The sequence below is a fragment of the Nansenia antarctica genome (assembly GCF_963989245.1).
Source record: "Nansenia antarctica genome assembly, chromosome: 4".
Classification (NCBI taxonomy): Eukaryota; Metazoa; Chordata; class Actinopteri; order Argentiniformes; family Microstomatidae; genus Nansenia; species Nansenia antarctica.
The window spans coordinates 49,103,424-49,175,512 of NC_137689.1; the positions used below are offsets into that span (position 1 = coordinate 49,103,424).

The following is a 72,089-nucleotide window of genomic DNA, read 5'->3' on the forward strand; positions in this document are numbered from 1 at the left end:
GCTCCTCCTGAGACATCTACTACCCCCCAGCACTGTGTCTCCTGAGACACCTGCTTTCCCCAATACTGTGTCTCCTAAGATTTCTACTTCCCCCCTTGTACTGTTTCTCCAGTGTCTATAACATTTTTTTTTTAAAGAATTGATTAATTAAAACAAAATTTAAAAATACATTATTTCTTTCTTCTTCTATCACAATGGCCAGTGGCCTGAGCTAGATTACTCTTCCTGCTACGACTGGTGAATTGATGATTCACTTGATTAGTCAAATGTATCGATTGTAAGTCGCTTTGGAATAAGGCGTCTGCTAAATGCCAAAAAAGTAAATGTGAATGTGAATGTAAACATAAAATTTGACATTTTTCGACAATATTAAAAATACATATTGTGACTTTTTCAAAGAGCCATTTACTTTAGTGAAGTGCACAGCACTCAGATTCTCCTTATGATAATGAAAGGTCTTTCTGAGAGCACCTGCATGTCATAATAAAAAGCTCCACTCTAAGCTAACATTAGACTGAATAGACATACAGGAGTAGGAGTCAGAAACGGTTGTGTTTAGTCTGTGTTTTGAATGCCAATGCCCCCCTCTATTCTGTAAGTGTTTCCTGGGGTTAGTAACCTGCCTGGCACACAGAGGACCTCCTCACAGGGGCAGCGCCGGTAGCACTCTTTCTGAACCTCCCTGATTGAGGACTGCCAGGAGTAGAGAAGTAGAGAACTGTAGCAAACCATTAGAGCCAGGGACCTCTCTTTGTTCTCCCCTCTCTGTGACTCTTCCACCACTCACTGGTTGCCGTTTGTATAATTACTGTGAATGCACGTTCTGTTCACATACTGTTTAGTGAGAAGAAAGAACAGGCCCATGACAAATCACACCCAAGCCTTGATCACATATAAGCCTATTAGAAGAACAAAAAGGCAGCCATTTTGATAGCTCCTCTTGTACTAGGTGACAGGTAGAGTTAAGGGTTGACATAACAAAACAAACACAAAAGCACATTTACATCCCCAGATGGACAGATATTTATTGTGCTCTATGCCATTAAGCATCTGCTACAGTTGAAGTCATAAGAATTTCACTCTCTTGTACGTGTATAATGGGATGTAATAAACTTTTGGCACACATGGCAATAAAAAAATCATGAATCTTGAATTATTATTATGTAGCAATTTAAACATGTTGTGCAGTGTGCACATATCCTTTGTGTGCACCCCTTCATAACACGTGAGGCAATATTTCTTATGTCGGTGGAAATGGTATCCATTTCTGCCAGCGGAGTCGCAGTTGCTCATTTCTCCAGTTTCTATGCGTACGCATGTGTGCCAGTGTGCTTAGAGGTGCGCACAGTTTCACGACAAGTTCCTTTTTTATAAATCCCAAATTTGCGGGAACATTTACGTACGCATGTACGTACGCAAGTCACAATCAGATTCTAACCTTTCCATTATGGGCAAGACCAAAACGTTCTATAAGGAAGTCAGGGACAAGATTGTAGACCTGCACAAGGCTGGAATGGGCTACAAGACCATCAGCAAGCAGCTGTTGAGAAGGAGACAACTGTTGTGCGAATATTTGAAAATGACAAAAAGACAAAATAACCATCAATCGCCCTCGGTCTGGGGCAGGGCTGGACTGGGACAAAAATTAGGCCCTGGCATTTTTGGCCCAGACAGGCCCACCGCAATCGGTCGGACCACACCCACCAGCACAAAAATACTTGCCTTATATACTCGTCTTATATACTGTGCTGTACAGTCATATGACAAACTGTAGTATTCCCCCAAACCACTACAAAGACAACTACATACAGTAAGCAATGGTACCAGTGCAAGTAGACCAGTGTACTCAGTGATCAGATTCCAGAGCGAATTTACGAACGCAGCCTTGTTGTTCTAGATTTTTTTTTCCATTATCAACCTATCATTGCGCTTTAGAGTAAAACAAAGCACGCAACTGTCGCGTCTATCTTTTCATGGCAACTCTACATTGTGATTTAAAAGGGATATTAACTAATATTAAGTAATATTATTACTTGGTTACATTTTGCAATTGATCCGCGGTACACATGCGTGCCGAACCGTGGGGGGCGATCCGTTACACCCCTACACAGCTACCTATATTTTCCTTACCGGGTCAACGGTTACAGGCTGACTTGGCCCCACTTCTTCTGTATCTGTACCCTGCTCCCGCTCCTCCCTGCCAGCCTCCTCTTCAACCTGTTGCTGTTGCTGCTGTGGTAAACTTGAGGGTGCAGCAAACATGTCCCTAATGTTTACACATTTGGCAGCATCTGCCTCGAGTTTCTTTTTGTTTTTCTCCCTAAGTTTTTCCCAGCCTCCCTTCCGTTTTAGTGTGCTTTTGCGCTCCATCTCTCTTAGTATCTATCTAGTAACTATCCAGGCTAACTAAATTTATTTTGCCGGCCGGCTCGGCCCAAAACTACCGCGAAACTGAGACGGAGGTCTGGTGCTGCGTGCGTGCGTGACCCCTGACCCCCTTCTCTCTGTTGATTGGGCCAGCCCAGTGTCTGTATAGAAAATCAACCAATGGGCCGCTGTCCCCGATTTATGGGCCGTTCAATGGTAGCTTTCGATTTATGGGCCGTTCGATGGTAGCTTTCGGCCGGGCCGGCTGGTAAAAAAAAAAAGAAAAAAAAAAAAAAAACGTTTTTTTAAATTTAAATTTAAATTTTATTTTGCCGGTCGGCTCGGCCCAAAGCTACCGCGGCCCACCGGGCAAATGCCCGGTATGCCAGATGGCCAGTCCAGCCCTGGTCTGGGGCGATGATCATGAAATGCATCTGCGTTTCCTTGTCTTAGTACTTCTCAATGACAATAAGGTTGAATCTAATCTAATCTAAAAGAGAAATGATTTAGTATAATACAGTGGCGGGCGGTGCATTTCACACCTAGGCCTTCAGTGATGTCCGACACATTCCTACCTGAATTATTCTACCTCTTAATACCATCGTTATGACGCCATGGCTCTAGAAACTAGACAGAAACACAGTATAACCGGGCGTTACATCACCTTAACATAGTCAGACAAGTACAACAGAGTTATATTAATATTTCCGAAGCATTTTTAATCAATAAATCCGCATTTACAATGAAGAGTGTTAAACTAACATCTTTAAGATCGCTACATTACCCACGTCTGTCGTCTCGTCCACCATAATAGCGACAAAGGGTGCCTTTTTAATCTCCATTTTGATCTCTTCTCCCATCACTTTAGCAATAGCAAAAATCAGGTCGTTTTGTATTTTGCCTGACGTCCCAGTAAACACTTTGTTTGTGGACAGGTGGTAATGTAAATCTGGGTTGTTTTCAGCCAGAAAAGAAAGAAGCTCAACGTAGTTTCCTCTGTTTGTGGACTCGGCGCTTTTATCGTGTCCCCTAAATGAAAGTTATTGTTTACCCAAAAACAGGACACAATCGATCAGTATTATCGATCAGTCAACGAAAGCTTTCGTTGTTGAGCTCCGTTTCCCTGCGCACTTTCAAAAGTTTCACATCTACCGGCATAGTTACGCATCTCAATAGTGAATATCAATAGTGCATATCAATAGTGCGTATCAATAGTGCGTATCCAATCAAAAGACGTGCTGGGTGCTGACATCATTGAGCCTTACAGCAGGCGCCGTTGTTGCTTTTGCTCGCATCTACGTAGGTTTACTAGGTACGCCACAGGTTTTCTCGTTCCAACGTTAAGTTACAGGTCGTATCCTCGGCACCGTTTAGCGTGCAGGCGGGCAGATTTTGGAGCCCCCTAGCAACACATTTTGATTGGATAAAAGCTCTAACATAAAGGCCAGCCCTCCAAATCTCAATCGGAGACTGGAAGCAGCGCAACCAAGAGGAAAGCTATGAAATGAAGAGAATAGACTATGGGGAATCATTAATACATATTTGTGGAAAAAATATATTAAAATAAAATGTATATTCTGATGATGTTTAGGACAGCAGAGAAGGCCTTGCTGGCCCTGACGGCACACCACTGGTATAATAACTACAAAGCAAGGTATCTGTTTTTGCAAAACAACCTCGCAAATGTTGTAGTTTAACCGGGAATCATATTTAATTGGACCTGTTATTATTATACATATTATACCAATACTTGGATGTTATGACATTATCATAAATAATAAGGTAAACAGTAGGACGAATCACGTTTAAACTGATTCCGTTGTCGATGCAGTCTGGAACTTGTTTTCGGCGTTCTGTCGGGCGTTTGACTGACCATTTATATGCAACGTTTGCAGGAAAAGTGCTATACAAATACAAAGTTATTATTATTATTATTATTATTATAGGCAACTATGGGCGTCAAAAAGGGTGGGACAAGACGCTCGTTCACGTGTGCAACATTAGAGTTGATTGTGATTCATAAAGGGAAGCAGGCGTGGAACTTGCAAATTAGATAAAAAAAATTAAAAAAAAGTTTTATAAATCCGAATGTTGGTGACGTAAATGTGCTTGCTTTGCAAAGGTGCGTAGGTACGCAAAGCGTTATAAATGAGGCCCCAGCTGCTGTCATTTCATGTTAACAAACTATAGTTTTGGCATCATTGTTAACATGTTAACAAACTATAGTTTTGGCATCATTGTTAACATGTTAACAAACTGTAGTTTTGGCAAGTCAGTTAGGACATCTACTTTGTGCGTGACTCAAGTAATTTTTCCAACAATTGTTGACAGACAGATTATGTCATTTATAATTCACTATATCACAATTCCAGTGGGTCTGAGGTTTACATACACTGAGTTGAACCTTTAAACAGCTTGGAAAATTCCAGAAAATGATGTCATGGCTTTAGAAGCTTCTAATTGACATCATTTAAGTCAATTGGAGGTGTATCTGTGGATGTATTGTAAGGCCTACCTTCAAACACAGTGCTTCTTTGCTTCACATCATGGGAAAATCAAAAGACATCAGCCAAAACCTCAGAAAAAACATTGTGGACCTCTGTGCAAGTCTGGTTCATCTTGTAACAGGTACCACCTGTACCCAATTAGTTCATTCAAGGCGGGACTTTAGAGGGGAAGTGGGGGCTGATATGGGCCTTTAAGAACCAGGAACACGCACTGTGGGCATATCCGTCTGAGAGTTAACTTGTCACGTCCGGAGCGCTCTCGAAGTCTTGAAGATAAATCTGCTTGTAACACACTAACCAGGTTAGCGCTCATCATATTGTTTGTGCAGGTGGTGTAGATCGGAGTGGTTGCCCAGTGGTGCTAGCATACTAGGAAGGGCGACGTGAGGGTGCGTGTGTTCAGTCTACATATTACCCCTGGTGTATGTTATGAGAAGCGACTCAGGTACAGGGGCTTGTGGCTTACAAAATAGACGCAGCTACAATGTTATGGGTAGATGATTAACCCAACTCTTTTTCCCTTTGCCCATAGGATTGCTAGCTGCTGTTTTGCTCATAGTCAATGTTTAGCGTAATGAAAACAAACCATATTGTAATTGTGTATAGTGCATGAGCTAAACCTGACGTGTTATTTATTCTGGGATGTGAACAACTGGTCGTTTTTATATATTAGTCCCATTATTGTTGTTTTTCTGTTCTTTGGTTTGAGTGGGGGGCGCCGACGTGGAGAGGCTAGTCGGGGTTCCCGGGTTTAGTCTCCTTGCACTGCATGTTGTGTGTGCGTGTCGTGTTTGGTGTGATTAATCACTGGGGAACACCTAGCCCACTGTCTACCGTGTCTTTGTGGTGTGTGTGTGTGTGTGTGTGTGTCCATGTCACAGATTCACTGGTGTGCCTGTCCATCGGGGTAGTAGTATCCCTCTCTACCGCCAGTCATCCTACCCTCGTATTTTTGTCTTACGGCAAGTGTTGTGTTTGTTTTGTATGGTGTTTTTAGATAGAGTAAATCTTTTTAAATATAAATGTTAAAGTATTTTTTCTATTGCACCATAACAAACTTTCTCTGTTTGATAAATTGGTTTCATGTCTGCTCCCTCATACACGAACCTGAGTGCTTTACTTTAGTCCCGAGGACCCCACCTCGTGTAACAAAAAGGTGGCGTTGTCTCGCAGTGAATTCATCTACTGTTTAGCCACAACCATTCGGGACCTTGAGTGCCTTATGTCACATTCTGTACAAACAACAGTATGCTAGTATAAACACCATGGTATCACACAGCCGTTATTCTGCTCAGGAAGGAGACATATTCTGTCTCCTAGAGATAAATGTACTTTGGTGTGAAAAGTGCAAATTATGCCAACAACAGCAAAGGGCCTTGTAAAGTTGCTGGAGGAAACGGGTACAAAAGTATCTTTATCCACAGTAAAATGAGTCCTATATCGACAACCTGAAAGGTCGCTCAGCAAGGAAGAAGCCACTGCTCCAAAACCGCCATAAAAAAGTTTGCAACTGCACAACTGGGGACAAAGATCTTACTTTTTGGAGAAATGTCCTCTGGTCTGATGAAACAAAAATGTAACTGTTTGGCCATAATGACCATCGTTATGTTTGTAGGAAAAAGAGTACGGTTTGCACAGGAGTGGCAGCATCATGGTGTGGGGGTGCTTTGCTGCAGGAGGGACTGGTGCACTTCATAAAATAGATGGCATCATGAGGAAGGAAAATTATGTGGATTGAAGCAACTCAAGACATCAACCAGGAAGTTCAAGCTTGGTCGCAAATGGGTCTTCCAAATGGACAATAACCCCAACCATACATACTCCAAGTTGTAGAAAAATGGACAACAAAGAAGAACAAAGTCAAAGTATTGGTATGGCCATCACAAAGCCCTGACCTCAATCGTAGGTCAATGTGTGGGTACAATTGAAAAAAGCATGTGCAAGCAAGGAGGCCTACAAACATGACTCAGTTACACCAGTTCTGTCAGGAGGAATGGGACAAAATTACACCAACGTATCAGTGGCGGCTGGTGCTAAAAATTTTGGGTGGGGCACAGCAGTGTTTCCTCCAGGATTTTTCACATTAGTGGCGGGGGGGGGTCCTCTTTCGCGCGCGCTTTTTTTTTTTCTTCGCGTGCACGATTTTTTTTCCACGCGCACGTTTACCCGTACCTCCGCCGTTCTGTTCGTGGTGATTTTAGAGGCAATAGATTTTTTTTTTTATATTATTACTAACACCAGAAGACAAGACATACAAACTGTGGTGAGCTACATTGCTTGTGTAACATTAGCTAGTAGCTATCCATTTTTCACACATACACGGCCGGAAAAGTGAACAGAAATACAACGCTGACTTATGGTGGTATCTTGCGGCTGTCTTCACAAAGAGCTCCAGGATGCTTTCGCTTGAGGTGCTCGTTCATTGCAGATGTACTCCTGTGATAGGCCATTTAATTTCTGCACAGTTTACAGACCACCACATTGTTTCCTTTTGTGTAAAAGCCGGAAATTGCAAAACGTCATGTTTGACGTCAGACTTAACAACCGGATATTCAGGACGCACATTTTTGCGCCCCGGCCTAGAAATAGAGACAGCCAATTGGAGCGCTGCTACAGCTCACGTGTAAGCGAAAAGTATTCGGCGCGCCATAGACTTGCATTGACCGGCGCCCCGACGCCTCCCCCTATGTATTTTAACAGTGAATTTTACACACACACAGATAAAATGTTTATTGTATTGGAGTATTTTTAATGAATGCTGATAGGCGCCGACAGAATATCAGCCGCATTTTGTGAATAAACAATGTTTATTTAAAAAAAAAACTTTTACAAATCGCAACTAGGAAGTGAAGGTGGGGAACTAGGAAGTGAAGGTGGGGGCGGCGCCCCAGCGCCCTCTATCGGCCAGCCGCCACTGCAACGTATTGTGGGAAGCTTGTGGAAGGCTACCTGAAACATTTGACCCAAGTCAAATTTAATTTAAAGGCAATGCTACCAATTACTAAGTGTATGTAAACTTCTAATGTGATAAAAGAAATAAAACATTCTCTATACCGGTACTATTATTCTGACATTTCACATTCTTTTTTGTAATCAGTATTTTATTGAATTTTTCAATTAACACATTTCTTGACTTATACAACTTTTGTATAAAATGGTAACAATATCACAGAATAAGTCTTGCTGTCATCAAACAGAAATAATACAGAGAAAAAAACAAAATATTAAATAAAAATAAATAAAAAAGCACCCCTAGATTACATTCATCACTCATCCAATTTGTCAACTTAAGTCTTACAACCGACTAGCAATATATCTCAAGTAGCCTCCCCATTTTGCTGTGTATTGTTCATTTCTGTCCATAGTCCTGAAGGACATTTGTTCGTATGCTGCCACCTTTGCCAACTCCATAAGCCATTCCTGGAAAGACGGCTCCCCTGCGTTCCTCCAGTGTCTCATAATGATTTGTTTTCCAACCATTATACTGGTCTGAATAAATTCTGCAGCTCCACATAGAGACGTCATTTGTGGATCACTGAGAACATACAGTCTCGGACAAAACTCAAAGTTGTCCTGGGTAATGTTTTGCACCCATTCGTGGATCTTTCGCCAGTAATTTTGAATCATAGGACATTCCCAAAGTAAGTGAACCAGGGTCCCTTCCGGCCTGCAACATTTCCAGCAATCAGCATTGTCCTTGAGCTTCAGCCTGAACATCCTGGAGGGGGTCCAGTAGAACCGGTTAAGAACCTTGAACTGGATCAATCTAATTTTAATGTCTCTCGATACTCTCTTAATGTTCTCAAATATTTTGTCCCATTCTTTTTCTGTGAAATCAATTTTCAAATCAACTGACCAAATGACCATCAATGCATAGGATACCTTAACCGTCTGTTGGAAAACCATTTTATAATAGATAGCCGCCTCATGTCCCATACCCATTATCTTTGTAATCTCAGACAGAAGAGTTGACTGTTGAGGTGTGATTCCTTTACCTAGAATACTGTCCATCAAATGGCGGAGTTGCAAGTATTTCCAAAAATCATGTCTAGGCAACCCATATTCATTAACCAACTCCTCAAATGATTGCAGACCATCTCCCCCATATTATGTCTGTTAATGTTACAATTCCTTTTCTTACCCATTCCTTCCATATAAAGGAACACTTATTTATTTGCAATTTGGGGTTATTCCAAATACAAGATTCAGAGTTAAGATAGACATTTACTTTAAAGGATTTAGATATTTTCTTCCATACATTGTAGAGGTTGGCTATTATAGGATGGGATCGTAATTCAAATGATAATTTGCTGGACATAGAATTTATAGGGGCAATAGGGGAAAGCAATTTTTGCTCAATCTCAAACCAAGGAGGGGCCCTTTCAGGTGGCAGTGTCCATTGAGCAATGTGTCTCAGGCAGTAGGCATAGTGAAACAATATTAGTTTAGGTAAACCCATACCATCCTTATTGATCGGGACTTGGAGCTTTTCCAACTTTATCCTAGCACGTTTACCATTCCATAGAAACTTTTTGCAAATTTGGTCAAACCTTTTGAAATACACCTGGGGTATGGCAATAGGAAGGCATTGGAGCAGGTAATTCAATCTCGGGATACAGTTCATCTTCAGGACATTGACTTTCCCCCATAATGATAGAAATAGTGTTGACCACCTTTCTGTATCTAAAGCAATTTTCTTAAAAAGTGGGTCGAAATGTTTTTCTATTATTTTGCTGGTTTGATGAGGAAAAAGGATACCTAGGTATTTTATACCTTCCATAGGCCACTGAAAAGACCCTGCCTGGACTAAAGTCTTAGGGCAATACGAAGTTAGTGGAAGAGCCTCGGACTTAGACCAATTGACCTTGTACCCTGATAGCTTGGAGAAGGACTCGATGTTGTCTAAAAGTGCTGGGACGGATCTACCTGGGTCCGAGGCAAGCCATAATATGTCAGACATTTCACATTCTTAAAATAAAGCAGTGATCCTGACATTAGACAGGGAATGTTTATTAGAATTAAAGGTCAGGAATTGTGAAAACATGTTGGGTGTAAATGTCTTAGTACAGTATGTAAACTTTCGACTTCAACTGTATATCATTTTATTATATAATAATAGGCCTGGGTATCGCCACTGATTTCCCAAAACGATTCGATTCCGATTCACCAGCTCAGTGAGCTCACGATTCGATTCGATTCACGATTCGATTCGATTCGATTCGATTCCGATTCGATCTAGTTAAAATATACATTTTTTGCTTGAATATGAAAGAGATTCTCAGAATTAATGCTATAAATGGTTCAAGGAACCCTATAACATGTAGCATTGTTAAACATATCAATGAATTGACTCCAAAGCAGTTACATGAATGTACTTTTTATTTACATATGACTTTGCTTTTGTCCAGCTCATCTCTATCGTCACATTTTTAAAATCCAAAATGCACCCAGACATCTGACTTTAAGCCTGGTGGTGACTTGAGTGTCCCTGCCATCGCCATGTTTTTAGATTTTAGTGTTGAGACCTCACGTTGCATGAGATATGATCAATTCTTGTAGCACGAGATCTCGTTGCGGGTTGAAGTTGCAAGCAAAAAAAAAAAAAAAAAAAAACGATCTCGGGATTTAGGAATCGATAATCGCTCATTTTAATGAAGATCGATTCTGAATCGGGAAATCGATTTTTTGAACCCAGCCCTATATAATAATATATAAAAGACAGGGATGCATATGAACGATTACCATTTAGATAAAGCATTAGAGGCAGTTGGACACATACTGATGATGTGACCAGCCATAACAAACCTTGAGGAGAGATATTGTAGCCTGGACTGTGAGAAAACAATCAGGCACACAGACTGTCAGGTACACACATGGCCAGAACTAACACATTATGGGTAGGAAAACAGCTAACGAGAGTCAAACCACAGCAATGGACAGACCATAGTACATCATAGTTATCTTCATGTCGCAGACATTTACATCTTAAATACATATTCATGACAATTCATGACCTTCCAATCACCAGTCCAACTCACTATCCCCTAGACCACCTCTACCCACTTTAATGTGTCCCGTATGGACCACCGGTAAGACCTCTGGTCGCCTGCTTCCAACAGCCCTATAAACATAGTGGCTGTCTGATTCTCGGACCATTCTCTTGGAGAATTCAAGCCCCCATAAACCATTATGACTAGTGAGCAGGAAGGATTCCACCATGCTGCTGAGACCCCTGGTAAGACCCGGGCTGGTCCTCGTTGCCTACCATATACAGTAGCCACATCCGAATGCTGAAGACAGAGGCCTTGGTTGGTCATCTCCTCCTCACTCTAATCTGTAATGAATTGCGCTGGTTTTGTGTATCAGGGGCACCCGCCTGTGGACCAGGAATGCAGGAATCCCATTAGGTATGGGCCAACCATGGGAGAGCTGCCATTACCTATGACCCAACCATGGGAGAGCATCCTGGGAGGGAGTGGGCTGGGGTCTGGTGATGATGCCTGCATGGGGGTTAGGGCTGGAAAATCCTCCTAGAATAACCTAGATTTTTCTTTCTATTTCTTTCTGAGAAATAATGGTGAATCCCTTTGTCTCATTGTCTCACTAAAACAAATATTTGAAACAACGTGAAGTGCTGTAGAGAGCTATGGTTGAATGGAAGGTCATATCTCTCAAATCAGTTGGAAAAAAAACAAGTGAGGCAACACATCATACGCATTAGATCTTAGCTGAGTATTTTCATTGTGATTCTACTTCTGTTATTTCTTGTTTTGTGAGTGGATGGTTCTTTTTTGTTATGTGTTTTTGTGATGCTCACTATAAACTAAGGCTGTGAGCATTGTTGACTTTTATTTTTTATTTTATTTTTTCATTTGTTGTTATAGTATGTTGATGTTGTGTGGACCCAAGGAAGAGCAGGGGATCCTATTGGGATCCTAATAAATCTAATCAAATCAAATTGTGGATTGCGGCCATAGAAAAAAAATGCCCACTTTAAAATTTGAGAACTGACTATAGCTAAGATGCATGTAGGTTAACCTCTGTCATGATATCTGAGTGTACAGCAAATATATTAATACAAGATTGTCAGTAACATATCAATAATACAATGGATAACCCAGTCATGATAAATCATACAGTACAAAGTATAGCCCGGTTAAAAGTCTTGTGTCTTTACAATTGATTACTAATAGTATGAGATAAAGTGTGAGCCCACCGACGGTGAGAGATAGCATACCAGCACACTTCAGAGAGCAAAACATTGCTTTCTCAGGCCAATGCATTTTCATGAGCCAATGCAGAAATAAAATAAATCTCAGATGTGTCCAAAGACTGAATGGAAAACAATAATGTTGGTTGTGATTTTAAAGTCAACACTTTGAAAAATAAGGAGATGTTGCTTAACATCAGATATTCCCACAGGGGATGAAAGATGAGCTGCTTTATTTACAGTATTACCATTGTTTGTCACAGGCCCCAGCTGCTACTGTATCTGTGCTCTGATGTGCAAGGCAATCCGGAGGTGACAGGGTGTGTTTTTACATTCAGTGTCTCTGTCCCTGAGGAGAAGGCCTGCGTGTGTGTTATGTGTTCTGTATGTGAACAGCCTTGTCTACTGACACCACAGTGTGCTTGAGCATATGGCTTATCTCCATAATAATCTGCCTTTCTACAGTATACTGTGTATTCGCAGCCATGCTGTTTAACCCTTACACTCAACAGCTACAGTTCAGGGCGACGTGCTGACAAGCTGAACTGAAGTTGTTGGGTGGAGGGGTTATATTGGAGGGGTTATATTGGAGGGATGTGCGGATGCTATAAGACATGTACAGTACTATGAGGCACAGGGACTAGATTTTTCTTAGTCTTTCCCACTGTGCCCAGGGAGTCTACTGTCAGGACAATAAAATTAATTGTTTCCTCCCTCCAGGAGTTTACTTGGCAGTGTAATCTGAGGCTTGCTATGACCACTAAACACATTTTTATTTTATTGATCTTATTACATTTATTGTTTTATTTTTCATCTTTGCTGCTGTATTTATGTGTTCTTGCCACATTTATTTGTTCTTCTAATGTAAAGCATTTTGAGCCGCATTTAATGTATGAAGAAGAAGAAGGTTCAACCTTTGTCATTGCACAGAGTACAATGAAATGTATTTATGCTCTAGGTCAGGGGTCAGATCCATAGAAGCCGACCCTGGAGCCATTAGGGGTTCAGTGCCTCGCTCAAGCACACCTCGACACATGGCCAGCCGGGGTTTGAACCACCGAGCTGCCAACCTTGTGATCATTAGACGCCGGCTCTTTTTTTTAAATTATTTATTATAAATTATCTACCAGCTGAGCCACAGCCGCCCCTATGAAATGTGCTATATACAAATAATGTGTATTATTATTATATAATTAATATTATTATATAAATTAATATTTAACACTTATCTCACTCGATCAAATGCAGATCAATGTATAACTTTTATATAACATGTTTTTCTGGATTTTATTTTATATTCTGTCTCACTGTTAAAATAAACCTACCATTAAAATGATAGACTGTTAATTTCTTTGTCTGTGGGCAAACTTACAAAATCGGCAGGGGATCAAATAATTATTGCCTGCACTGTATAGACATCCCTATCAAATAGTGAGTACGTATTTTCCGGACTATAAGTCGCACCCGAGTATAAGTCGCAGCAGGCCAAAAATGGGTCAGGAAGAGGAAAAAACCACATGTAAGTCGCACTGGACTATAAGTCGCATGGTTCAAGGGAACGGGCTTGGCGGAATCAGCGGGGAAAGAAGACCCTGTTGAGCTTGACTCTAGTCTGGCACTGTGAAGAGACATGAGAGGATTTGTAAGCCCAGGAAGGACATAATTCACGTTAAAACTTCTTCTGAAAGGTTAGAAATACTTAAATTATCGAGTGTAAAGCCAGGGCTAGCTAGCGCGTTGCTAACGAAGGTTAGCAAAATGGCGTCGCGGGAGCAAGCAAACAGGATGGAACAGCCTCTGAAAGGTAATAAATGACTTTAATATCGTGTATAACGTTCATAATAGCGTGTATAACGTTCATAATATAGTGCTTAATGTCCACATTGTCGAGTGTAACGACTATTTATCGTGTATAAGGCCATGACAAAGATAGCTTGGTGAAAAACGGAAGTAGTTAGGATGAAGGGCGGCCTACAAACAATGCAACATTGAACAGCCTCTGAAAGGTAATACATGACTTTAATATTGTGTATAACGTTCATAATATCGTGTATAAGGTCCATAATATCATGTTTAATGTCCACATTGTCGTGTGTAATGTCCACATTGTCGAGTATAATGGCTATTCTATCGCGTATGTGGCGCTAGCGGAAGTAGCAAAATAGCCTCGCGGGGGTAACTTAGCAACATAGAACAGTCTCTGGAAGGAATAAATGACTTTAATATCGTTTATAACGTCCATAACATTGTGTATAAGGTCCATAACATCATGTTTAATGTCCACATTGTCGTGTTTAATGTCCACATTGTCAAGTATAATGGCTATTCTATCGTGTATGAGGCGCTAGCGGAAGTTACTCCTTGGTTCATGTCAGTCAGAGATTACCGTATGTCAGTTCATGTCAGTCAGAGATTATGAATTATTGATATATAAGTCGCACCTGACTATAAGTCGCAGGACCAGCCAAAGTATGAAAAAAACCGCGACTTATAGTCCGGAAAATACGGTAGTAGGGACTAACAGACAATAAGGACTGAAGATTGTTCCAAACAGGTAAAGAGGGGGGGTCCATTTCTCTGACTATCTCAGAGTACAGCAGGAAGCAACCTCTCATGTGATGTGGTGTAAAATGCGGGGAGAAAAATCTAAAAACAACAGCAGTCCAGCTTCTGACTGGCACAGAGAGGAAGTGCACTCCTCCACAAGGATACCAGTGTGTGAGAACCAACAGATTGTCAACATCAGGCTGACCAGCGTTCAATTTCACAATTTAATGGTAGTCGATGGGTGGGTGTCCTTTGTGGCAACTTTTCAAAACTTCATGAAGAATTGATTGAAGTACCTGAATCACAGAGTGTTTGGTAGAATAACAATTATTAGTATTGAAGGCCTGCATTGAAGGGACACGGCAGAGAGAAAAACCTTGAGCAACATTCCTTTTGCCAGAGCTTTTTACTGGAGAACTTGGCAGGGAGGCGATACAATTGTAGACAGATACAATTGTAAACATTGCCTGTAATGACGAATGTTGCAACGCTCAACTCAATTCAACCTTGGCCGTCTTCAAACACAGCCTCCTCTCAGAACGTAATGGTGGTGAGAAAGGAATTCTCTTCCGAGAGATCTGCATAGTGCACCCACTTCCTATATAAGAGTAGCCCATTTAGACTCTCTTAACAAGGCTGAAGCAGCTATGTCCATAATAATGTTATCAAGGCTGAATTCAAGTGCAACATCCAAATGTTTTCAACACTATTATATTCAATGTCACAACACATGGAAAGGGGTAAAAAAAAAAAACATTAACACTTGAATGTCAAATAATCATGGCTTGTTGCCTGAGAAACCATGGTCAAGGTAGAAATGTTTTCCCGAAAGATACCCTTCCCTGAAAGTGCCTCAATCTCCTCTGGGTTCTGAGACATTACCAGGTCCAGTGTCCATCCTCACCATTAAGACACAAGAGAGGAATTGTGCGTAGGCTCCACAAGATGATCAATAACAAGGAGTGATGGGGAGGAACCTGAGAAATCACACAACACTTAATTTAATCAAGATTGATATGGTGTTCAATAATCATACACCTCAATGACTCCCTTTAGTCGATTAGAAAGAAAATAAGACATCATCCGATATCAATTAAGACCGCAACGACGAGACAAATGGACAAATGACAATTGATACTAATTACCTTTTTTTGTGGAGATGCACGGCTTCACTTGGCCGCTGATCGATACCATATAGCCCGTCTAATCTGGAGGTTCTGTCAATCTGTTGTCCTTGTCATCATCTCCACATGCAGGGAAGCTGTTTAGAATATAAACTACGGGCAGACAAATAATAGCCTGCGTAACGTGAGATGAAGACTGGCTGTGTGTGCGTGTGCGTGTGCGTGTGCCTGTGCCTGTGTCTGTGTCTGTGTGTGTCTGTGTCTGTGTCTGTGTCTGTGTCTGTGTCTGTGTCTGTGTCTGTGTCTGTGTCTGCGTCTGCGTCTGCGTCTGCGTCTGCGTCTGCGTCTGCGTCTGCGTCTGCGTCTGCGTCTGCGTCTGCGTCTGCGTCTGCGTCTGCGTCTGCGTCTGCGCCTGCGCCTGCGCCTGCGTCTGAGTCTGCGTGTGTGTGTGTGTTTCAGTCTGTGAGGGTGTACGTAAATTCATACATTTTTTCTCATCCATATGGTCAGCATCTGGCAGATGCAAAGGTGATACTTGTGGGATGCTTCCTATGCTTGAAAAATTGTTTCCATCATGTTTTTGCCAGACTTCACAAACAGACTCACATCTTGGCCAATGGTTTACAGATTACAGCATGTCCTGAAGCAATGACAGCACAAACATTCTATTTAAATTTGCATCTAATCATCTGCAATCACGTCAGTGGGGGGGAGTGGGGGATGGGGCAGCTCCTTATTGGCCAGAAAAGACCACCGACAATATCATGATTGGCCTCCTGATGAGGAAATAATGTTTGATAGCCTGTGGCACCTATTCATTGCTTTCACAATCACCACCAACCTTACTGTTTCATGGCTTGTCATAAAGTGAGGTATCTTGTTGCAAAAAAAATACTGTCAAACAGTGACAGTTTATTGTGTTATTTTCCCTCTCTACCTTGATCTACATATCGATTGATGGCTCGGTGCGCAGGTTAATTAAAAGTGAATGGTAAGCCAGCAGCACAGTATTGAGCAGTGGGGAGGACAGAGAGGGAGAGCCGTGTAGTTGCTTCAGATGTTGGCTCTAGACGATCGATGAAGCGTAACAAGGGAATATCTGTCAACATGCTGCCCGGCGGACGGCCTGTCCCTCTGCGGATTAAAGAGCGGCGCTCCGACACGCAGCAGGTCAATGGCAAACTTTCTGCTGCATCTGTAATGAGACTCAGGTGTCTGGCTACGGGGAGCGCTGCTGAGGAGGAGGGCTACACTACGCTAATTAGCTCCGGCGCACTTGGCCTCAGCGATGGGGTTTAAGAGAGGGACCCAGGACTGCTCCGACGTCTCTAATGATGTGATTAGTTATTTATACCAAGATAGCTTCAATGTATCTGCTATTTCTTCCTGACTAGATTCGATTTTTACATTTGATTTTTTGGGGGGCATTTAGCTGACGCCTTCTATCCAAAGCGACGTGCCGCGAATTTGTCTAAGTAAGTGAATCATCTATCCATCAGTCATCATAACAAAAAGTAATCTATGCTAGGACTCGTGGCGGGTCGTGTATTTCACACCTAGGCCTTCAGTGATATCCTCCCGCTTTGAATAAGCTCATCATGCCACTAGGCTATTGTCACTCAGGAAGGCCTCCAAGATCTCCAGAGACCCATCCCACCCTGGGTACGAACACTTTGCTCGGCTGCCCTCGAACAGGCGGTACAGGACCATGTTCGCAAGGACAAACAGACTGAAGCTCAGCTTCTACCCCAGGGCCATCCAGGCCCTGAACACAGCAAAGACCTAGGTTCTGGGCCCTGGACAGTCTGGACGGATTGATGGCAGCTGCTGGATTGAAAATCAGGTGTAGTGCTGAGGCACAAATGTGTACAGTTCAAGCCTGCAAACTGCGACACTTTAAATGAATGTGCAATAACACTATGTGCAATATGACAACCCTAGGGTACATAAGGTTGCAGAGAATAGGAAATGTTAGAATAGGTATAGCATAGCATAGAGTACAGCACAGTGTTTTATTTGTACAGTATAGTATAGTGGATAGTGTACATAGCCTTTATTTATGTAAACCAGCTCCTTTCCCTTCTTGTTTTTTTTTCTTGTTTTTTTTCTTTCCTAGCACCAGGAGAGCCCCCCCTCCCAAATGTCGTTGTTTGGTACCTGTACTATATCAATGACAAAGACCATTCATTCATTCATTCGATGTAACCCCATATTTACAGTGACAGTATCTAACGCTGGAGTCATCAAGCCGAACAGCAATGTCATCGATGGTTTTGGTACTTCATTCCCCAAAACACTTACAACATAAATAGAAACGATTACTAACAATTTAACAACACTGAACAAACATGCATAACACATGGACATTAATAACGTAGCTTAATAACATAACTCTCAGGGCCGGTTTCAGAGACAAGGCTTAAGCCTAGTCCTGGACTAAATCACACTTTCAATGTAACATCTCCATTGAAGATGTTTTTTAGTCTAGGATTAGGCTTAAGCCTTGTCTGTGAAACCGGCCCTCAAAGTCTGAACACAATGCTTGCAAGTTAACTCTCAAAGTCTGAACCCAATGCATGCTGGGAAACAGGATTTGAATCTCAAAATCTAATTGGTTAAAGAATATGACAATCAACAACATTTTGGGCCATTGGCTAGGACTAAGGGCCATTGGCAGTCACAATGCTAGAAGAAAGAAGGATTATTTTGAATGAATGGTCTTTATTCTCATTGATATAGTACAGGTACCATACAACGAAATTTGGGAGGGGGGCTCCCCTGGTGCTAGGAAAAAAATACTAAAAACAAGAAGGGAAAAGAGCTGGTTTACATAAATAAAGGCTATATACACTATCCACTATACTATACTATACAAATAAAACACTGGGCTGTACTCTATGCTATGCTATAAATATCCTAACATTTCCTATCTCTGAACCTTATGTACCCGAGGGTTGTCATATTGCACATAGTATTATATTATAATAATTGTTTTATAATATTATTTTATTACAGTAGAGAAACTGTCCAGGGGGTACTGGGGATGAAGAGATCTTTAGCAGGGACAGTTAAGATGTAGTCTGAAGAGATGGGTCTTCAATCTATGGCGGAAGATACGTAGTGACTCTGCAGTCCTGACAGCAAAGGATATCAACAGAATATCAAACACTGGACAGGATATGGTTCTCTATCATAGTGTTATCACTAGGATAACATGATGATTATTATAGAGTAATTCTCCTACTTAGTCTCTTTATAACTCTGAGAAGGTGTCTAATGCAGTGGTCACCAAGCCTGATCTTTGAGAGATGCAGGGTAAGGATGTTTGCTAGACCATCAACACTGCACCATTCAACCACTATTGAAGACCATGAGTATCTGAATCAGGTGTTGAAGTGCCAGTCTGGAACAAAAGCCTGTGCACCATCCATTCATCAAAATGGGTTATTCTTATGCAGCAGTAATGCACGTTTGGATCGATCAAATAACAATATAGGTCTCATCTCCGTCACTCCCTCTCAGTGCAGAGTTCTGCTACACAGGACTCTCTACCTCTGTGAGGTGCTTACTGAGCATGCAATTCTCAAGTGAGCTAAATAGTCAGTGCTCTTAATATACAGTGTAAGCCTGATAGTCAGTGCTCTTAATATACAGTGTAAGCCTGATAGTCAGTGCTCTTAATATACAGTGTAAGCTAACTAGTCAGTGTTCTTAATATACAGTGTAAGATTAATAGCCAGTACTCTTAATATACAGTATTGTCTCTTCCACTCATCAAAATCTAATGATTTTGCAGGGGGGGATGACGGGAAATATTCATGTCGCATAGTATGTATTCATTATGCATACTGCATACAGTAGACAGAGTACCACGACACTCATACTGCAGTGACCATCACACAGAAACATGTTGCCTCTTCTTCTGTGAATAGTCAACCAGGACTCTCATTATACATGCACAATGTATAGAGGCTTGCAGTAAAAAATAAAAAAATAAAAAAGGATAATATATAGTAAATAATAGTTGTGTCTGGTTTTTTGTTTTCATAAAGAGGATATCCCCAGTATGGTCCAATCACAAACGATGCTCCATCTTCGTGGATCATGGATGTCTCTTCGTTAGCAACATGCACCTTGAAGGAACATTTTCTTTGTGTGTGTGTGTGTGTGTGTGTGTGTGTGTGTGTGTGTGTGTGTGTGTGTGTGTGTGTGTGTGTGTGTGTGTGTGTGTGTGTGTGCGTGAATGCGTGCGTGAATGCATATATGTGTGTGTGTGTTTCAGCCAGGCTTTGATTGGCCATTCTCTTTCTAGTACACAAAGGAGATATCACAATATCACATGCTTGAAAGAATATCAATACCTCTATCCCTCCATTCAGTCATCTTCCATTGTACTGGAAAATCGACCTGTGAACCGCACCACAATGTAGTGCAACAATGTGCCAATATCTTCTGAGAGAACACACCAAAGCATGAAAGACTGCACAGAGCATGAAGAATGGTCAATAAGTATCAACTCGCCTCCATTGTCAGATGTGCATTAATCATTAACATGAATTGAAGTGCAATGCGATCATTTAACCAAAAGAAGGCTCTTGTAGATATTAATTTCACTGTCACATAATGTTGGAGATATTAATTTACTGGACATTCTATAGCATTCCAGACTTCAGTCTGATAAGTGCAAATAAATACTAATAAGTGTAGGAAAAGCGTATCCAGTGTATTTGGATTGACACAATAAAGTACATCTGGAAATTGTGAGCTATTGAAAAGAGAGACATAGAGAGCATGCCATGAAGCATTCTGCTGCAGCGAGCCTGAATGATTTCCGCCCGTTGCACTCACCCCCATTGTTGAAGCCGATTCTCATTTTCTTGCCAATATGTTTTTGTCACCCTCTACAGGCTTAGAAGAGAGGGAATAAAGGCCTGGCCATGAGAGAGCCAGGTGCTGTAGATTGGAGGCAGAGGAGAAGGGATAAAGGCCTGGCCAAGAGAGAGCCAGGTTGTTGCTGATTGGAGGCTTATATCTTTTAATGCCTGGTCTTTGTTGCCTCTGTTTGGTCTTGTGTATACTTCAAAGTATTAAAGCTACATTTATTTGACTTTTTTTTAGAAACCTGGAATATGGAATAAAGCCATTTTGAGTCCAACTTTAACTCTATCCTCATTTCCCTTTCATTTTATTGTTTGCTGCTCAAAGCCAGTCAGTATTAATCTACAGGAGTACTCTCAATCAGCCACCACAAGACGGGACAAAAGGTCCCCCTCACACGCCACACCCATCATCACAAAGAGCTTCGAGAGGTTGGTCCTGGCTCCCCTTAAAGCCCACCTACCCCCCACACTGGATCCCAACCAGTTTGCCTACCGCCCGAACAGGGCAACGGAGGATGCCACATCTCCACAGCACTAGACTCCGCCCTGACCCACCTGGATAACAACAACACCTACGCAAGGATGCTGTTCGTTGACTTCAGCTCAGCATTCAACACTATCATCCCCTCCAAGCTGGTCACCACGCAACTTTCCTCTGGACTGGACCCTGGACTTCCTGACCAACAGACCCCAGTCCAAAGCATTCTGACAAACTGCATCACACTATGCAGCTGCTCTGTCTCTGACCAGAAGGCCCTGCAACGGGTGGTGAAAACCGCCCAGTACATCACCGGTGCCCAACTCACTGCCATCGAGTTTTCTCCAGCATAGGCGGCGTCTGCGGAGGCATAAGAAAGCACACCTCTCACCCCGGCCACTGACTGTTTGCCCTCCTCCCATCCGGGAGGCGGTACAGGAGTGTCCATTCCCACACCAGCAGGCTCAGGAACAGCTTCTTGCCTGCAGCTGTCACTCTGCTGAACTCAGAATCCCGGTGGTAGCCAGTACACCAGCATCAGTGTACCCTCCCCCCGTACCTCTACTGGCGGCACACTCAGGACTTCAATTTAGCTTTTGCACTACTGCTTGTTTGCACATAACATATTTATTATATTCGTCTCTAATTATACATCTACATGTAGGTTACATACCTCAAGGCTGGTTGCCCTGTTCTGTACATCATACTGTACTTATATCATAACTGTACATATCATATTGATGTTCATCACATGTATATTCACTTTTTATACACACTGTAATACCTTATACTGTAATACCATAATACCATGCACTGTCTACATTATTAAAAATGTTGCACTATGCTACTATTTGCACTATCTGGTTAGATGCCAAACTACATTCTGTTCTCTCAGTCCTTGTAGGCTCTGCAATGACAATAAAGTTTCATCTAATCTAATGAACGAGAGAGTGACAGAGATCAGAGCAAAGAAAAGAAAAGCCTCTTCAATAACATCATGACCTACAGTATACTTGCAATTAGAATGGCATGCAGAATGAGAGCCATGCCACTAACACTAACTTGCAAAGAACACAGATTGTAAGATTCATTCCAGCAGCACACACACATACACACTATACCAAGGTCACTTTCAAAAGCTACGATCATAAGACACAAAAACTCACACATTATCTCACACAATTAGGTAGCACCCAGATGCAAACGTCCTGTGCAATCCAGCAGGCAGTAGCCTACATTCCACATCGACTACAGCCATTCTGCAGCACACACCCAATTACACAGACAAAGACACACACACACAAAGACACGCACACGCACGCACACACACAAAGACACACACACACACACACACACACACACAAACACACACACAGAGCAACCATGACCTTTTGTGCTTCACATTATTACTCAGCTCCAGTAGCAGAGAAACATTATTACAAGGACAGTTGGCTGTACTAAGGTTTTCACACCTACAAGCAATTTGTCTTTCCATATTCACAACTCCAGTGTAGGAAAATAAAGCAAATATTTTTTAATTTGGCCTTTAGCAACGTGGCAGTGATAATGGTGTCACCATGGTTAAGTTTGGCTCTAGCAGGCCATGCTTAGACATGGATGGATCAGGGAGTGTGATCCATGATCCTGCTGGTATCAAATGGGTGCCTGAGCATCTCTCTCTCTCTCTCTCTCTCTCTCTCTCTCTCTCTCTCTCTCTCTCTCTCAGAGCATTATTAGGATACAGAGATAGTAGGGAAACATTCCTATATAAGCTTCACTATGTATCTTCTATAGGGCATTTGGAGTGGGGAAAAAGCAAAATAAGAGATGTTGCCAACTTTAGATAAAGTACCCACAAATGTCAAACGTGCCTCTGAACGCATGGATCAATTGTTGAGGGTTTTGAATTACTATTCTTTGTTTCTGTCTAAAAACATTATGCTGGCAATTGAAAACTGTAGCTCAAGCGTTATGAAATCCAGGCAACTCAACCAGTTGGCTGTCACTTCTCCTGCATTGTTGGGTCGTGGTGTCGCCAGATGGCTTACCTCGACACCACCGGCTGGGTCCTCACGCCTCACCTGCTCCGCGTGACGTTCCCTCAGGACTGCAATGGCACCCGTCTCAGCCAAACAGTATCTGAACTGTGTCGTCAATTTGAATACAGTACTGTAGTGGTCAAATGCTGCCGTCTACTGGCTAAGTAAAGAGAAGGGAATAGGATGGAATGGGTCCACTCGTCAGGGCTGAAAAGGTATCAATTAGGGCTGGGACATTGTTTGTGTATGGTATGATGCAGCAATGATGACAGAGACAATGTATCAAGTTCAGCCATGTAATATCAAAGTGAGGGGAACAAGCACCTACACACGGGTCATGCAGAAAACAACAAACCAGTCGATAGCCGATGGCATCGAACTAAGTAGACCCGTAACATCCTCCTTTTCCAAGTGAACACAAACACCTTAGAACTTAGTGCAAAGGTAACCTAGTGCAAGAATAACAAAAGTGTGTTCTTATATCAAAATGTAACAACAGTCTCTGTTAACTTCTGTATTCTCTTTCCTTTTTCTTTTTTTTCTTCTTTTTTTTTTTATGGCAACAGCCCTATATAGTTTAGGTTACAAATTGAGTCTCACAGGTGGCTTAGACAACCGTCCAGCCCTAGTGTATGTGCGTCCCTCAAATGGTGCTGTGCCAATTGGACTAGGTGAGGTCCTAGGTGTGAACCTGACAGGGCTCGGCTCGGCCACAGTTGGGGGAGCCTCTGCAGCGGTACTCTCTGGCACAGGGTCATTCTCTTCGTAGGCCGGAGTAGCAGTCGGCTCGGCTACTCTGAGGTCCACCCTGTTGCGTCGATAGAGGGAGCCGTCGACATCCACCAGGTACGATCTCGGTGCAACCCTGCGGAGGCAGGTCCCAGCCCTCCAGAGGCCAGTGTTGTCACTAGGCAGGGGCTTCATTCGGACGGTTTCCCCGACTGCCAGCTCTGGCAGGTCCCGGGCGGACCGGTCATAGAAAGACTTGGCAAGCTGCTTCCTGTGGCGCAGCTTTTCAGTGACTCCTACCACAACGACTGGTTCCAGCAGCTTGTTTGTCACATAGAGGTCTTCAGCCGATGAGACATGAGACGTTGTGCCGGGCTGCTGTCCATGCTTTCGGTGGGAGTATTTTTCCAGTGTAGTATGGCCTTCCAGGGGTCGTCACTGTCACGCATAGCCTTGCGCAGAAGATTCTTTGCAATCTTGACGGCCGACTCTGCCTTGCCGTTTGCTTTCGAGTGCCTTGGAGAGGAGGTCACATGCTCAAACTCCCATTCAGAGGCAAAACATGAGAACTGAGAGGTAAATTGTGGGCCATTGTCTGTGATGACTCTCTCTGGCTGGCCATGCCGAGCGAACTGTGCCTTACATCGCTTGATGACTGTCTCTGCAGATAAGTCAGGGAGAAGCTCAACTTCCCAAAAGTCAGAATAGTGGTCGACTATAATAAGATAGTCCTTCTGCCTATGACTGAACAGGTCCATGCTCTGAATTTGCCACGGCCTGGTGGGCAGTTCATGTGAGAGCATGGTCTCCTTTTGCTGTTTGTGAGCATACTCATTGCAGGTTGAGCAGGTGCCCACAAAGTCCTTTATCTCTGCCTGCATGTTCGGCCAGTACAATGTCTCTCGAGCATGTCGGTAGCATGCGTCTCCTCCTGTGTGACTTGAATGAATGCGCGTAAGCATCTCTGGGCATAGTGATTTTGGGATGATGACTTTCTGCCCCCGGAATAGAACACCGTTCTGTACACTGACTTCATCTCTGTAAGGCCAGTATTCTCTGGTAATGAGAGGTGCTTCTTCTCTCACATCTGGCCAGCCTATGAGAACTGTGGACTTAAGTGCCTGCAGGCATTCATCTCGGTCAGTGTGCAGCCTGATTTGTTCGAGACGCTGGTCACTTACATTCAAGTAGTCTGCCTGGTTCACATGCTGTATCTCCTCTTGCTCTTGTTGCAGGGAGCAGATAGCGTGCCGCTGGTAGGCTGTTCCTCTGCCGGTGCATCCTGCTGTTGCTCTGCTGAGCGTGTCGCTGATGAACATTTCCGGCCCTGGTTTGTAGATGACCGTCAGACTGTAGTTCTGTAAGGTCATGAGCATGCTCTGAAGCCTCTTGGGAGCGTTGAGGAGAGGTTTGCTGAAAATGGAGATTAGGGGCTTATGGTCTGTCTCCGCTGTGATCAGGTCGCGGCCATATAGATATTGGTGAAACCTCTGACAGGCGAAGACGATGCTGAGACACTCTTTCTCGATCTGTGCGTAGTTCTTTTCTGTGGGGGTAAGAGCTCTCGAAGCGAATGCGATGGGCTGTCCTTCCTGCATGAGGCAGCATCCGAGACCATTCTGGCTGGCGTCGCTCTGGACTGTGATTGGCTTGGTCACATCATAGTAGCGCAGGACAGGCATGGTTGTAGCCAGAGACTTGAGTTCTTGAACTGCCGCCTCGTGTTTGGGTAGCCAATGCCAGGGGGTTTCCTTGTCCAGCAAGCGTCGCAACGGCTCGCAGACACTTGATAAGTGTGGCATGAATTTGGCCAAGTAGTTGGCAAAGCCAATTAGACGCTGCACCCCTTTTGCGTCAGTTGGATTGGGCATTTCGATGATGGCCCTCACCTTCTCTGGGTCAGGCTTCAGCCCTGTGGATGAGAGGATGTGGCCGTGAAACTGGACCTCAGCTACTTTGAACTGCAGCTTCTTCAACCCTAGCCGCAGCTTGACCTCACGGCAGCGTTCCATCAGTGCCAAAAGCTTGACATCATGGTCACTCTCAGCCTCTTTGTCTGTGTCCCCACAGCCCACAACCAGGATGTCATCCGCAATGAGCTCGATGCTATTTTTACAATAACCATGTTGCTGATCCAATCAGTTGGGTCTGTGACCGGCGCCATGTGGCCGTCAGCCTCGTACTTGTCCAGCTGGGCTTTGACTGCTGCTTTCATTGCAATGGGAACATTGCGAGGGGCACATTGAACTGTAGGAACCCTGGGATCTAGGTCAAAGTGGACCATCACTGTATTTGTTAGTCACCTGCTCCTTGGTTAGGGCTCCAGGCTGTGCATGTTCCACTTTGAGTACGTCCTCAGGGATTGGAACTGCATGAGACCTAGGCGTTCGCAGGTAGAGCCTGACAGGAGAGGATTTAGATTTTGACTAGTCTTTGACTAGTCAAATGAGAGCTTGTATGTTTGACCTCTTACTCTACATTCTGTCTCAAAAATGCCTATGGAGCTCAGTGTTTCCCCAGAGTACAGCTTTAGTCTAGCCTCACTTGGGCGGAGTGGTGCGTTGGGTGCCAGCCTTTTCTTGTCGTGAAGGCTCATTACATTGCATGTCGCTCCAGAGTCCAACTGACATTGCTGTGGCTATGTAACGGTTGCCATGCTAGCTATCGTTGCTCGCTGACTTGTCTCGTCTTCTAAAGTATCCGAATCACTTGATTCCGATCCTGACATAGGCTACTCTACCTGTACTCAGTTAATATTATCTAATATTCAGCTAACGTGAGTTCAGCCGCTTCTGACACCATGTTTGTGTATGGTATGATGCAGCAATGATGACAGAGACAATGTATCAAGTTCAGCCATGTAATATCAAAGTGAGGGGAACAAGCACCTACACACGGGTCATGCAGAAAACAACAAACCAGTCGATAGCCGATGGCATCGATCTAAGTAGACCCGTAACAGACATCCGGATCCTCTTATCCGCGTATTACACTACACACGCATTTACTATGTAGACTTCTGGTCAAGAGAAAGTAGTGATAGTCATCCCCGACAAATAGATCAATAAACACATTATTTTGTGTCTGCCTGTCTGTTTGTAGGATAGCATCCTCCTTTATGCAGTCCTATGGAGAGATAGAGTCGAAGACTCCATGTGTTGAAATAAAAATGACTCGTTTATTGAATGACTCGACCTCAGTTTGTAATACTACTCGAGAGGCCTACTATGAATAATAATGTGGTCAAAGTTAGCTCGGTAACTCCCTTTACTATTAAATGGCAGTGCAAGAGAAATTTGGCAAGCGCGTGATCCGTGAAAAAGGACAACAACCCGACGAACCATCCGTCCATGAAAGAAGGATTTTTATTACAAACTCAAACTGTATCTTGGCAAGGTCATTTTTATTTTTGACTCTTTCTGTCCATAGGACTGCATTGGGGAGGATGCTAGCCGGCTTCATCCTTGTCTGTCTGTCTGTCTGTCTGTCTGTCTGTCTGCACATGCATGAGTGAGTAGTTGCGAAAGTTAGGTAGGTGTGCGTGCGTGCGTGAGTGATGGGTTGTCACGCCTTTTGTGCTTTCTTCATGCGATGGTAATTCAGACCGAATGGTCTCATTCAAGAGCACACCTACAGTACCTTATCTAAGGTAGAGAATAGACTGAGATTGGAAAGCTGATATTCTATAACTACTATGGCTCCCAGGAGGCTTAGAGGCAATGTTTGAATAAGGAGGCTTCGGTTCTGGAGTCTGGCAGCTTGGTTCAGCAGGGACAGAAAGTTATGCAGTAGACTACTGTAAATGTGTGAACAAATACATATTCAGTGTGTTCTGCGCCAGCTTCCATCAAGCCACCACCGAGTCACACCATTTCATATTCATCATTTGTTTGGTTCAGTCTATTGCATTTATATTTGTCAGAGAAGATGCCAAGTATGTTCATTTGGTTGTTTAATTCACAGATAACAGGATGCTGTGAGTGATCTCTAAATACACCTCAACAGTTTCTGAAACAACATGTGTGTGTGCTTTCATGTTCTCCAGCTCCGCTGGGATGTCAGGGTCAAGGAGAAAGTTGCTCTGTACCTTCACAAAACATTTTTGCCTGTTGATCTAACTAACTCTACCCCGCTGGACCCGCCCCTCTCCACACAATACTCTCCTCTTGACAGGCAACAGCCAATCATGGGCCCATATAATGGCCAATTGATGTATTGCCTGGCTATGTCTTAACTACAATTGCCCTAGTGAGATCATTTCTATAGTATTATCAGCTACAGGAGACACTACAGAGTCAAATATAGGGTAGTACATGTTTTCACATGGCACCAGTATGCAGAATGCCATATCATAAGCTGCATCTCTTAACCAGTTCCCTCTCATTATAATCTACCCGTATAATAGAACATGAGGACACCTTACAAAGCATAATTAAAAACAAGCAACAGATCAAGTTCAAACTGTGATTCAAACAAACAAAAACAAAACAAGACAAAACAAAAGATTTAAAAACAACAATCAGTTAAAAATACGCCAGCTTAAAAAGGTGGGTTTTCAAGCAGGATTTGAAGGTGGAGAGAGAGTCAATGTTGCGAATGATTTGTGGAAGAGAGTTCCAGAGACGAAAGGAGTCCAGGAGAGGAAGCCACTGAGTGTAGACCCATGAAGACACCAGTGAGCTTTTGCCTCATCACCCTCAGAGCCCAGTGTTACGGCTCTCTGTGGAGCCCCTCTCTCTGTGGAGCCCCTCTCTCTGTGGAGCCCCTCTCTCTGTGGAGCCCCTCTCTCTGTGGAGCCCCTCTCTCTGTGGAGCCCCTCTCTCTGCTGCTGAGTCGTTTAACGTTCATCTGGCAAATGTGTCCAGCATGTCACATTTGCCTGTGCCTGGCACACTGAGCTGTTGTTAGCTCTTGTTATTGTACATGCGTGTGTGTCTAGACAGAGGAGCAAGACGTGGTGTAAAATAACTCATTCCATTTGGCATGTTAAGCTGACCACCTCACAAGACATAATGACAATGAGAGTAACTCTAATTAATAGCCTTTTGTTAGCCTCCATCACAAACCCTCCCTATGTTTCAACAACAATGGGCATGGAGGCTTGGGTGAACTCTCCCTCTACATGCAATGTGATTAAAAAAACCAAGAAAGACTTGACAATAGCTTCCCTGGGTAAAAAAGTTGTAAATGATCTAAACAATTGTGGGTGGGTGGTATGGATTTTTTTTCTAATAAAATGGTGAGTGTCTGTGTGTGTGAGAGAGAGAAGAGAGAGAGAGAGAGAGAGAGAGAGAGAGAGAGAGAGAGAGAGAAAGAGAGAGAGACAGACAGACAGACAGACAGACAGACAGACAGACAGACAGACAGACAGACAGACAGACAGACAGACAGAGACCTGGTACCATGTGGAATATCATGTCAGTCTCACTTTAGAGGGAGGGAAGAGAGGACCAGGCAGTTTCCTTTCATTCTAAGTCGCTGTCTATCCAGCTGGATTGTTTGTATGGAAACTGGAGGAGAGAAATCGAGCTTGCCAGCTCTGAATACTTGGACAGACAGCTTGGAGACAGTAAACGGGAGTCTTAGAGAGAGAGAACATCCAGCCACAGAGCAACACCGGTCCAGTATGCCAGTCCACTGAGCAATGGCTTAACATCCTTTCTGCAGTACATTTAAGCCTCCGGAACAAATGAACATCACTGACTCCTCTTTCAATACCACTACTAAAATATGCTATAGTTTGGAGTGGACCGTACATTAAGTTAGTGCAAATGTGTTAGTGCTTTTTGGGGGGGGGGCTTTTTCTTTTAATAAAGTTTATTCTGGTATTTACAGTACAGGCTCCAGCTAGGACCACACATTCTTAACAGTTCCAAACCACTGCATATTTATCAACTGTACATGAATGGACAATCATCAGGATTTATGTTTTTGACACATATCCAGTAGTTGAGATGATTGGCTCTATTCTATTCTAGCAATGAGGACTACTTATCTCCTTTACCATGATGGTTTCACAGATTCTTCCAGAAAAATACTTGGACCTCCTACATGTTCTTGAATGTTCAGTAACACCATCCCATCTTACCTGGCTTTGGTTAAAATGTTTTAGGTACAAGAGGAATGGCACATGAACAAAAGGCTTTGAACCTCCCTTGTAAAGGGGTGGTATGCTCCTTTCTCACCAAAGAAAAAAGAACCTTAAATCCTGCCTTGTGAACACTTGTGTGTGTTCCTTTGGTGAGAGTGACAAAAGTAATTCCCCACATTCAGGAATGGACCACAGCCTTGCAACCTGATCTGATTCCTGTACAGTCTGCTGTAACACAGCCAGGACCCAGCCAGGCTGAAGTAATGGCATAGCAAAGTGGAGGCAGCAGATTAATCCATAGAGAGGACAGAGAGACCGTCCAGTCAACCACATACAAGGAACAGAGAGACAACTGAAACCAGGCTCCTGGCCTAAGGGACCACTGTGTCCATTCACTACACATTGTCTGTGCCAAGCTCTCAGAGAATCCTAAAATGTGGTCTAATTTGACTTCAATACAGCATACTAGAGCTCTGGGATGGTGGTGGTGGTTTAAGGCAAACTGATCATTATTGCTGCTTGATTGCTCGCAATTACATTCTATTGATTTAAGTCCATATAATTGTGACAGGGTCTAGTGAAAAGTCCGCAAGTAGGCAAGGTTATTTTTCAGTTATTTTCCAGATTATGAAAGTGCAGATTGTAGCTTTCAAATGCTTGGTCATACATTGAAATCTGAAAATAGTTGAAGAAGATATGTTTATTTGAATGTTGGTACACCTCAAACCAAATACCGGAGAGACACACTCTGAATCAAAACACACAAAACAGCTGCTAGTAGCTATCAGCTAAGTAGGAACATCGCTATGAACACCTAACTGCATGTTTAGCACATCACAACATGCTGATACAACATCAACATGCTAAAAACACATAATTTGATAATCTCACAGTCCTTGCTTTTGAACACGTCCTAAAATGTAAGTTTGTTACGGCAGCTAAAAAGCTGGTTGCCACACATTGGAAGCCTCCCCATACACTCTCCCGTAGAGTCTGGGTCCTTACATACCTAGACATAGTCTATTTAGAGCTATCAACAGCCCGGATGCATGGGGCGAAACAGTCATTACAAAAAAGTACATTCGGTGTGAAAAGGCTATTGAAAGAGATATTGACTGATGACTGCCTACTGATAATACATATAATTACAGCAAACATGTCGGTAGTTTGGCATCTGTCCTCTGACTTTTTATGTTAACAATCCGTGTTGCGTGTTGCGTTTGGAAATAGGGCTGTTGTGTCGCAAATGCCAGGGCTATTTTTTTATCCCAGTCCGCCCCTGGTGTCATAACTTCTTTAAGTTTGTTGATTACATCAATTGAGAGAATTAACTTTGTGCCACAGTTCTCCCAAAATATTGGAAGATCTGTGAGACCCCTCTTGGCGCAAAATGGTTCAGTCCAGGGGTGGCTTTGACTTTACCTGTCTGTGTGCGGCTCTTCAATCTATTAATTAAAAGTCTGTGGCTCGCTCTCTGTGTCTCGATCTTTTGGTATGGCAATGTATGGCACTCGCCATACCTGGCTTAAAAAACCTGGCCTTTCCCCCTGAAAATTAAATCTGAAACACGTTTTGTATTTTTTTTTTATTTGATCCACACAACGGTAACTCAAAATCCTCCCGGCTCCATCTCACTCCACCAGCCAGGCGCTAGTGGAGCGGGACATCGAGGTTCCTGCTCTAGCTAGTAGCCAATAGTTCTTCAATAAACAAGCCACGTTATAATGTTAAAACATTGTCCATGATCCTCGTTAATTCAGGTGGGTTAAACAAACTGTATAAACGCCATAATACTGTTGGTTCAAATTAATGAACAAGTCCATGTCATGTTGTGTTAATAGTGAGTGTAGAGGAACTCGCACACTGCATAAACTTTAAGGAAAACTCCTTAGACAGAGATTAGAAAAATATTTGTTTCTTTATTTTATCATGCTCTTTAAAAAGTGGTCATACGACCATCATCAGTGTCACCGGGCAGCAGACAAACATGCTATCCGCTTGTTATGTCTGACGTCAAAAGTGACGTTTAGCCATTTCCGGGTCCAAAGCAGAAATTCCCCGCACCAGAGTACCAGTGAACTACAGCGGTAGAATGACAGTTTAATCGTTTTTTAGACTCGGATCTATTCATTCAACAAGGGACACAGCACTTTCCCGTTTTCTCCATATTGTCAGGGTATTTGAGCCTCGGAAAAGTGCTATATAAATATAATTAATTATTATTATTATTTCTGCATTTCGAAGACAGCGCCTCAGCCAACGTTGGGACCCGGAAACACGTCACGACTTAACAAGCGGATAGGGCCACAGGCCTACACAGGGGGCTATTCCACGTACGTTGGATTAGTATATCGTCGATTAAAATAAAAGCCTCGTTCAGGCAACTCGTGATTGGGATTCAAGCCTCAAGTGATTCCTCGAACGAGAATCAGCCTTGTGTCATCAGTGTTCACAGAACACCGGTTTGGAAATACTCGATTTGGGCGCGTGCACGCAGACATAAAGAGCCCCGAAGAGACAATTGTCGAAATTAAGATACTACACTGCGCAGCGGTCCTACTTATTGCACAGCGGTCCTACTTGTTGATCTTTATGAAGACGAAAAATAAGATGTAAAATAGTGCAATACTGCCGCAATTAACAAGGCGAGGGAAATGGTTTGGCAAGAAATGTCTGACCGATTAAATGCGTAGGTCATACTAGTCCCTACTTATTGTTATATGTTCATATTTTAATAAATGAATATTCACTAGTGTGGTGATATCAGCAGCAGGCTACATGCAGTCATGTCACGATGGCATAGTGGTATTAACCACTGCCATGGTATCAAATCGTAATTTTAAGACAATTTTAAATCCCTCTTCTGACACACTTTTTACTGCATTTCGTTGTCTGAATCTAATCTAAAATCTAACTATCTATCTATCTATCACACTTTCACAATATCAAGTTATCTATCACACAATCAAACTATCTAAAAGTGGGAACTAATATTTCCTAAAAGACACTTGACGGAACTGACGTTCGGGATTTAGTTTCCGCCTGTGAGATATTTTTGACGCACGTATTACCTAAACCAGCCTGTAAACCTGGTCGCTACCAGGTTTGTTCTGAAGGATTGGTTGCATATAAACCAAGCAGCAAATGATTTGAGCCACATTGATGGAACGGAACGCAAGCTGAAATTAGTGCCCGGATCTGATTTAAACCTGGATCGGATTTAATCAGCGTTGTTGGAACAGGCCCCAGGGTCATCAGGATTACACAAACAATCAAGGGCTCATGGAAAAACATTGACATAGAAAAATAAAGAGGCTAAGTTAACTAGGACACTATATATATATATATATATATATATATATATATATATATATATATATATATATATATATATGTAACTCAAAGTTGACCAAGGGGTAACATAGTAAATGTCATAGTTCATACAAAAAACAAATGTTGTAGTTAACATAGCAGACAAGATACATTTCAATGGGAGAGGGTCATTCATGCCTCCTGGGATAACAGACTAAATATTTTCTATTTACAGTCTGTTAACCCAGGAGGCAGGAATGAATACCTCTCCCTCCAGTGTAAATATTTTCTATTTACAGTCTGTTAACCCAGGAGGCATGCATGAGGACCTCTCCAGTGTTTCCTATAGGACTAACATTCGTTTTTTGTTTGTTGTTTGTTTTTCAGAGATTGTTCATGTATAGGGCCCAGAATTCTGTGGCAGTGGCACGCCCCTGAGTATAACCACCTGATGGAGCAGATAGCCTGGATCCCAGGGGGGGAGGGGGGAGGGACATCACCTTTATTTTCTTTGTGTTTTGTTTTTGTTTCTTGTTTATTTTTCTGTGCTGTGTTGTTTTTGTCGTTATTCTTTATAATGTGCTTGTCTTGTGTTGAGATGTTAAGAATTACAAATAATAATAATAATAATAATAATAATCACAAAAAAGCGATAGGTTTCAATCTGTGGAAGTGATAGTGGGAACAATTGCAGTAGAACTCGAACCAGCTATTCTGAGATAACAGGACATGTGCACAACCACCTATATAGGATAAAGGTCCAGACCTCTTGGCAGAGGCTGTACATGTGTTAACATACAGAGGCTGTACATTAACATACAGAGAGGATTCACTGTTGAAGAGATAGGCGTAATTGTCCAGAAATAATATATATAAATAATAAATAATATATGCCCTGAAATAAGACAGCAGGGAGGAAGAGGTGATGAATATAGAGGAAAAACAAGACTAAAAATAAAGATAAGGAAAAAATCTATGGGTGGAGAGATGTGGAGGGAGGGGTAGTTTAGGAAAGCTGTGTTTTGTTTTTTTGTTTTTTTTTTCACTACAAGGGAGGGATCCCTAGGAATGCTTAAAGTGTCGGCACAGTCTTCTCTGACACACATTCACTGTCCACTACCACCGACCCAGGACGACCCTGTCAGAGCTGCATCATGGGAAAACAGAAGGTACTTCTGAACAAGCTGGCACGGAGCTTCCAGATCCGTCACCCACTGCTCCGCCAGGCCCTGGCAGAGTGCCTGGGAACCCTGATTTTGGTGGTGAGTGAGGGCTATTAACATCACTAGTATTATCTGTATTTTACAACGCATATCATGGGTATAATATGCTATAATGGATTAAAACTGTGTTAGCAGTGGACAGCAGTCTTCTCCTGAATACACCAAGTGACATTTGATGCACATGTTGCAGACACAGGTCTTGGTCAGACACTGACACGTTGTCCACATGTTTAAAGGTCAGGGGTAGATTTGCTATGGCATTTTCAGGTTTCCATAAGATCGACATTTGTATTCCAAACAAAAGATTTGGATTAATGGTGACATTTTTGACTTTTGCTTTGTGACTATTGAATGCCAATGTCTATGCAATAAGTGGGAGTTGATTGACAGCTTGTGGGTGTGGAGTGAACAAATCACTTAATTTATTTAAGACAGAATGACTGAATGGCTCTTTTCCTAATTGATTTAACATGTAATTAAGTATGTCAATCTAAATTAGATATTTATGGAAATGTTCTGGTTGTTATGAAGCTAAAAGGTTAGTTTTCCCACGTTGTTTGCTTAAGCAGTACAATCTGAATTATCACCAGCTTCTGTTCATGCTGCTGTAGTGAACGTCTCACGTTGTCTGAGAAGTCAGGAAGTTAGTGAGATACTTAACTTAAAAGGTAATTCTTTCACCCTCACCACTACGTCTCCTAAAGACACCCGCTTTCCCCTCTACTGTGTCCCTAAGAACTTCTATTGCCCCCCTTGTACTGTTTCTCAGTTTCTCCAGAAAAAAAAGAAAGAAAAAAAAAAACGTTTTAGTAGAAGGCGATAGGGAGAAGGTTTTTTCTTCTATCAGTGGCCCCGGGCCCGAGCTAGATTACTCTTCCTGCAACGAATGGTGGATTGCTGATTCACATGCTTAGTATTCAAATGTATTGATTGTAAGTCGCTTTGGAATAAGGCGTCTGCTAAATGCCAAAAATGTAAATGTAAATGTTTCACACATAGCAAGACATTCATTCCCATGGAAATTAAGGAAATAGTTTATTGTTTTCTTGAATTATAACCATAGTTATAATTATATCTGAGCTTCATTACTTAAGTCTTAACATCAGAAATGGCTTGATGAAGTGCTACAGCTGAATTCTTATTCTCAGGAATATTCACCTGCATGCTAGAAGTGTAGGCTATATTTTTCCCAGAAGTTTTGCCCGAAGTTCTGTCACAAAAGCATTTGTAAATATGACATCAAGATGTAATGTGAAGACCCACATCATACATGCGAGTCCTACTAAAGGTTTTTTAAAACAATTTGGCTGAATATAGCCAACTTATCATATGATCAAGATAGACCAGTGTGTACACCACACAATGGTAATTGATACCATTCCTCATTCCATTCATTACAATCAGCCGGTCGAAAACGGAAAAGAGCTTTGACAATATTTGAAAGAGTTGTTTTGAGTGAGGCAAAGTAAAAAAAAATAAAAAAAATAAAAAACCATTTAGTGCACAATACAAAAAACTAAAAGTGTTACTTTCATCCCGGTTCTTCCCTAAATCTGGTTCTAATGGCACAAACACCATGGTATCCTGCAAAGTATCAGCCAATACAAATCAGGTAGTTCAGCAACAGTAAATAATAAAATAATGGAATAAATAATGCCAAAAATCCAATTGGTATTTGACCATTAGCTTTTGATAGTTGATGTTAGTTAGCTTATTCCATTCCGAAACACCATTCTCCCGTGTAGCAGCCTTGGTCTTGTGCTTCACCAAGATAAAACATGTGAGGTTAAACAATAAACAGCAACCTGGCATCAGCTGTTTCTAATGGTAACCCACACAGAATAACATCAATATCTGCAGAGCAGATATCAGCTGCAATGGGCTTGGCCATCTGTTTTCTCCTCCTAGCCAACAGTGAGAGGTCTACTGATGCCTAAGCCAGTGTTTGGCTACACTACTGAGTGAGGCCTTACACCCCACTGGCACAAAGAGCTCCTCTGACTAGCCAGAGCCAGAATTCCACTGAGGAGAGCTCCACAGGTGCATCCAGATAACTCTGACCATCAATAGGCTCCATAACACACCCATAACACACACATGACCTCAGTGGTCAATGAGTGCCACACCCTGGTGAAGACCACATGTGTAGTTCAACAAGAAAGTGTATGCTCAAGTCAAGCCACTCTGGGTGTCATTATCTCTGACTTATTTTTCACTGTCTAGCAGATCATCTTACGTAAATACCCAGCAATAGTTGGAAAACATATTCTGTGCTGGAAGGTCTAACAAGTAGAAACAAACTGCCACCCACGCTACTCTTATACATGGATTATCTACATTATCTATCTATTTATCGTCCTGTCTATCTGTGGTACATATGCAGTAGTTATGTGTTGCTGTGTTCCTCCTATCTGTAGATGTTTGGCTGTGGTGCGGTGGCCCAGCTGGTGCTGAGTGGCGGCTCCCATGGCATGTTCCTTACTGTCAACTTTGCCTTTGGCTTTGCTGCGACGTTGGGCATCCTAGTCAGTGGACAGGTCTCAGGTGAGGACCTCCTTCACCTCCTCTAGAATCATGATCAGTACATCTTTCCACAACTTGCTCTGAAAACAGGGTCTGCCCAGTGTGGGAAGAGGCCTCATTTAAATTGTTAAACCAGGGTGAGTAATCAGGGGTCTCCATTCATGTCCTAGAGTTATCTCAGGTAAGGATCTATTATTTAGAGACTGTTGGCCTCAGGTTCAGTGCTATTATTTTTGACTTGAACTAGAGTATGATAACAATGGGTCTACAGGGACTCATCAGTATTGAGACTGACACTTACCATTATAGCCAAAGGTAAACTGACGGCAATCTCAAGCGGAATATTTCCCATTCAGATGTGTTTGTTTGAAGTAAGACAGACAGCCAGAACCAATAGGACAGTGAGAAGAGCAAACAGGGAACATGAGAGAGAAATACAGAGAAAGAGAGAGAAACACACCCCTTGCCCCTTGAATTCTTGAAGTTATTTTCCCCATGATTGAAAGGCATGTGAAAAGTAATCAATTACTTTATTCACTGCACAAGGGTCTTCTGTCACAGCAGTGGCAGCTAAGAGAATTCTGCAGTTCACTTGTGCCCACGTCTTCAATGCCTTTATAATGAGGCTGCCGCCCTCTAATACACATGGCAGCTGAGAAAATAAGGCTGTTATAATTAGGTACCTCCTACCACGACTCGATTAAGCCGCAAACACAAGGTGGAGAAGAGAGACACCCACATGTGCCATCTGAGCAGTTCATTAGATTCTACCCTTCAAGGTTTAAAAGAAAGAAAGAGAAAAAGCTTCATGAGATCATTTCCCGGGCCTTTTCATTCCTCCAATTTACTGCATGTCACAGAGACCTCCCATCCTAACAGGCTTTTACAGAGTCTACTATTACTGCAGATAGGCTTGGGTCTTTTTTCTCTCCGAGAAAAGCAAGTCAATTTGGAGATTTGTTTCATATTTTACTCAGATTGAATGAATTGAGTTGAGGTTTCAAGTCACATTTTGTCAAAACTGCCTAATTGTATTTTCTTTTCACAGGCGGACACCTGAATCCAACAGTAACCTTTGCACTGTGTTTACTTGGGAGAGAGCCTTGGAGGAAGTTCCCCATCTTTTTCTTATTTCAGACTCTGGGTGCCTTCCTGGGTTCAGGGATCATATTTGGGATGTATTATGGTAAGTGGGATTTGGTGGAATTCACATATCAAACAATTGTTTCTAATGTTTGTTCTCTATTACACTTATTAAGATGCTCTGATAGCTCCAATAGAGGCCACTTAAGACCATTGTTTGGACTTATGTCAATGTGGTTTTTTTCCAGATGCATTGTGGGACTACGGCCAGGGTACACTCATCGTTGTGGGGAAGAATGCCACCGCTGGGATCTTTGCCACCTATCCGTCCAAACACCTCACCCTGCTTAATGGATTCTTTGATCAGGTAGTCCTCGAGAGATGTGCATACAAAGCTCGCTGCCTAATGTCTCTTCTACACAAATGCTTGATGTGAACAGCTCGCACAAAAAAACACATGGACCCACTTACATTTGCAGAAGTCTTTCATGCTCTATACAATCCATGTAATTTGAATAATATCCTAAAAATCACTGTCACTACTATCGCTAAAATGCAGAGCATTTTAAAAAACAACAATTGTATTTTACTGCCCCTTTGTTACAGATGATTGGCACAGCGGCCCTGATCGTGTGTATCCTGGCCATAGTTGACCCCTATAATAACCCCATCCCCCGGGGCCTAGAGGCCTTCACCGTGGGCTTCGTGGTGCTGGTCATCGGCCTGTCCATGGGCTTCAACTCAGGTTACGCAGTCAACCCTGCCAGAGACCTGGGGCCTCGCCTCTTCACTGCACTGGCGGGCTGGGGCAGCGAGGTCTTCACGTGAGTCTCATAGTTTTTTCTTCCTCTCTTTCTCACTCTTTCTCTCTCTCTCTCTCTCTCTCTCTCTCTCTCTCTCTCTCTCTCTCTCTCTCTCTCTCTCTCTCTCACACATTGTTTACACTGCATTGCAATATTTCTCTTTTACTCGTCTTTCATTCTCTCTCACTCTTCTTCTCTCTTGTTCAATAAAATCACATGATGTAGCAATGCATTCACCATTTACTTAATGACGTATTACAACGGAGTGTACATAATAATATATGCTACAATTTCCCTCTATCGTTGCCCTCCACAGAGCTAAAGCCTATTGGTTCTTTGTGCCAATCTTTGCCCCTTTTTTGGGCGCGGTAGTGGGGGTGATGGTGTACCAATTTATGGTGGGGTTCCATGTGGAGGGGGAGGCACGAGAGAAAAGTGAGGAGGAAGAGAAGGAGGAGGAAGAGGAGAGGCTCAAACTTCCCAGCATCACTACTAAGGAGAGTAGTGCATGAGCCTCCTTGGCTGATTATCCACTGAAGTGTGCATTTGTCTATTCTTTACTCTCTTTTTTATCTTATGTGTTCTATGTATTGCCTTAGTGACAAATTGACTTCCCTTTTGGGATAAATAAAGTATGATTAATTAATCAATAAACCATTTATTACCTCACATACCACAGTGTCGTCATATTCTTGTCTATACAACTAAACAGTGCAGCAGTTGGTTACCGTGTCCACCTTTTCTAGAGAACTTGTAAGCTCAATCCCTTTCTGTACCCAACCCTGATGACCCCCAACCCATCTGACTGAAATACAGGTTTCACCTCCCAAGGATAGGAGTAAAGACAGTTACAGTACACACATTCCTAGGTTCACACTGAATCTGTAGTTGGCGTATTTGTGTCATTCGCATCAACAACTCCTTCAAATAAAGAACAAAACACAAAAACATTCCACCATGATGCTGCCATAGCGATGCTTCGGCACAGGAAACAAAAGACTGAAAGCTGAAGTATCTCGTCACAAGAATTTGAAATGTGTTGCTTTGTTGAATTCATGTCAAGATCCAAGAGACTGCATGTCACCCAGATAAAGTCACATCATTTTGAGGAATCTTCTATTTTTCTGCATTAAATGTAAGATTACGGTTCTACTGGTTTCCTAATACAGGGTAGAACTGCATGTGTAATCTTGGTAATATTGGTAATGGTAATATTTCACATAACATGTAGCAGACATATGGTAATATTTCACATAACATGTAGCAGACACACAATATTTCACATAACATGTAGCAGACAAAGGCAAGTTGTGTACAGTATATTGATATGTGAGTGGCATTGCGGCATACATTCAAATAAAATGTGAGTGCATGACACTGATGATAAGTCCAATGATATTAAATATTAAAGCAAGCTTGTCTGATAACCGATAACTCATATCATCACTATCACATTTTCAGGTTCTTATCTCTTAGCAAATTGTGTGCAGCTGTGATGATCTAGCAGATGTGGACCATGTGCTTGTGGACAAGAGCCAAACCTACCTTTGGACCACTGCACTGTTTTCTTCCAGATATCATGGTTGGCTAATAAAAGTTAACCTCTAGTGACCAAATCAACAAGCTCGAGGCAATGTTTAAGAACAGAACCAAAAAGGGTGTTAACTTTTGGCACAATGCCTTCCATAAGTATTGGAAAGAGGAAGCATTTTGTCTCCCTTTAGATCTATCTCCAACAGTTTGGATTTTAAATCAAACAAGAGATTCTCAGGTTTAATTCAATTGTTTTAAACATACTTGTTGTTGTATGTTTGCCTAAAATCTTATTGTCAGGAAATGAAATGCATGCTGGATGCAATTGGATTTAAATTGACCAGGCCAGTCAAGAACCTCCCTAGTTGCTATGGTATGTTTGGGGTCATTAGGCATTTGCTTGTACTCAAGCAGAGAAAGATGTTTATGCACACTTCAGAATACATTCTGCTGCTGCTTTCAGCAGTAACATCAATAAAGACAAGTTAGCCAGTTCTTGTGGCAGCTATACATGCCCAAACCATAGCACCCACTCATCCATGTTCCAGGTATGCTGTACATCTTGGGCAGATCCTTTTTTCACCAAACCTTCCTCTTGCAATCACTCTGGTACATGATAATAAATCAGTTAAAAAAAAGTTAAAAATAATATAAAATAAAGATAAGATAGATAATATCTTTTTTCATTTTTTTTCTTCTTCTTTTTTTTACTGATTTATTGCCGTGATTTATTGCCATGAGTTATTGCCATGAGTTATTGCCATGCAATTGTTGGAATTTGGTATTTTTGCTCTTGGCACATGGTCAGCCATATTCGGCACCCCTGGAACAATTATGGGTTAAGTGCCTTGCCATGCAAGCTCCCTCTTGAGGCGGTGGATCGAACCAGAAACCTTCCGATCTCTAACCTCTAGGCGACCCCCTGTCTGACCACAAGATCATTTTCCAGACCTCTGCAGGCTTTTTGAATTAAATCTGAGAATCTCTATGTTAACCTCATAGTAATTGCTTGATTCAATCCAACTGTTTTATAGAGCTAAAAGAAGACAAAATGCTTCCTCCACCCATACATCAGAGTTAACAATAGACAATAGTCATGTAAACTGCTTTTCATCAAATGTTGTCTAGCAAAAATACAGTAGTAAGCTGTGGCCTCCAAGCACAGGAAACACTGGATGAATCAAACATAAACAATGTATTTACAGTACTGTGACCTAATACTCCTTTTGAGGGCAGGGGGATTGAGAAAAGCTTTTAAAGACTTGGGGCCGGTTTCACAGACAGCCTGGTCCTGGACTAAATCACACTTTCAATGTAAAATCCCCATTGAAGATGCTTTTTAGGCTAGGATTAGGCTTACGCCTTGTCTGATAAACTGGCCCTTGGTTTATGTAAACTGAGAGGTTAAGAGATCACATACTACAGTATACTGTACATTCAATTTTTCATACATAGTTTGGTAATGGCCCTATTACCAAAAAATGTAGTCTTCGGTCTCTCAAACAACACCTCAATATGAAAGGAGTAGCGACAACTGCAAGATAAAAAACGAAATAATTTCAGCCCAAACTTTCAGCCCAAGCGGTTTGAATTACATACATATTGCACCTTTAGAGTCCATCAGTGAAATTGGGCACTTTGGTGGTGATTGTGAGACACTTACTACATACTACATATACTTGTGAGACACTTACTACATACTACTTCTAGTAGACAGTTCTACTTGAACTGAACAACAATACAGGGCACTTACAGTACAGTGTGAGGGATTTATTGATCACTTTAATACCCAGACTATGTGTCAGTCCATGCGATGTCCATGAGATCATATCTATTTAGCTATAACAGCGAATGAATTGTTAACAGACAAAATAACTGACAAAGCAGACAAACATCCTTGTTCCTCATTCTTTTTTGACACAGACTGTAAACTGTGACATACAAATGTATTCTATTTCCTCTGGTCACAGGGATGACATTTTCTCCAGATTTGTTTGTTTGCTGAACTTATTGATAATTTGTTGAGAAGTCGACACAGTAGGAATGATGTGGTTAGGGGGTGGTTTCCAGTGCAATTTACAGTATTTTCAAATTCCTCCAAAACCACACTGTCTCTTTGTTGAGTGTTTTCGCTGAGTAATTTAAATTCAGGAAACCACTAATGTCAAAAAAATACCCTCAATCTGCAATCTGTGGAAACCAGAAATGTCAGTCAGTGAAATTCTCAAAGTCTAAGAGGGAATATCAATATGAATGATCTGGCCCCAGTCTAGTCAGACTCTTCTGCTTAAACTTCAGAGGGGAGCGTGTGACATTTGGAATCCCTGTTTGACGTGACCTTTGTGGCTGCAGAACAAGAGGAATCACCAAACACAACTGGTGTCAATCACTCCCACAGCCTCTGACATGAAAATGACCACATTTTTGTCTATCCACTCTGTTGTATTTGAACAGAAACACAACAACAACAACAACAACAACAACAAAACAACAACAACAAAAAAGCATAAACTTTTATTTGATTTTCAAATGATTTTGTATGTGAATTATGTAACTCTTGTTACTAATTATGTAACTCTTGCCTTGAGACTATTTTAATTTAAACATCAAGAATCTCTACAGCCGGTCCTTTGAAGGACACAGGAATGATGACTGCTACACACAATTTCCCTAATTGATATGCTTAGCATGGTCGTCTATGAGTCCATGGGCTATTTTCTTAATTTGGAGAGAGTTGGAGACATTGGTTTAAAAAGGTGCTTGTATGTATGACACACATTCAATGCTTCAACCTCTATATGGAGTAAATCATACAGGGATGAAAGCACACATTGAACAGTGGGCCCAGACTCTTATTTCCTTGTACATGTTAGCCAGAACATTCAGAATTACATTATACAACAACTGGCACAATGATTTATATAATAGGTCGAAGATAATCTTTACATGATGATTGAAAACTGCCGTGGCCAAACCGCTACTAAAAAAGAGCAGCTTAGATTCCTCCGTAATGAATAACTACAGGCCCATTTCTAACTTGCCATTTATAGGGAAAGAACGGTCTAGAAAGCTTAATGAATTCCTTACCTCTTGTAGCCTTCTCAATCATTTTCAATCTGGGTTTAGGCCTAATCACAGCACTGAGACAGCTCTTATTAAGGTTTTAAATGACATTAACCTTAACACTGATGCGGTCTCAGTCCTAGTGCTATTGGACCATAGCGCAGCATTTGATACTGTTGATCATGATATACTCCTAGACAGGCTAGAACACTGGGTAGGCTTATCTGACACAGTCTTACAATGGTTCAGGTTCTATCTACAGGACAGGGACTACTTTGTCTCAGTTGGTAACTATATATCTGACCACACAAGCATGAGGTGTGGAGTTCCCCACGGTTCCATTTTGGAGCCTCTTTTATTCAACTTATACATGCTCCCGTTAGGCAAACTTATTCAGGATAACAAGGTTGCCTATAACATGAATGCTGATGACACACAAATATATGTAGCCATTTCTCAAGATGATCTTATACCAATAGACTCACTTACGGACTGCATTGGTTGAATTAATAACTGGATGTGTCAGAATGTCTTACAATTAATCAAAGACAAAACTGAGACTATTATATTTGGAGCCAAAAAGAAGAGGCTAGTGGTTGCGCCACACCTAGAATCCCGTTCTATATCAATGTAACGATCAGGTTACAAATCTCTGTTAGACTGTTTAGACCCAGTCTTAAGTTTTAACTCCCACATTAAGTCAACAACAAAAACAGCATATTATCTTCTTAGAAATATAGTGAGAATTAGGGGTTATATGTCCAAGCAGGATCTTGAAAAATATATCCATGCTTTTATATATAGCAGGTTAGACTACTGCAGTGGCCTTTTTTCAGGACTCTCCAAACAGGCGCTTCCAACTTCAAAATCCTACTGCAAGAGTCCTGACTAAAACTAGGAAGATCATTACACTGGCTCCCGGTATCTCGCAGAATAGATTTTAAAATGATGCTTCTGGTCTACAAATCTCTGAATGGAGTAGGGCCCAAAATACATCTCAAACATATTAGTGCCTTATGAACCTGCTAGATCCCTAAGATCATCTGAGGCTGTTGATGCCTAGAGTGAGCACCAAAAGTGGAGAGGCAGCATTCACTCACTATACAGCAAAACATTCCATGTTCCACAAACTGGAACATGCTGTCACAAAACAGCCTAATGTATTTTATTTTTTTAATATGCTGAAGACTTTTATGTCCTCTCGTCTTTTAATTGAGTGTATTTCAAAGAGTTAAGCTAACAGATTTTTTAATTGTTATTTTATCTGATGTTTTATGTAAAGCACTATAAGTCATGAGTCACTATGAGTACATACATTTGTATGAATATGTGCAATACAAATAAGTTTGCCTTGCCTTGATCTGTGGGTAATTAGGGTAATTGTTGTGGTAGTGAGCTTGATTTCACACAGGGAAATGTTTACAAACAGCTTCTAAATCCTTACTGTATATTATGCTGCACTGTACCCAAACAATGAACAATGAGAGGAACAGGATCCTGTGTTACATGGAGTGAGTGCAATCTACAGTGAATGCTGTGTATCTCAGTCAATGTAGAACATTCCGCCATGCTGTACTGAAAACAAGTTCAACCAACCTAGGTTGTGTGGCAAATAAAGGTGAGTTTAGTTTAGTTTATTTGCACAAATATAAATACAGTTTGTACACAGTTATAAACATCAAGTAAAAAACATCAACAGGATGTTCAGGGGGAGCGACGACGACTAAAAAGGGCTTGTTGAGTATCTGCCATAACTTCTCAAACTTAGTTTTTGGTCATTAATGCATAAAGGATTCAACAAAACGTCATCTCATGTATGTCATCTAAAAATAACAAGCGCAAAGCAAAAATAGAAAAATACAGAAAAGTGATTATTCTCCCATTGTACTGTTGTCAAGTCCCACAATATTGTAAAAGTCCAGTCTCAGTTCACACTAGCAATTCAACGTGTAAAAGTGTGAACATATGTTACACTACTCCACCAGGTATTCAAATATTGAACTGCATTTAGGTGTTGACATTCAGCACATCATTGAACAAACAGGTTATCGCTGATGATGAAAATGTCTCTGTTTATCAAAACATCAACATAAGAAATAACATAAGAAATATAAAGTCATGAGCAGCTCCTTCAAACAAGTACATCATACTTTTCCACTTTATTCTACACAAATGTGCACCCTATCTTCTTCAGATTATGGATAATATTTCTCTTCATACAACTTCGTAAAGAATAATAACCTGCGTAACAACCTGTTGGAGCCTCAGTGTTTCCTCCAGCTGTCCTGTCCCTCCTCATGCCCAGTGTGGACCGGGAGGGGTGCTGACCTGCGGAGACTGCCCTGACACAACCTGATCAACAGACCACAGCAGGACAGGGAGGCTGCTTCTGATAGGCTTAAGCTTGGGCGGATAGGGAATCCAGGGTGGGCTCTCCCTTCTAGGGCCTGAGTGACCCACAGGTGGGTTTCCAAGAACCACCCCAGGAACTAGCTCCATGGTGTCCAGACAGAGGCCGGTGGAGAGAGGTGTGGAGCCCACAGCCAAGCCCTTTTGGTGGGCACAGCTTTGGAACATGTGCCACTGAGCTCCAGGGAAAGTGTTCTTCTGCCTGGTCTTGGGCGAACCCTGCTGGCAGGTCAGGGCAATGGTGGCTTTTCTGTCCATGCTCCGGCGGTCCTTGTTGGGCTGTGGGAGAGCGCTGAGCCCCCTCCTCCCTGAGGAGTTCTGTGGGGGGCAAGGCTCTAGAACCTCCACCTCAGGCCAGACCTGATGTTGGGGGAGCCGGGAAGGGTCCAGTCTCCTAGCAATACAGACATCTCGTATTCTACACAGCCGGTGTTGAGGTAGAGAGTTGGTCTGGTTCTGGCGCTCTCTGACTTGGCTTTGAGTTGACCCATTAGAGGTGGGCTGGGTTTTGTGGGTCTTAAGGGGTGGTGGTGAAGCTTTGTGTGGACATGGTTGGGGCTGTTTCCTCCTCTGTGTTCTTGTATATGGTGCAGCTTCGTGAGATGAAGGCTGGGGTTTCTCTCGCGCTATCTTCTTTTCCTTATCAGTCTCCTCAATGTTCATTTTGTCCACCATACGCGTTGTCATTGGAGGGTTTGTTATGTGTCTGTCTGAGAACTCCCTGGTTGGTGACTGAGGCTTGCTCTGTGTATCTGAGTCCCAGAGATCAGCTGACTCAGCTAAATTCAGGTCTAGTAACTTCTGCAGAGACACAAGGACATATCAGCTCTCCATTAAAGAATCACATTATGTCAGCGTTTAGGTAAATGGAAAATAGTGACTGCTAATTGGTGTTTGTAAGGGACTTACGTGTTTTTCATGGTGGCAAGACATTTTTTGAATAGGTGGATGTAGAGATATCTGGGGCGAATCAATGTGTGTTCTCCGGTGTGTATGTGTGTGTTTTTGTGTAGTACCATAGTGTTTGTGTGTGTGTGTGTGTGTGTGTGTGTGTGTGTGTGCGTGTGTGTGTGTGTGTGTGTGTGTGTGTGTGTGTGTGTGTGTGTGTGTGTGTGTGTGTGTGGTTACCTGTAGTAGGGGAGTGTTCAAGTTTACACTGGAGTACTTCACTGGCACGCAGCCCTCGGCCCATGAGTCACTGACACAAGGCTCAGGCTCAGAGTCCTCCTCCCACAGGGTGGCGCTGTCTGGCCCCTCACCTTTGTCCCTCACCAGGAACAGCCAGTCAGCCATCTGCAGCAGGTGGTCCCAAGCCCAAGATGCTGTGAAAGGCACCAGCTTTGTCCAGAGAGATAAAGCAAGATGGGAGAGAGGGGACATTCTTCAGGAATTGTGTTTGTGATGTCTGGCACATATACATTATTGTACAGTAGCCTACATGTAATGTAGCTGATATGCACCTGTTTTTGCAGGTACAGTTGATAACATCTGTCCATCACTGTAGACTCAAGCTCTTCTATGAGTTCTGCGACCACCTCCTCTCCATTCTCCCGCGTTGTCATAGCGACCCAGTCATTCTCCGTGAGGCGATCGGGGATAATGTCCACCACATGTTGGACCGCGGGTGGAGGGGGGACCGAACTGGCGCGGCTCTTCTCCGCTCGCGACTTGACCGCTGAGCGGGACATGTTCGCAAGGGGACGTCCTCTGCAGGTTCATAATTAAGCAATATCACACGGGAGTGCTGTTATACTGAATATCAGCACGGCTGTGATTCGGTCGTAGGTTCGACGAGGCCGCAGGCCGATTATATGTATAATGTATACATATGTATGTACAGTTAGGTCCATATATATTTGGACACAGACAGAACTTTGGTTATTTTAGCTGTTTACCAAAACATCTTCAAGTTACAGTTATATAATGAGGGCTTAAAGTGCAGACTCTCAGCTTTAAGGTAAGGGTATTCACATCCAAATTGAAGGAAGGGTTTAGGAATTACAGCTCTTATGTTCCCTCTTTTTCAAGGGACCAAAAGTAATTGGACAATTGACTCAAAAGCTTTTTCATGGGCCAGTGTGGGCTATTCTTTCATTATTTCTTTATCAATTAAGCAGGTAAAATGTCTGAGTTGATTCCAAGTGTGGCATTTGCATTTGGAAGCTGTTGCTGTATACGCACAACATGCAGTCAATGGACCTCTCAATGCAAGTGAAACAGGCCATCCTTAGGCTGCAAAAACAAACAAAAAATCCATCAGAGAGATAGTGGGAACATTAATAGTGGCCAAATTAACTGTTTGGTACATTCTGGGGGGAAAATAATGCACTGGTGAGCTCGGCACCACAAAAAGGTCTGGACGTCCATGGAAGACAAGAGTGGTGGATGATCACAGGATCCTTTACATGGTGAAGAAAAACCCCTTCACAACATCCAGCCAAGTGAAGAACAGTCTCCAGGAGGTAGGCATATCATTATCCAAGTGTACCATAAAGGGAAGACTTCACACGAACAAATATAGAGGGTTCACCACAAGGTGCAAGCCATTCATAAACCTCAAGAATAGAAAGGCGAGATTAGACTTTGCCAAAAAACATCTAAAAAGGCCAGCCCTGTTCTGGAACAGCATTCTTTGGACAGATGAGACTAAGATCAACCTGTATCAGAATGATGGGAAGAAAAAAGTATGGAGAAGGCTTGGAATGGCTCATGATCCGATGCATACCACATCATCTGTAAAAGAACGTGGAGGTAGTGTGATGACATGGACATGCATGGCTTCCAATTGCACTGGGTCACTAGTGTTTATTGATGATGTGACAGAAGACAGAAGCAGACAGATTTATTCTGAAGTGTTTAGGGATATTCTGTCTGCTCAGATTCAGACAAATTCAGCAAAGTTGATTGGATGGCGTTTCACAATACAGATGGACAATGACCCAAAACATAAAGCAACCCAGGCAAAGAAGTGGAATATTCTGCAATGGCTGAGTCAATCACCTGATCTCAACCCGATCAAGCATGCATTTCACTTGCTGAACACAAAACTAAAGGCAGAAAGACCCACGAACAAGCAACAACTAAAGACAGCTGCAGTAAAGGCCTGGCAAAGCATCATAAAGGAGGAAACCCAGCATTTGGTGATGTCCATGGGTTCCAGACTTCAGGCAGTCTTTGCCTGCAAAGGATTCTCGACAAAGTATTAAAAATCAACATTTTATTTATGATGATCTTAATTTGTCCAATTACTTTTGAGCTCCTGAAAATAGGGGACTGTGTATAAAAATGGTTGCAATTCCTAAACGTTTCATACAATATTTTTGTTCAACCCCTCGAGTTAAAGCTGAAAGTCTGCACTTCAATTACATCTCGATTGTTTCATTTCAAATCCATTGTGGTGGCATACAGAGCCAAAATTATAGAAATTGTGTCACTGTCCAAATATTTATGGACCTAACTGTATATATTATACAACTCCCTTTGTGTTGTGTAAAGGTGTCCAAATACAAGTACATAATGGTTTGGCCTTATTTGAACATGCACACACTATGGTCGAATTTAATATGTTCGAATGTGCATGTTAGTGCATAGTGCATGGATAGTTCGTCATGCACAGTTCGCCTTTATTCCTAAAGACGACTTACCCCAAGAACATGACTGGTCCATAACCCTTTTAGACCTAATTATATTCATATTTTCATATTTTCATATTCCGGAATATGGCATTCCGATACAAGAACATTTGTATTTAATATGTTCGAATGTGCATGTTAGTGCATAGTGCATGGATAGTTCGTCGTGCATAGTTCGCCTTTATTCCTAAAGACGACTTACCCCAAGAAAATGACTGGTCCTTAATACAGAGTCGGTACTTTGCCCTCTTGCCTTCGCAACATTATACCCGCAGATACTAGTTATCTCGTTTGGCGCTATCTCATGATCTACAATGGGACGTCACAGTACGTTGGTGCCTCCGTTGCTCAGCAACCGCACGCTTAGCAGACCCAGGGCATTCGTTGAATGAAACTCAATTAGGCTACTACCAGAGCAATGACATTAACCTAACCTTTCATACAATAGGCTACACCTATACTTGCAATATCCACAATAATCAACGCAATGGCGTGCTACCATGTACAAAACATGTAAAAACGCATACACACACCTTTTATGGACATTCTGGTTAGTGAAGTACTCCAATGTAAACTTTAACGCTCCCTTACTACAGGTAACCACATACACACGCACAAACGCACAAACACATACACACACGCACACACGCACACACACACACACATACACACACACACACACACACACACACACACACACACGCACGCACGCACGCACACACACACACACACACACACACACACACACACACACACACACACACACACACACACACACAGGGTCTTATGGGTACTGTAGTCCCCAACGCGACACCTTCCTTTTTAGCTAAGCATTACGGTTTCAAATAAACATATTTTGTATGTTCAGTATGTTCATCTTCTGTATGTTCTTTTCATTAGCACATATGATACTGTGATATTGTACGTATTAATAGGCATGACACTTGTGTGGTAAATAAACTTCTCTTTATTCCGTTCTCCTCTCCGTGTCTCACGACTATTCTCTGCTCTCACTAGTCTACCTACCGTGCTCTCTTAAAGGGGTATCCCACTATATCAGATATGAACATCACAGATACCATTTTTAACTCATTAACCTTTCTGTTTTTAACCCTATTAACTTTTCAGTTTTTAACCCTTTGATCTCAGCTTAGGTTACTATTCGCAAGTCTAGTCTCACAGTGCATTTGAAACCCTGGCTGTTGAGTATCTCTTGGCCTGGCACTGCCAGTGGGACGAAGCAAGGTGAAGTCTGTTTCTCCAGTGTGCCCCTCTCAGCTTGGTGTTGTGGCATTACTACAGTACTGGTCCTGGAGTCTGCTCAGTGGTGATGCTTTCTTTCTGTCCAGATCCGAGTTCTGTAAGTGGTGTGGAACGGTGTTTTAGGTTGTATACAGCCGTAACTGACATAGTGAAATGCTTTGGGATCTTGCTCTCGCTCAACAAGAACAGTCAACTTAACCATTTCTCCATTATTTTGATATTGATTTAGCTCTCTAAAATATGTTGTTTCCTATACCGTGCTTATCAAATGCTTCTTTATGCATCATATTTCTTTTTATTTGCATCAATGGTAACACTACCCAAATATCATCAGCTCAGCGATATCTCCCATAACCTATAGGAGTGAATTAACCTGGTATTCTTCTGGTTTTGCATTTAACCCTGATGCCAGACGAAATCTTTAAAATATTCTGATCCATTTTGGCCATTCTGCCATATTGGGGCTCTGGATTGGTAATCTGCACAGCTGCCACTGCTGCCATGTCTGCCTCTCCTGTCTGTGTGTGTATCAGCGTGAGGGGGGGGCGTTGCCTAGCAACCCTGGGCACACAAACGCAGCACCATAGATATCTATCTGTATCTGTATATCTGTACTGTTGCTACTTTGAAGGCTTGTGTCATATTATTAGGCTATTTCTAATAATAATACAGGATAATTTCAGGATGATTTCAAAGATAATGCTAAACGGTTTTACGCAGGATGTGTTCCTTTGGACTATGTCCCTACAACCGCAATGCATTTGTTTGAGATTTTCGGTGCGTGTAGTAGAGTGTAGACAGTCTAGATCTCAATGACTGCGTTTACATGCACACCATAAGCGGCTTATGCTCAATAAGCGGTGTCACGGCCAGGCTCATGACCATGACAAAAGACGGGAGACACACACACGATCTTTAAAGTAATGAAAATAAATGTTTTATTATAAACTAAATGAGGCTAAATACAATAATAAGATGAGGTGTGGTAGTCAGTAAATCAGTGGTGTAATGTGAGTGTAGTGGAAAGTGGTGAGGTGAGTGTTGCATGGTGTGAAACAAGGAACAAACAAATAAGACAAATAATGGTGCCTAGAAGGGGGCCTCCATACTGAGGCCTGCATGGGTCTCTTATGCCCTGGATCCTGGAACCAGGTGGGGCACAATCAGCTGTCCACCAGCTGACCGGCATTCTACTGATTAGTAACCCTGTCCAGCAGGAGGCCTCTCTGCAGACAGGGAAACAGATATTAGTACAGGCCAGGACAATATATGGGGCCAGGGCCGTCACACCCCCTCCCATAGAAACAGGGTCCCAAAGGGATCACTGAACAGGGAAACACACCACATGCAACTAATTTGAAAACAGGGTTTTCTACCCTATTCTGACACCAGGTGGTAGTCAAGCATAGTATTAGGCAGTAGTGAGCTGGTTCATCTCTGTAACATATCCCTTCCATTATCCAAAACACAATTATTATAACAGATTACTGCATATACTGAAAGATAGGGGTACTGTAGCATAGGACACAGACACTCCCACCACACACAAAAAACAACAACTTTACTTCAAGTGTTCCAAGGATTTTAAATTCATTTTCCATAAACATTATTTCATAGCAGCAATACAGGTAGGTTGAGGTATTTGTATGTTCATATACTGATTCATTCAGTCACATAAAAAAAGCAAAAAAACAATTCAAATACAATTTGGCCCAAATTTGTCACGGCCAGGCACACACAGTAAAATAATATATAATCACCTGTATTCAGGACCAACCACCATTACTCCAACCTCGGCAACAGGTACCAATGAAGCCATAATTAAGAGGAGCAGGAACAGTAGAAGGGTAAAAACAGGAAATTAATTAACACAAAAACAATTATCTTAACAAGGGGCCCTGGACAATGCATCTGCCACTACATTGTCCTTCCCTTTTATGTGACGTATGTCCAGAGTATATGATTGTAAAAATAAAGACCAGCGAATCAGTCTCTGGTTAGGGCACTTTAAAGAATTTAGAAAGATCAATGGATTGTGATCCGTGAAGACTACCAATGGAGCGAGACCGGACATAATGTACACATCAAAATGATGGAGCCCAGACCAAGGCAAGGGCTTCCTTTTCAATTACTGAATAATTGAGCTGACAAGAGTTGAACTTTTTTGAAAAAAAACTAACAGGTCTGTCAATGCCAAATTCATCGGTCTGTAGAAGCACCGCCCCTGCTCCCACGTGACTGGCATCGACCTGTAACTTGAAGGGTTCATCCATAAGAGGAGCAGCCAACACTGGAGCAGCACAAAGAAGAGCTCTAACATTAACAAAGGCCTGTTGACATTCTGTACTCCAAACATACATTGCGTCACCTCTCAGGAGGTTAGTAAGTGGAGTGACTACCGTTGAAAAATTGCGACAGAAGCTGCGATAATAGCCTACTAGCCCTAAGAAACGCTGCAGCTCTTTCTTAGTGGTAGGTCTGGGGTACTGCTCTATAGCCTGCACCTTAGCCTGGACCAGAGAGACTTTACCATGACCAACCACTCGACCGAGGTACCTCACCGATGCCCTGGCAAACTCACACTTTGCCAGGTTGACGGTGAGGCACGCACCAGCCAAGCGGTCGAACAAGGCACGCACACGCTGAAGATGGGTGGACCACGAGTCAGAATAGATGACGACGTCGTCTAGATATACAGCGCACCCCTCCAAACCACCTACAACCATGTTCATCAGCCGTTGGAATGTGGCTGGAGCATTTCTAAGACCGAAGGGCATGACAGTATACTCATAAAGACCAGAGGGGGTTATAAACGCCGATATTTCACGAGCCCTCTTGGATAAAGGCACCTGCCAAAATCCTTTGAGCAAGTCAAATTTGCTAATAAACTTAGCGGAGGCTACTTGGTCAATACAATCTTCCATCCTGGGAAGAGGATACGAATCTGGCTTTGTCACACTATTCACTTTGCGGAAGTCTGTACAAAACCGCAGTGTGTGATCAGGCTTTGGAACTGTGAGACACGGGGACGCCCAGCTGGACGAGGTAGGCACTGCAATACCAGTCTCAAGCATATACCTGATCTCGGAGTCCACGTGTTTACGTTTGTCAGGACTAACTCTATAAAAACGCTGTCTGATAGGTGAAGCATCCCCTACATCTATATCGTGTTCGATTAAGGGAGTCTGCGTGGGAGTGTCACCAAAAATGGATGGATAATCCTTAACAAGATGCAGCAGTTGGGTACGTTCAACCTCTGTTAAATGCCCCAACGAGCTCCCAAGATCACGAAGGGACTCTGAATTTTTCAATCTTCCAGTCAACAACTCCTGGCCGGGACTGGATAGGCCATCCTCCTCAGGCTCTGCCACCACCTGAGGGGAATCCCCTACTGTACTGGCTACACACGCCGGACGAACAGGAACTGACGCCTGCTCCACAGAATCAGACACACGGTCATAATACGGTTTCAATAAATTAATGTGGCAGAGCTGATTAGGCTTCCTACGCAAAGGTGTAGCAATCAGGTAATTAAGATCAGACACTTGCTTTACTACAGTATGTGGACCAGTAAATTTAGCACAAAAGGGGGAATCAACCATGGGCAAGAGTGCCAGAACCTGATCACCCGGGCTAAACTTCCGTGGCTCAGTTCGGCGGTCATAAAGGCGTTTCATTTTCTTTTGTGCACTAGCTAGTTTTTCTTTTGCCAGCTCACCGGCTTCATAAAGCCTATGCTTAAAGCCGAGTACGTAACTAAGCAAGTTTTTTGGTGGTTCGGACTCTTTCCAATCATCTTGGATAACGGCCAAGGGGCCACGTACTGTGTGTCCGAACACCAGATCATTGGGACTAAAACCCGTACTTTCCTGGCTCACCTCCCTGGCGGCTAACATCATCCAAGGAAGCCCCTCCTCCCAATCTCCGTCCAGCTCAGTACAGTAGGCGCGCAACAAAGATTTCAAAGTTGCATGGAATCGCTCCAATGCGCCCTGGCTCTGCGCGTGATAGGCTGACGCCCTGTTGTGCTTAACGCGCAGCTGTTTCAGGACCTGAGCGAACAGATGGGAAGAGAAATTAGAACCCTGGTCAGACTGGATGATTTTTGGTATGCCAAAGATTGAAATGAACTGAGTCAAGGCACGGACTACAGACTTGGTGGTGATATTGCGTAAGGGATAAGCTGCAGGATACCTGGTAGCCTGGCACATAACTGTCAGCAAATACTTAGCCCCAGTACGAGACGGAGGGAGGGGACCTACACAATCAATAATGAGATGGTCAAACGGTTGACTGGTTGCCTGAATCGGACTCAATGGAGCCGGTGTAATGCTCTGATTCGGCTTTCCTGTCAACTGACATGTATGACATGTTTTTACATAGGCTGCCACATCCCTCTTAAGGCGAGGCCAAACGAAGTAACGGAGGATGCGATCATAGGTCTTAGAAACTCCTAGGTGTCCACCCTCATCATGTGACACCTGCAGAACCAAGCTGCGATACTTGGAGGGCACAACAATTTGGTAAATGGGGTCTCCCACAAACTCAACGCCATGGGGAACCCACTTCCTCACCAATACCTCATTGTGAATGAAATAGGCATGGGCGCTGTTCCTCACCCCCCCAGCAGGGAGAGCTCCCTCAAACAGCTCTTTCAGACTTGGATCTGCCCGCTGCTCTCTCACCAGTTCACTGTGAGGGACAGACAGGGGAAAATCAGACAGTGATATCACATGCTCCACATCATCCACCATTTTGTCAGGGTCAGGCGTGGCACGGCTCATGGCACGAGTTACGGCACACGCAGTGAACACCTCAGGAAACTCCCGTTCACTTTCATCAGGCTTGCTTTTAAATACTGGCACAGACGTAACCACCACAGGTGGCGCCACATCTGCCCACACTCGTGCACCAACCAAGCCATTACCCATGATCATGGTCACCCCCTCACAGGGCAACGCTGGGCGCACACCCACAGTCATCTCACCCTGAAACAAATCAGATGAAAGAATTATTCTGTGCAGAGGAACATGCAATACAGCCAAACCCATACCACGAATGGGAATGGAGTCACCTGTGTCAGAGGCATCAGAAAATGGCAAAGCAGAAGCTAAAATAAACGAATCAAATGCCCCAGTATCCCGTAAAATGTTTACTGGGACCTTCTCATCCCCACCGACGAGGGACACCAAACCATCTGTAAGGAATGGCAAGTAAGATTCAAGGTCAGAGGATTGTGGAGACTCAACATGTGTAGAGCGCACCTGGGACAGCGAATCACAGGCTTGGGCAGCAGACTTAACCCGCTGCACCACCGGCGCCGCGCAACCAGCCCCTTTAGCCCCATCCCCATGAGACACTGGAGCCCAAGGCTTACCTCTAGACTTTAAAGCATAGCATTCAGATTTAACATGCCCCTTTTTATGGCAGTGACTGCACACTTTCTCATAACTCCTTGAACTATTCTGATTCTCATAACTCCTTGAACTATTCTGATTCTCATAACTCCTTGAACTATTCTGACCTCTACGACCAAAATCAGTTGCAACTGACTGACCAGCAGGTGGCATATCAAAACCAAAGGTACTCCTCTGAAACCCAGGCTCTGGCACATAAGCGCGAGACTCACCAAACGTGCGCGGCTCTCCAAACCTACCCCTGCTATGAATCAATGTAAAATCATCTGCCAACGCAGCAGCTTCAGCAGGAGTAGTCACCTGCTTTTCACTAATATAGGTGGCTATATTCTGGGGAATAGCATTTTTAAATTGCTCCAGTACAATCAGATCACACAAATCATCAAAATCATCTACATCAGACGCCTTGCACCAGCGATTGAAATGCAAAACTAATTCTCTTGTAAACTCAAGATGTGTCTGACTCTTGTTTCTCCTCCAATTCCTAAATTTCTGTCTGTAGGCCTCCGGAACCTGTTCATAAGATTTAAGCACTGCAGACTTCACTTTCTCATAAATCAGAGAATCCTCACGGCTCAGGGACGAATATGCCAACTGTGCTCGACCTGTAAAAACACATTGTAACATGAGGGTGCGTTCAGCATCTGGCCAACCACGAGTGTCAGCGAGGCGCTCAAACAACGAAAAAAACGAGTCAGGATCCCTTTCATTAAATTTAGGTAAAAGTTTCAAGTTTCCTGCTGTATCAAATGAGCCTCTATTTGCTCCCCTGGAAGCAAAAGAACCCCCACTACTTAAGACTTCACTACTGATTTTACCGTCTTCAATCAAATTCAACCTATGTCTCTCTAACTCCAATCTAGCCGTTTCAGTTTGCATTTGGACTTCACATTTCATTTTCTCAAGTGCAAATTCCTGGTCTAATCTCAGTTTGAGCAATTCTTTTTCCTGGTCAAATGTAAAAGGGTGCTTAGCAACAGGCGAAGCTAAACCCTTGACAGGCTGTGGCAAAATTGCCATCTCGACCAGTTTCGACTCTAAACATGCCCTAAGCTCATGTTTATTTTGTTCTACCACCGCTACATCATAATGTTTTGCAACCAATAACAATTGAGCTTTAGTAAAACGGTACAATAAGTCATAGGATGGAGCTGCTATAAACCCCTCTACTCCAGACATTTTTATTTTATTAAATCACAATATTAAGTACAGGACAATGTAGGCCTATGGACCCAAGATGGCGTATACACTGACAACTCAGCGCGCATCAGAGGAAATTGACAACCTCGCAACGGAGCATGCCCCTATCTGACTGCCTACCCCAGGACCTGACTGAGTAAGCTCAACCCTAGTCTTCATGCGTTAGCGGGAGGATCTTTAAACACTAACTCGTCAGCCCGGTTAGACCCCCAGCAAGCTGGTCGCCCACCTGACAGCTAAGAATGTGTCCCCGAGACAATTGCTCTAGCCGCCGTACCGCAACACTACAGAAAAACGCTCAGCCAGACTCAAAGGAGAGAGACCGTAAACCTACCAGGGCAGCCCCGTAGCCTACATGTGCGCAACTGACAGCCAATTGTATACACCCTCTTGCCCCAATAGAAAAAACCCTATCTAAGCACCATTACAAACAAAACGATCGCGCAGATCAATTAACAATAGGCTATTATATACAAAAATGCGATAAGTGTGTCTCCAAAATGCTTAATATGCCACTCAAGGCTTCCAAAAAAAAAACACCCGCAGGCGATAATTTTGAACTGGTGGGGAATCGACTACGACACCAGTTTGCAGTTCATTCACCAAAATCTCTGCCTAGGCTACTAACAGAGACACGCGCTTATTAACTTAACAAGGCACCCCCTGCCAATCAAGGCAACAAGCCATGGGAGTCGCACCACAAGTAATGATGAACCACAATGTTTTAACTATCAATTAAGCAAAAAAGTACCGGGTAGAATTCAATAGAAAAAAAAGCAATATTTACTTACCAAAAGGTGATCAAAAATAATGCTAGAAAAACGAAAACGGACGAGCCCCCAATTTGTCACGGCCAGGCTCATGACCATGACAAAAGACGGGAGACACACACACGATCTTTAAAGTAATGAAAATAAATGTTTTATTATAAACTAAATGAGGCTAAATACAATAATAAGATGAGGTGTGGTAGTCAGTAAATCAGTGGTGTAATGTGAGTGTAGTGGAAAGTGGTGAGGTGAGTGTTGCATGGTGTGAAACAAGGAACAAACAAATAAGACAAATAATGGTGCCTAGAAGGGGGCCTCCATACTGAGGCCTGCATGGGTCTCTTATGCCCTGGATCCTGGAACCAGGTGGGGCACAATCAGCTGTCCACCAGCTGACCGGCATTCTACTGATTAGTAACCCTGTCCAGCAGGAGGCCTCTCTGCAGACAGGGAAACAGATATTAGTACAGGCCAGGACAATATATGGGGCCAGGGCCGTCACAGCGGCATATTGGAATATTCCGATTAAGGTGTTTACGTGCGCTGTAGCAACTGGCGTATTCCGTTTACAAGTTAATTGGCATAATCCGATTCGGCGGGAGGGACAATAGTTGTTACTATAGTAACGTTAGTGTTGATAGCTTGGTTGTGGTCGTTGAGCGGGCGTTAACCCACAGCTAAGCCATAGGCCTAATGCTTGTTTCCAACTTAGTCCTCCATTATTGTGTTGTCCTACTTGCGCTTTTGAACCACAATTTAACTAGGCCTACAACACTGCTGATCCACTTTATCCTCAACACTGGAAGACAAGAGTGAGAAGAAATGGCGAACCACCTGGGAATCCCCAGTGCCGTAAGCTTTTACCCAGTAGAGAGATGTTCCGTGCCTAATGCCTTGGATGCGCACACTTGCTTTCATAATTTTATTTAGCCTATATAGCACAAGTCATGCATTGAATGTAAAGTCCTGAACAGTATTAAGTAAACCACAATATATTTGGTAAAGCTTAGGGGCGACCGTGCCTTTTCTGTCGCAGCCATAGACTGTCTATTGTCACTGCCTGGTAATAACAAGGTATGCAAAGCAAATGACAGTATTATTTGAGTTATTTTCTCCGCTGGAAATAATTGGCGGCTGGTCCATGAAATATTAGCCAATCTGCTTGAGCTTAAAATAATTGCTAGACGGGCAATTTTATTTTAAGCTCATTTTTTAACAGATAGCCTAATATCTCATGGACCAGCAGAGAAAAACAAGTGTGCGCATCAAAGGCATTAGGCACGTAACATCCATGCTGTATAAACACATGACACAGTGACCGGAAAACATAGCCCGAACGAACGTGGGAATTTATGGAACGGATTAATGGAATTAACTGACATATTCATAGTTTTCATATTCCCACATTTGATTGGAAACACCTAACCTGGATGACATCTAACCTTCTCAAACTCAACAGTAAGAAAACAGAGCTCATGGTTGTGGCACCCAAGGCGCTGCTCCGGAAGGTTGGTGACTTCTGCTCCATCTCCCCATCCTCCGAAGTCCGCAACCTGGGCGTCATCCTGGACTCCACCCTCTCCTTCCAGTCACACATAAAATCTGTCACCAAATCCGCCTTTTTGAGTACCTCACTGACCTTCTCTGTCAACACACCCCTTCCCGGAACCTGCGGTCCCTAGGCATGGGCCTACTCTCCACCCCCCGCACCAACCTACGGACCTTCGGGGGCAGAGCTTTCAGTGTGGCAGCTCCCACCCTCTTATCTTTATCTGGAACTCTCTCCCCACAGCGATCCGCAATGCCCCTACACTTTTAAATCAGCCCTCAAAACCCACCTGTTCTCTAAGGCCTTTGGCCCCTAGCAGGGCTGGACTGGGACAAAAATTAGGCCCTGCCATGTGGCTTAGACCGGCCCAACACAATCGGTCCGACACCGCCGATCAACATGCTGGCAGTCTGTTGAATATACCATTTGTAAAAAAAAAACTATAGAGCGGAGTAAGTGACATGGACAGCAAGTATACCAATGCAAGTGTGAACCAGTGTACTCACTCACTGTTGACGTACTCCACGGTGATGAGACATGGCTGCTGTATCTGTAGTAGGCCTAGCCCTCACAGTCGATCCAGAGAACATATCTGTCAGTTTCTGACATTTTGAGGCATCCTCTGCTAGCTTCTTACTTTCTTTCTCCCTAATTTTCTGGGCACCCCCTTTCACTATCTTATCTACGAACATGACACTGCACTTGGGTTGTCGGCCGAGGGATCAGAGTGGGGGAGGGGGCCGATGGACAGCAGGGCCTAAGCATGTGATTGGGCCAGCCCATGTGTTAGTATAAATGGGGGCCACCGCTTGATTCAGCGCTAGTTGATGCCGCGCTATTTTGGGCCGCGCTAGTTTGGGGTCGGCCGCGCTAGTTTTATATATATATATATATATATTTATTTTTTGAGGCCCGACCGATTTATGTTTTGGGCCCGACCGGCCCAAAACTAGCGCGGCCCACCTGCCAGCGGGCAGGTAGATTGTATGGCCAGTCCAGCGGTGGCCCCTAGTCTAGTTTGTCACTCTTGTTGTCTTTGTTTCTTTGCTTTGTTTTTCTGTTCTGTCTGTCTATGAAATCTGTTAAGCGTCCTTGGGTTTGAGAAAGGCGCTATATAAATCTAAGATATTATTATTATTATCCAGTCCATTCAACGTAAACGCCGGGGATGCAGAGTTATTAAGCTAGAAAATGTGTCTCTCTCTCCCGCTGCGTGCATGACCTTGTCTGGGTGAATTAAATTCATTGCATGAAAAACTGAACTGACAGACAGTTTGGATTACAATAACATTATCGATGTATTCAACTCAGCCTTGTGTAGATCCGATATGGTAGGCAAATATTATTTTCTTTTTTACAATTTTTTTCCCGCCATGGAATGATTATGATTTAAAGAGTTCAGCTCTTTTTGAATGAACATTTGATGCATTGATGAATTGGCAAGAGATGTCACCCCGGTTTTGACAACAGTGAATGTTCAACAGCACAATGCAAGCTGCTGCCTGACACTTTGACTGTTACAGAAATCTATACTGTCTAAAGGCCAGAAGACACTAAGCGATTTGCCGCAAGCCATGTTTTCACGTCAAAGTTTAGGCCTACATATCGTAAAGTGAGAGAGTGAGTTCTGAATTGTGAACAAGACCCGAGCATGCACAGACGTAACAGAATATTCAAAAAAGGCGTCATAAACCGCTTACATGTCACAATAATCTGATTCAGACAGGCGTACGCCAGGGGTCTTAATCGGTTTATTGCCGAATCCGCTTATGGCCTTAAGCGGATTCGGTACTCGTTTACTCGACACTTGCCCAATCGGATTACAAAAGATAAGTAAAAGAAAGTATAGGGGTCTAATATTTGTTTAGATTACAAGAACACATAATATAATAATAATAATAATAATAATAATAATAATAATAATAATAATAATGACATTTGAGAAGACATTTGATATTACTATTATTATTATTATTATGATTCTCTGATTATTCTCATTCGTAAACGTTGTCGGATCCATCTCAGGTTCTATACGAAGCACTTGAGCTAGCAACTAACCTCGACCGTTAGGTTTATCTAGGTCGGTTTCAGTCACGTGACTTCTATAACGCGCGAAATTCAAGTGGTGGTCAGGAAGTACACAAACGTGGGCACGCAAGTGCTGTGTAAATGCCTTTAAGCGTTAAAACAGCATGCGTAAAACCATACCCCCATGTATCCTATATTATTCATGGGAGGAGGCTGTGAAGATAATGTGATGATGACTCGTGCGAAGATTATCACTTATTTTCAGGAAATATAAATAGTAGCCTATAATCAGTTCATGAGAACAATTGCGTGTAAAATAAGTTGATTTATTTTGAGGAACGCTACATTGTGGAAATTGAGCGCCAATGAGTTAGGAATGTAGAATATTTGAGTATCGCTATGAATGAATTATTATTATTATTATTATTATTATTGTTTATTTGTTTATTTAAGACATTAAAATAAGGTGTGCGTTACCATGGATAATATCTCCCACATCTATTATGACGATGCGTTCTAGTCTTTGCATACCTGACAACAAATTTACAGTCACCATACATTACGTTGTTTACTACGGATTATCTAATTGCAGCATTTATCGACAATCTTCAAGCTCTGCTAACGTCTAGCACACACAGGAATATCATCAATGGAAGTCGTGAGTAATATATTTGAATATTGCCATGTAGCCTATAGTTATTGTTGGAAAAATATAAATGATCAAATTGACAGGTAATTGGCCTGTATAAGCTGTAGGTCATTCAACATTGTATGTGCTTGTAAACTTAGAACAATCTTTCCCAAATGTGCCAGGAACCAAGAGAAGAACATCTTCGTTGTGTGGGCATCTTGCATGCCGCACTACTCAAGATAAGACTGGCCTCCAAAGGGAAAAAGTCAACTTTCGAATTAATGCTTATTCAGCAGATACTGAAGATCCGACTCCAGAAGGAGTGGATCATGGCTGGATCACGTCCCCAGCCATCCCAGCAGGCTTCACAGTGCCCAGGCCTGTCCCAGAATGCTCTGCAGAAGAAGCACATGGAGGCCAGTCCGGTACCAGGCAATCTTCCCTGCAACCTGTCCAATGGTAGGCCCACCGAGGCGGCTGGCAGCATGAAACGCAAGGGAGAAGCCAGCCAGAGTGAAGGAGGAGACGTCAGCAGCTCAGCCTAACGCTCCCACAGTAGCCGGCCCAGCAAGACAAAGAGACCTGCTGCAGTTGCTAGATCCTCGATGGATCTTAAGTGACATTCTTCTCACTCACTCACACACACACACACACACACACACACACACACACACAGATTACAAACAAATAAATTGTGTACTTTTATTTGAAGTTATCTGCCCCGTGGCCAGATGACCACTATGCTCTACTGTGTGAAACTTCTCAATGTGGTGGGGCAGCTTCATCTCCTCCATGAGAGAATGGGCAATGAGAGCAGACACGGTGTGCAGAAGGAGCTCCACCTGGTGGAAAAGAAGAAAAGTGATATCAAAATACTGAAAGCCAGGGAGAACAAGTATGGATCACAGGGTGATCAATACAGTGGTTGACTGAAATGCATGAATTGTTTTGATCCAAGTCCATGCACCTAAACTATATATGTCATATTATTATGTCAAACCTAGGAACTGTCAAAGAGGTAGTCAAATGTAATTTCTACATTCCAAATACATACCCCTGTGTGGGTACTAGAACAAATGGTTATAGATTTAGAGTTACTTCAAGTTTAGGCAAGGAAGGAAAGTGCGGATTAGTATATGCGTTTTATAGGTACACAGAAAGTAAATACATAGGTGTACAAGTGTTTACAGACTGATCAAAAGATCCAATAACAGACAATACTGGTTCTGCAGTTGTCGTTCCTAGCCACAGAATTGCAAAAAGCAAACAGGCACCAAACTTCTTAAGTGTATATATACGGTTGAGTTGTACACCATTTGGATTGCTTTAGTGTGGGTAATTTCTCTGATTAACTACATACCATTTTGTGATGTGCCCTGTTTTTGGCATCCCACTTTCTTAGCCTGCAGCCTCTTTCTTCTTAAATTACATTTTGGAGAGGCCTCCTGCACCGGTAACTGCATATCAGTGATGGCAATCCTGTGGAGCAGCACTGTAGGCTGATGAAGGAGACAGTATGTAGACAGAGTAGAAATGTCATGGACATCCTGTTGGCTGCTGTCAGGTTCTGTTCTGATTTCCAGACCATTGTCCGTTTTAGGGTTGTCTAAAGGTTCATTCTTGATTTGAACATTTCTCTGAGTAGTTTCCTCATCAAAGACAAGTTCGACCTCAACACTTTTATCCAAATTCATCCACAGCTTGTTTTCCATGTGATCGGACTCAAACAAAGATGGCATTTCTGACTCATTGTCAGATGAGGCCGGGCCTTAGAACTTCCATAAATCCCTGCATTGGTTCTGTTTGGATCTGTGGGTCAGCTGAGTTTTCAACTGTCTCTATTGGAGAGAGAGAGACAGCGAGCGAAGGATATATCTACAGAGGATGAAGCTGAGGACAGGAGAGGAAAAGTTAATTACAACTTTTTGTAGTTGGCTGCTACTAGAACTTAGAAGGCTGCTATCAAAGCAACCTGGGCTTCCATAACACCTCAGCAGTGCCACAGGCTGATTGCCTCCATGCCACACCACATTGATGCAGTAATTTGTGCAAAAGGAGTCCAGACCAAGTATTGAGTGCATAAATGAACATACTTTTCAGAAGGTTGACATTTCTGTATTATAAATCCTTTTTTTGATTGGTCTTATGTAATATTAAAATATTTTGAGATCCTGGAAGTTTGATTTTCATGAGCTGTAAGCCGTAATCATCAACATTAAAACAAAAAAGGCTTGAAATATTTCTCTTCATGTGTAATGAATCTAGAATATATGAAAGTTTCACTTTTTTAATAAAATTACGGAAAAGAATGAACTTTTCCATGATATTCAAATTTTTGGAGATGCACCTGTATTATGAGTATGGCTACTATTTGATAGGAGGGTATAGTCTTCGTTGTGTGGCCAAGGGATGACCAAAACAAGAGGCAAATGAGCAATAGGCCTACATCTCTGGTCTAACTAGCTAGCATATCTAGTTAGGTAAGAAATCTGATTCAAAACCATTAAACCATTAAAGACCGAGGCTACTACAACAGTTGTAAGGTCTATGTGCAAATAACTTGCAGACGATTCTTCTTCTTTTGGGTTTAACAGCAGCTTGCGTCCTTGATGTTGCATTACTGCCATCTTCTGGAGTTAGCTGACTCCTACAGTGTCCGGTTTGTCAGATTTTCCCTATCAGTCCTGTTCTCTTCAGGCAAGTTTGAGAAACAATTCTATACCAGATAAACCATGTATTTTAACCATGTTTTAGACTAATTATTCATCTAGGCTTCAGGTTGAAATGAATCAAAAACATTGAGCGTTGTGAGCATGTATTAAATCATCTGTCATCTGAACTGGACTCTGTAAAAAAAAAAACTCTGCACTGCACTTTACTTTATACCGCACTATCCAATGCACTGTTGTCTGTCCTGTGTTGTTGTTGTGTTGTCCTGTTTTTTGATATGTGAAAAAAGTATAAACGCACTTGCTGTGGTGACGAAGCAAATTCCTATATGTGTAACGCATAGTGGCAATAAACGTTATCTCAATCTCAATCTCTCAATCAACAGCCACCATATGTCCACCATACCACATTATATTGTAGTGAGGGCTTGAGACACATTGCGGTCAGCTATAAAAAGCGTCCACTTTGGCAGAAGTGGATGCCTGCGTGAGAATATTCAGTTACTGTGAAAACACAGTAGGCTACTTGGTATTAACACAACCTATCCTATGAGGCAGCCTAGTGTGCAACATTATTGAAACTAACATTACTGTTATTACTCAGGATATGGTCTTGTTAGTGGGATGGATCCACTGGGAATGGAGACAAATAATGGAACCAGTTTTGTCTAATTGACTGCTGTTCAGTTACTCTCTCTCGGTGTAGCTGCAGCTCAAACCAACGCAGACCCTTAAAAGCGATGTCCATATAAGGCCATATCCCCTGGCAACCATCTCAACTGGCAGCAGATCACGTTTGATTAGAAAAGCTGATTCACATTTGTAACCTGGAGACTTGATTACTGTAATTATATGACTGCCCAAACCCAATTAGAACAATTTATAGCTGCACGGATTGAGGGCAGTGGTGGTTGCCCCAAATGTTATCCAGGTCTAGCTGCAGTTGCTGCAGTTGCTGCTCTTATTGGCCCTCCAATTTCTTTTAATTGGTCAACTGACCACATTTTCCTGTTGCTATGTTACACCCAAGCATAAGACTAAGGCTGGGTTGCACCAACATGGTTTAAATTAATCCTGGTTTAGGCTTAATCCAGGTTTAGTAAATCCAGGTTTAAACTAGGTTTAAAATGACTGGTGCAACAGACTTGATTTAAACCAGGTTTAAACCTGGATTAGCAGAGGTTTAGATTTAAACCAGGATTAAATTCAAACTAGGTTTAAGATAGGTTAAACCTTGATTAAACCAGTTTAAAAGTTAAACCACAGTGGTGCAACCCAGCCATAATGTTTGTGTCCAGCTGGCATTGCTTCATTAATTAAGTTACCAGATAATGAAAACAAGAGAATCTGAAGATTACCTAAACTACCCACTGTGAATTATGGTTTGATTTTATTTGCACTATAAGCTGTCAGACCTGAACTGAAAATCAGACCTTTTGTATTGTTCTTAGTTGGCCTGGATGTACTCTAGCTGTATTTGTATCTTGCCCCCGACTTTGAAGAGGGGGGGCACTGTAGACGAACATAGAAAGGAGAAAACAATTGTTTAGAGACAGAGATTTGTCAATGCACATGGACATTGCTGAATGGCAATGACAAGTCAATACATAAATACATAATATGTAAATAGAGGCAGAGCTGCAGTAATGTGTAAATGAAAATGTGTAAGTGAGGTGTCAAGAAATGTATAGATAAATGCTGAATATTATGCTTTTTTGTGTTTTCATGTATATAAAGCACAAAGGGTTGTTCAAAGTATTTCAATTTCAACCAGGTATCTGATTCTGACCACCTATACTTAATGTAGGAACTAGTTAACCCAATTCTTGTTGCACTGAAGCAGGTGGGCTATGGTGTTGCTATGGTTGCCTAGTGGTGATGTTAGGATTGACTGTGTGTACCCTTGTCTAAATGTAAGGGGTATATGGTTGCCTAGTGGTGATGTTAGGATTGACTGTGTGTACTCTTGTCTAAATGTATAATCATAATCATAATAATATTATTAATAATAATAATAATAATAATAATAATATATCACAACCATGATATACAACGGGTTACCAGCATTTAAAAGCAAGATTCAGTTCAAAACCATACATCTTTCAAGAAAACGTGATGCTACATTCACTGGTTGTCAATTGCAGATGTTTAAGATGTTCACTGCTTGGCATTGATCGACACAATGTTGCGTTCATTACATCAACTACAGGAGTTGAGGGTTGCTCTGGAGCAGACAGAGAGAGGCCACAAAGTGGCTGAGCAGGAGCTGATGGAAGCCAGTGAACGCGTGGGACTACTGCATTCCCAGGTATGTCACTCCTTGGCAGTTGAAAAGGCATATTCACAGTTATTGTATGTTATGTCCAGCAGCACTCAGAATAGAGTACAAAGCAGAAAATTACCATTATCTCTTGGAAAATAGGTGTTTTGCTGACCTTACTATCAGTAGTTGATAATCAGTAAGTAACCTGTGTGTTCTCTTGAAATAAAGGTTGCTGTAATCACTGACTGTTTACTGTTTTTTCTCCTCCAGAACACAAGCCTTCTGAACGCTAAGAAGCAGATGGAGGCTGACCTGGTTCAAGTGCAGGGAGAGGTGGACGACATTGTTCAAGAGGCCAGAAAGGCAGGGGAGAAGGCCAAGAAAGCCATCACTGATGTGAGTTGTCATGTTACGTAGTTGGGTCTCATCTGTGTGGATTGCCCACTTGGAGGCAGGCCCAGATACATTTGAATCTCTCTCTGTGTAGTACAGTAACTCTCTGTGTAGTACAGTAACTTGTAAGGTGGAAAAAATATATACTGGCCAGCCACACTGCCTCTGCATCAACGTCGGCTTACCGATTTTCGGATGAGCATATTTCAATGTAAATCTGCAGGTTGGCCTTTTTGTGTAGTTCATTTGCATACACGTTTCAGGTGCATACTTTTATTGAGCTTCACTCTGCTCTGCACTTGGCTTTGTTGGATGGCACTAGTCTCACCATAACACACTTGTATGCTAACATTCTATGATCCATGATGGCTGACAAGCTGAAGAAGGAGCAGGACACCAGTGCACATCTAGAAAGGATGAAGAAGAACCTGGAGGTCACAGTCAAGGACCTGCAGCACCGTCTGGACGAGGCTGAAGGGTGGCAAGAAGCAGCTCCATAAACTGGAGACCAGGGTGAGTCAACAGTTCCTATGCTATTCAGCTGTATGAATAAAGATGAACATTATGGGATTTGAACCCTAACCCTTCTCTTAAGGTATGTGAGCTTGAGACTGAGGTGGAGGCTAAAGGGCTCTGCACACAGCGTGCGATTTCTGTTGCGCATCAACGTTCCATTTTGAAGTTTGAATGGAAGTCTATGAGAACATCGCATTTACCCACACACGGCCCCGATTTTAATCGCACGGCGAACATTCGATTCCATTCATTTTGAATGGGACAAAGCAGTGCGACAAAACTCGCACGCCGTGTGCTTTGTCCCATTCAAAATGAATGGAATCGAATGTTCGCCGTGCGATTAAAATCGGGGCCGTGTGTGGGTAAATGCGATGTTCTCATAGACTTCCATTCAAACTTCAAAATGGAACGTTGATGCGCAACAGAAATCGCACGCTGTGTGCAGAGCCCTTAAGCAGAAAAGAGGTGGTGACGCTGTCAAAGGAGTCCGCAAGTTTGAGAGTCAAAGAGCTCACATACCAGGTAAGAAAAATACTTTCACACATACAGTACAGGTACAGTATGTGTGTGCAATTATGGGTGGGTACTAATAAATGGATTTTCTCCCACAGGCTGAGGAGAATAAGAACAATATGGCGAGGCTGCAGGACTTGGTGGACAAACCGCAGCTTAAAGTGAAGGCCTACAAGAAGCAGGCTGAGGAAGAGGTACGTCAAATACTTTCAGTCAAATAGTCAGGGCATTGGTTTTTGTTTTGTTGGCCGCTTTATGTGATGTACTGTACGAACATGTGGAAATGAATTTCCTCCTTGGAGAGGAATCAAATCAAATCTAATCTAGATTATAACCGCAGGGTCCCCGGTTCGATTCCGGCCGGGGACATATCCTGCATGTCATCCCTCCTCTCTCTCTCACCCATCCTTCCTGTCTAAATCTTCACTGTATCTGTCAAATAAAATTAAAAATATGAGTGGGACTGCCCCACTCAGAAAAAGAAAAAAAAATTCTAATCTAGACTAGACTCCCTTGGCTAGACTCCTGGGGGCGGTTTCCAGACACTGATTAAACCTAGTCCTGGACATAATCACACATTCAATGGAGATTCACTGTTGAAAATGCTTCTTAGTCAACTATGCTTAGTCTAGGTCTGGGAAACGTGCCCCTACTATATGTGTCTCCCACTACAGTAACATAGAGCTAATACTTAAATCTTGGAACACTCATATTACACTGCATCCCCCAGTTCTCATAGTTCCTCATGTTGTCCATATGTCTAAGTTGCGTAAGGTTCAACATGAGCTGGAGGAGGCAGAGGAACGGCTGATATTACTGATTCCCAGGTCAACAAGTTCAGGACCAAGATGCATCTGGTCCCCTGCTACCTTGGCGAGCTCGTCCCCAACCCCTCCCGTTGCCTCAGGTCTGACGACCAAACCACCCTCAAGACCACCAGGACCAAGCTCCGGACCAGGGGTGATAGGGCCTTTTCAGCTGCAGCCCCGTCCCTCTGGAACGCCCTCCCCAACCACATCAGACAGGCCAACACCCTCCCAACATTTAAACAGGCCCTCAAAACCCACCTCTTCAAGCTTGCCATCACCAGTTAACCCTCTGCCCCTCCCCTTCCATTCCAATGTGTCCCCAGCACTACCTTAATTAGGCCCCTATACTTTCTTTTATTTATTTTTTGTTTCTTTTTATTATTACTACTCGAGTAGTTTGTTTGTTCAGTTTGTAAAGCGTCTTTGAGTGTCTAAAAAAGCTCTATATAAGTCTAATGTATTATTATTTTTATTTTTTCAGATTTTATCCCCTTTTTCACCCAATTTGGTAGCCAATTGAACCCAACCTAGCATCCAATTATCCCCTGCCTATTGCATAGGATCCGCCGCACGACCCCGTGGCCGGCAGTCCCAGAGGAGGCCGCCAGGCAGACTAGCTGACTGGCTCTGTCAGGCCAAAACCTTCCGCTTGCCAAAAGCTACCGGGGGTGCGGCCTAACGCGTCACGACCAGCTGGCACGCGCACGCGTCACGACCAGCTGGCGAGTGTTTTTGAAACCTCCGTTTTGGCCGCCATTAGCGAAAAGCTTTAATTTGCCTCTACAAGTGTTAATATGTCATTTTATGAAGTTTTAATATGTTTTCAGGCGAGAAAGTAACCATATATATTCACAAAATGTATCCGGTTTATCAAAATAACCCGTTTATATATGAAAACACATATAATGCTATCGCGTCTCCACAGGCTAAAGTACAACTACACTCATATCCTCAACTTATGTCCTAATCACACTACTGTCATACAAGTCGTACCTTCTCCTTGACATGGACATACACACCTGCTACCTTCTTTGAAAGAAATCGCGATTTATTCAGTGAAAACTAGTACACCATTCAACATAGCATAACAATAGCATAGCATTCGCGGACACAGTCAGGCAATGCACCTAGCACAACAATAGCATAGCATTCGCGGACACAGTAACATAGACAGATAGACAGCTAGACCGCTAGACAGATAGACAGCTAGACAACTAGACAACTAGACAGCTAGACAACTAGACAGCTAGACAGCTAAACAGCTAGACAGCTAGACAGATAGACAGCTAGACAACTAGACAGCTAGACAACTAGACAGCTAGACAACTAGACAGCTAGACAACTAGACAACTAGACAACTAGACAGCTAGACAACTAGACAGCTAGACAGCTAGACAGATAGACAGCTAGACAGCTAAACAGCTAAACACCAAGACAGCTAGACAACTAGACAGCTAGACAGCTAAACACCAAGACAGCTAGACAACTAGACAACTAGACAGCTAAACAGCTAGACAGCTAAACAGCTAGACAGCTAGACAACTAGACAGCTAGCTCTTGCTATCTTTACCTATCAGGGAAAGAGTCCAAGGAAGTGAAGGATGAGGAGGTAGGGAGCGACGGGGACCCTGACGATGGGATGGAGCTGAAGGAGGAGTGCGGCGAGGGGGAGGCCAGCTCCTACCTGTCGGAGGCGGAGCCGGCAGCCAGCGAGAGTGAGGACGGCTACGGCCCCTCCTCCCAGCGCTACACCACAGCCGATTCGCTGGCCAGTAGCCCCGCCTCCTCCCAGTTGTGAGTGTCCGTCCACGCAGGTTCATGTTGCTTTAATAATAATAATAATAATAATAATAATAATAATACATTTTATTTATAAAAGCACTTTACATGTAAAATCTCATAGTGCTACAACACAGTAAGATAAAGCAAAAAGCAGGCCTTTTAAGGCCTTGTTTAAAAGCATCCACAGACTGTGGTGCCCTTAGGTGGTCAGGGAGCGCGTTCCACAGCCTGGGAGCAGCCGAGCAGAAGGCCCGATCTCCCATGGTGCGGAGCTTGGTCCTGGGGGCCTTGAGGAGGTTGGTGGCAGTAGTACTGAGGGGTATGGAGGAGTTCCTTGAGGTAGGGGGGGGGCAGTTCCATGGATGCACTGGTGGGTGAGGAGGGAGTCCTTGAATTCAATTCTGAGGGAGACGGGGAGCCAGTGAAGTGATTTGAGGATGGGGGTGATGTGATCATATTTGCGCACCATGGTAACCCCTGACCTGAGCTTGCTGCCATAAGCCTAAATAAAGCCAAGTCAGTACCCTAAAGAAGGCTTTCTGACCTCTTTCTGATTAGATCAACTTTCTCTCTAGTAAGAAAGTTGAAGTAGGGGTAGTGGTGGTCTAGTGGATAGTGAGTTGGACTTGTGATCGGAAGGTTGTGAGTTCAAATCCCGCCTGAAACCACACCACTACTAGTGTGCCCTTGAGTAAGGCACTTAGCCCTCAGTTACTCCAGGGGGAATGTCCCT

The 72,089-nt window shown here is 42.8% G+C and overlaps 1 protein-coding gene across 1 annotated transcript; it reads left to right on the forward strand.

Moving 5' to 3' along the window:
* Positions 1-34,438: 34,438 nt before the first annotated feature.
* On the forward strand, positions 34,439-39,428 carry aqp3b (aquaporin 3b; the record flags this gene model as incomplete). Its single annotated transcript, XM_080529401.1, has 6 exons — positions 34,439-34,546; positions 36,925-37,051; positions 38,079-38,216; positions 38,362-38,480; positions 38,720-38,937; positions 39,233-39,428. The coding sequence occupies 6 exons, from the start codon at positions 34,439-34,441 to the stop codon at positions 39,426-39,428; spliced, it is 906 nt and encodes a 301-aa protein (XP_080385527.1).
* Positions 39,429-72,089: the final 32,661 nt, after the last annotated feature.